General features: G+C 42.4%; 1 long non-coding RNA gene across 1 annotated transcript; it reads left to right on the top strand.

The window, feature by feature from the left end:
* Window positions 1-23,762: 23,762 nt before the first annotated feature.
* LOC132426561 (uncharacterized) lies at window positions 23,763-38,469 on the top strand. Its single transcript, XR_009519725.1, has 3 exons — window positions 23,763-23,858; window positions 37,428-37,528; window positions 38,283-38,469. It is a non-coding gene; the product is annotated as an uncharacterized lncRNA (long non-coding RNA).
* The last annotated feature ends 22,479 nt before the right edge of the window (window positions 38,470-60,948 follow it).

Here is a 60,948-nt window from a genome sequence, read left to right as displayed (position 1 = left end):
AAGAACAAGAGGATGTTGCCCCCAGATTTATTTTCTTAACTCAGGTGCCACTCCTAACTCAGGCTCAGGCACACGGTGGGGTAGGGGCAGGGACTGCATCTCTTACAATATTTGAGCAGTATTTTAGGCACGATAGCAGCTCCAGCTGGGAGCCGATTTAGAGAAGCCATTGTGCGTTCACCTCTTCTCTGTCATAACCTCCAGGATACTGAGGGATAAAAACCCTTGGCCTTAGCCTCAGTCACCATTTTTGTTTGTTTGTTTAATGTTATTCCGTTATTAATTCTTTCCCATTTGCCTGATGTTCTCGACTTCGTTGCTACCTTCTCCCCTGGCCATTCATCAACACCTGTGGTTTCAAATACCACCTAGATGCTGACGCTTCTCAAACTATTCTCCTGGTCCAGGGAAGATCCGTGTACTCTTGCCCTCGGGCATCACCTCTAAGCTTTAGACATAAATTCAACGTCTCCTGAGTGTCCCACGGTCCTGTCACATTCAGCATCTCCTCCCGGCCCCCTGACTCTTGCTTCCCTCCCAGTCTTCCTCGTCCCGGTAACAATGCCACATTCAACCACTTGACCAAACAGAACACAGGAAATCATCCTCTTTTTTTGAGGATGGCATGCGGGGTCTTAGTTCCCCGACCAGGGATTGAACCTGCGCCCCCTGCAGTGGAAGCACAGAGTCTTATCCACTGGACCGCCAGGGAAGTCCTTGGAAATCATCCTTGATGCCTCTCCTGTCCTGCCTATCCTGGTCGTCTCCTTCTTTAACCTAGATCCTATCCTTCCTTTCCTGTTTCTACCACTTTTGCCCTGGCTCCTGCCTTATCATCCCTCCCCATGACCACTTTATCAGCCCTTAACCTACCTTCCCTGCTTCCTCCCATCTGTCCAGACTGGAGTCTGGACAGTGGTTCTCATCCTTGATGCAACTGAGATCATCTGGGAAGCTTTCACCCACTGATGCCTTCGTGGCACCCCCAGGGACTCTAATGTAATTGCTCTGGGGTGTGGTCCAGTATGGAGAGGCTCAAATGTTCCTCAGCTGATTCTAATTTAAAGTCAAGGTGGAGGGCTACTGTGCTAAAATAATCTTCTGAAACTTCTTGCAGGGTAAAGTCTAAACTCTGTAACTGGCGTTACCTAACCATTCCCAAATAGGACGCAGCCTCCCTCATCTATTAACTTCGCAGATGAGTCCAATATATGGGCAAGGATGAGACCACTTCTCTTAGCTGTAGCGTGGAGGATGGGGAGAGGCAGCAAGGCTGATACAGTGGTCCAGGTGAGAGATGATGGACAAAAAGAAGGGCAGATACAATGGAAGTGGTGAGTTCCACTGACTCTATTGTACTCCCTCAAGCCCAGACGTATAATTAGTAAAGATGTTCTTGGACACAGAGTCGGATATCTCTTCTCCCATTTCCACCTCACTGTACTGTACATCCTTACAGCAAGAGTGAGTTTGATTAAGCAAGCGTAATACCTCAACTGTTCTCCTAGTGAAAGGGAGGGTAGGGAAGGACAGCCTGATACCAGAGGGGCCCCTGGAAAACTATTACACATACACACTAGGTCCCAAAGATGGTAAAAAACAGTTCTTTACTTTCCCTTCAAGTAGCCTCCTGCCCTTCTAAACCCACCTAAGCTAGACATTGAGGTTGTCTTTCTCTTTCTGCTTGCCCATCTTTCCTTTACATCAAACAGTCCTCTTGGTTTTTTATTTGTTTGTTTTAACATCTTTGCCTTCCCCCCAGGGTTCTGCTCCTTTCTCTTGGCTCTGATCTATGCTTAACCAATTGTGTACATCTGGTTTCTCCTTGACTGAGCTGATGGGAGGTGAGGTTTAGGGACTCTTGGAACACAGGTCTGTATGACTCCAGAGTCCATGTTCTTTCCATTGTACCAAGCACCCTTTACTAACTTTTGTTTTCTGGTAAATCAAGGCTTTTCCAAGAGCAATCTAACTTGAACGGTATGAGGTGAAAAGTAGATGTGACCTAAGGAGTGAACACTTCCAAAGCCTTGTGTTTTCCAGATCAACATCTTGCAGTGAGGGATCACAGTTCTCATGGGATTTCTTAGAGGAACATTCTTTAGAGTCAGCATGGGTGAGGAGGAAGTTCAGGGTTAGGAATCAGTACAACGGCAAGAGTCCTGAATAACAGGCCAGGTCAGCTTGAGAAAGTCACTTACCCTCTTTGAGCCTTGTTTTTCTTGTCAATAACTGAGGATAATATATTTGCTTTTGTTCAGTTTACTGTGAAGATCCTATGAAAGAATGCCTGGGGAGGTGCTTTTTAAACTGTGCAGAACTCTGTTGTTGTTGTTGGGTTTTTTTTGCGGTACGCGGGCCTCTCACTGTTGTGGCCTCTCCCGTTGCGGAGCAACAGGCCCCGGACGTGCAGGCTCAGCGGCCATGGCTCATGGGCCCAGCCGCTCCACGGCATGTGGGATCTTCCCGGACCGGGGCACGAACCCGTGTCCCCTGCATCGGCAGGTGGACTCTCAACCACTGCACCACCAGGGGAGCCCAACTGTGCAGAACTCTGAATGCATAAAGCATTGCTATTCTACCTGCAACTACAAACACTTGATGCCTGGAAGTGAACGATGAGATAGAGACGTTAATTTGAAATGCCAAAACTGACCAGGCATTGGATTCATCACGTAGTTTGTATGGTTTTCTAATAAGGGATCATAATTTGTCTTGGGACATCCAAGAACTCTTGTAAAACAGTGCTGTACAGGATGTAACATATTGAAGATTAAGATGTATGGGCATGATACCCAGATTTACAACATACTGGCTGTTTTGCAATTTGAAAATCTAAAACCAGATTTTGGAAAGAAATATTTCTCTTCCAGCCAAGCAGCACAGCCAAAGACAGAATCCGAGGGAGAAGGTCCAGTGGGTGCTTCTAGAGTCCAATCTGGGTTGACAAACCCAAATGTCCACAGGGTGAGGCAGTAGTGAGGGCGGACTGGGCTTCTGAAGGACCATTACAGGAGGCAACAGCTACTCAATATCCATCCATTGTGGCCACGTAGGAATTGGGCTGCATGCACCAGATTTTCTGATTTTTTCAAGAGAAGCAGGAAATATAGGTTTTTGTCTGTGCATATATATGAAATTTCCATTTTTAAATGTTGGCAGTGGAACAAATTCAAAACATGTGGGCCAAACCAAACAGATGTGCTGATTAGATTTGGCCCTCAGGCCACCCACCTGTAACTTCTGATCTGGGCCAACTGGCTACCCATTAGAACTACCTGGGGGAGGTTTTAGAAATCTCAGTACTCAGGCCTTACCCTGAACCAATTAAATCAGCATTTCTGAGGGTGAGACTCAGGCATGTGTCTAAATTAAAGCTGACCAGGTGATTCTAGTGTTTAGCCGAGTTTAAGAACCAGTGCTTCAGAGCCTTCTTAAAGTCTAGTCCTCACTGTAAAAACTATAGGGCTGACGAAAGAAACTGAAGACGACACAAATAAATGGAAAGACACCTCCTGTTCATGGACTAGGATAATTAATGTTGTTAAAATGTCCATACCACCCAAATCTATAGCTTCAACGCAATCCCTATCAAAATTCTAACGACATTTTTCACAGAAATAGAACAAACAATCCTAAAATTAGTATGGAACTAGCAAAAGCATTCTCGAGAAAGAAGAACAAAGCTGGAGGCATCATACTTCCTGATATCAAACTATACTATAAAGCTGTTGGAATCAAAATATTATGGTACTGGCTTAAAAACAGACACACAGACCAATGGAACAGAATCAAGAGCCCAGAAGTAAACCCACACATATACAGTCAACTAATGTTCAACAGGGGGACCAAGAATATTCAATAAGGAAGGGATAGTCTCTTCAATAAATAATGTTGGCAAAGCTCTATATCCACACGCAAAAGAATGAAACTAGACCCCTATCTTACATCATTTACAAAAATTAACTCAAAATGGGTTAAAGACTTAAAATACAAGACCTGAAACCATAAAACTCCCAGAAGAAAACATATGTCAAAAGTTCTTTGACATGGGTCTTGGCAGTAATTTTCTGGATACAACAACAAAAGCAGAAGCAGCAAAAGCAAAAATAAACAATGGGAACTACAGCAAACAGCAAAGCAGTCAACAAAATGAAAAGATAACCTATGGGATGGGAGAATGTATTTACAAATCACATATCTGATAAGGGGTTAACATCCAAAATTTGTAAGGAACTCGTATAATTCAATAGCAGAAAAAGCAAATAACCTAATTTAAAAATGGGCAAAGGACCCGAATAGACATTTTTTCCAAAGAAGGTATGCAAATGGCCAAATGGTACATGAAAAGCCACACAACATCACTGATCATCAGGGAAATGCAGATCAAAACCACGGTGAGATACCACCTTACACCTGTTAGAATGCCTCCGATCGAAAAGACAAGAGCTAACAAATGCTGGCGAGGATGTGGAGGATGTACACTGTTGGTAGGGAATGGACACAGCCACAATGGAAAACAGTATGGAGCCTGCGTGTCCGGAGCCTGTGCTCCGCAACGAGAGAGGCCACAACAGTGAGAGGCCCGCGTACCGCAAAAAAAAAAAAAAAAAAAAGAAGAAGGAAATCTTCCCATTTGCAACAGTGTGGACTTTGAGGGCATTATGCTAAGTGAAATAATTCAGACAGGAAAAGAAAAATATTATATGATCTCATTTATATATGCAGTCTTAAAAAAACCGAACTCGGGCTTCCCTGGTGGCGCAGTGGTTGAGAGTCCGCCTGCCGATGCAGGGGACACGGGTTCGTGCCCCGGTCTGGGAGAATCCCACATGCCGCGGAGCGACTGGGCCCGTGAGCCATGGCTGCTGAGCCTGCGCGTCCGGAGCCTGTGCTCCACAACGGGAGAGGCCACAACAGTGAGAGGCCCGCGTACCGCCAAAAAAAAAAACAACAAACAAACAAAAAAACCAAACTCATAGAGACAGGGAGTAGATTGGTGGTTTCTAGGGGCGGGGGGTGGTGGGGGAAATTGGAGAAAGTGGTCAAAATGTGCAAACTTCCAGTTATAAGAGGAATAAATTATGGGGTCTATTATATAGCACGGTGACTATAGTGAACAATACTGTATTGTACACTTGGAAGTTTCTAAGAGAGCAGACCTTAAAAGTTCTCACTCCCTCAAAAAAAAAAAAAGGTAACTATGTGGATGTGTTAACTAATCTTATTATGGTAATCATTTCACAATATATACATATATCAAATCATCACATCAAGAGGGAGAGGGCCAAGATAGCATTATGCTAAGTGAAATAGTCAGGCAGAGAAAGACACATGTGTGATTTTACTTATATGTGGAATAGATACAGAACAAATAGGTAGTCGCTAGAGGGGAGAGGGGTATAATACGTAATAATAGGTGAGGGAGATTAAGAGGTATAACTTTCTAGTCATGAAATAAATGAATCATGGGGATGAAATGTACAGCATGGGGAATATAGTCAATAATATTGTAATAACTTTGTATGGTGATAGATGATAACTAGATTTATGGTGGTGATCATTTTGTAATGTATAGAAATATCAAATCCCTACGTATACACTTGGAACTAACATGGTGCTGTAGGTCAATTATACGTCAATGAAAATTTTTAAATAAATAAAAATAGAAAATAATCACATCAGATTTCTTAAATGAACTTGACTAAACTAATTCTTGGGGTGCACGCGTGGGTGGTAACACTAAAAAAATACATCATGTCTTCTGCTGGGAGGCTGTTGACTGACTCGTGCCTGCACTGTACCTCCTGGTAACTTTCTCTGCCACCTGGAAGGCTGTTCGTTTCCACTAGCGTGTGACAAGTCTCTTTGCCACCAGTAGGTTACATAATCCTGTGGCAGCCATGTGCTCTCCAAAGATACTTGAATCTCAGCCTTGAAGGGGGGAATGGTGGGTGGGAAGAGGAGTCCTTCTGAGTTCTGATTCTTTCCTGGTCCACTCTCTCTCAACTTTAGAGGTAGTAACTGCTCTCTGCTTTTGCTACTTCAGTATTCTTTAGAGTTCCCTTTTATCCCTTTTAATAATTAACTATATTTTACTAGTTAAAAGTCCTTTATAATTATATAGATATCTCAAGTAGTCAAATCCGTAGAGACAGAATATAGCATAGTGATTACCGGGGCTGGGAGGGGAGAAGAAAGGGGAGTGATTGATTGATGGGTAGGTTTCCATTTGGGAAGATGAAAACATTCTGGAGATGGATGGTGGTGACGGTTACACAACAATGTGAATGTACTTAGTGCCACTGAACTGTACACTTAAAGATGGTTAAAATGGCAAATTTGAGGTTATATATAATTTACCACAATTTTTTTAAAGTTCTTTATATTAAATTTCGAAGTTATAGATGTGGCTTGTCTCCTGGTCGGACCTTGGCTGGTACACAAGGCCTTTTGCAGCAGCCTCCTCAATGGCCTGTCCTCCTTCTGGCCTCTCACATTAATGCATCTTTCAGCCCTGCAACAAGGTGCATGTCCCTAGGTGGAGCTCTTTTGAATTCATCTCTGTTCTAGGGCAATTGTAGCTAAACAGTTTTAGTCTTGCTTCCCTATCTAATCAATTAGAAATGCTGTGTAGCCTCAGGGGAAAAGAGTGCACGATTGATTAGTAATGTCTGTTGTGAGTGCAGGATGCGAAATGGCAGCAAGCACAAAGCAGATGTGACGTTTTTGTTCTAGGTGCTTGGCTGCACTGATTTATTATGATTTCTTTGGAATGTATGCACAATTCAAAGTAGAATTTCAGGATCAGGAAAGACAGAAAATTTTTTCCCAAAGGAAATGTAGCTTCTTTATTCTTCTATGAATCTTTTGACAAGTTCACATTCCTAATTGGTAATGGGAAAATTGCATAGGCTCAGTCCTATCCATCAGTTTTTATCTAATCCAGTTGTACCTGTACAGATTTAGTTGTACAAAGAAATACCTTAGCTATTTTAAGTAAAAAGCAATATGTGCGGAAGAAATAATTGATATTTCGATTTCAAATAATTGATAGGGTTGAAAGGCAGACTCTGGGCTGAAGTGGTTACCAGAGCACCACCACAGAACTGGGCTTCCAGGGGAGCTGCTACCTCTGTCACAACCAAGAAGGTAGATAAACGTCCATTCAACTTCAAGAACACCATCTCAAGCACCGTTCACAGTTCCAATGCTCCCTCTTTGTGTGTTCTCTCTCTTTCCTCCTCCCATCTGATTCTGTGCCCTGGAGGGCCTTCTTCCCATCCTTTGCCTAACAGTGGGGACAGTGGGGAAGCAGGAGAGTCTGCCCATATGAGTGATGACCTGTGGAAGGAAAGAAGGTATTGCTGGCTGGTCTGGCTCCCATTTTCATTGTCATCACTCTATCCTGACCCAGGTGATGATGTTGTAGGGCTCAGTCATGGCTGGGTGCCTTAGGGGTGAGGGCAGGCATGAGTCCTTAGTCTTCATCTGGTTCAATCCATGATCACAGGACTTTGCTGATGAAATGGCCTTGGCATAGGTGGTGAGTGTGGTTTTCTCAATCAGTGCTCATTATCAGAACACTCACATGTGTCAGGGCACTCCCATATAAGCAGCTGCTTTGATCCTACCCACAGTGTGCAGCCTGCCCCATTCCCAGTGTGTGTCCCATAGTCCAGCCTTACATGACTTCTGATCCTCCAGTAACCAGTGTTCCCACATGTGCAGTGGATCCTCCTTTACCTCAGTAAGAACCAAGTGGGCCTGAGAGGTGGGCATCCATCCTAAGCCCACTTCACCAGCACAGGGGCCTCACAAGTCTCCAGAGAGGCAGAGGAGCCCATGTACTTTTGCACAAGTACATCCCCAAACTTCAGGGATCCCCTGGGAGAAGGGAGACAGGAATACATAAGTACCAAAAGGCTTTAGTCACTACAGACTGCATTTCTCATATAAGACTGAGAGGAAACATAGACATCAACCACTGCCAAGGCCACATAAAGAGACAGTGGAATTGACATGCCTCCTATAACCTATGCTGCTGATAATCTTGCTGAAAGGATTAAACCCGATCCCATGTCTGGATTCGGAAATTTCCAGGAAATACAAAGGATAGAAAAACATGAAGAACTACACCAAGAGTGTGCAATCAGCAAAACTCTGGAAGCTCTATGGGTCAGAAAGCCTGGGTTCATCAAGTGAGAAGTTGTAATAAAATGAATGAGAAGGAGGAGAAACATATAGATTCAAAAACATTTAAGAGGGCTTCCCTGGTGGCGCAGTGGTTGAGAGTCCGCCTGCCAATACAGGGGACACGGGTTTGTGCCCTTGTCCGGGAAGATCCCACATGCCGCGGAGCGGCTGGGCCCATGAGCCATGGCCGCTGAGCCTGCGCGTCCGGAGCCTGTGCTCCGCAATGGGAGAGGCCGCAACAGTGAGAGGCCCGCGTACCAGAAAAACAAAAACAAAAACGAAAACAACATTTAAGAGACACATCCCTTTTTTCAAATGGTCTAGCTAAACTAAATCTTGGGAGGCACGTGTGGGTGGTAACACTGTTTTAAAAAATACCTGGGGGTGATATAAACAGTGCACAAATTTTTTTATGGGGAGAGGAAGGAGATTGCAACAAAGTTCTTCTTTCCTTGACTCTGACAGGGATCCTTTTATTATAATTAATTAGACAATAATTTGATTTGTGTGGTTCCCTGTATTTGTGTTTTATGTTACAATAAAAATATTAAAAAAAAAAGAAAAAGCCAGAAAGCAGAGAGGGTACTGGACCAGACCGGGAGTCATGGGTTGGAAAGCCATCAATCACGGTCTCCGAGAAAGCACCAGAATCTCGGCTGCAATATCCCTTCAGGTGTATTGCCAGCCTCTCTCTGTCCACTCTTGGGAGGGGACACTCATTATGCCCAAAGCACCTCCTCAAGCTCTAGACAGCTCTGCCTGTTACCGTGTTTTCTTCTGGGCCGAGTTGAAATCTGCTCCTCAGAGCCTCCTCCCAGAAGCCAGTCTGTAGCATTTTCTGAACTGCTTGAGCGCTGCCTCCCTGACTTCTGAGCCCTTTGCAGAGCTCTGCCCCCCAGCCCACTCCGTCTCCGGCTCCCTGGAGGAGAGCTGCTCTCTGCCAAGGTTACGGCACCAGGTGATCCATCCCCACTGCTCAAAATTGGGTCCAGAGAAGCCATTCCACACGGACCTACCCCCTAGGAGTCCAATGCCCACAGACAGCTGAATCTGGTCTGCAAATGTGGGTTGTTGTTCTTTTGTTTTCTTTTTGCCCTCACAGTGTTTTCTAAAAAATGGAATTAGTAGGGACGTCCCTGGAGGTCCAGTGGTTAGGACCGGCGCGTTCACTGCCGAGGGCCTGGGTTCAATCCTTGGTTGGGGAACTAAGATCCCACAAGCCGCACAGCTCGGCCAAAAAATAAAAAATAATTTTAATGGAATTAATGCCAACATTTAGAAACCTGAAGATTTCACATTTAAAAAATCCAGGTTCTTCAAACATATGGACACCAAGGGGGAAAGTGGCAGGGGGTGGGATGAACCTGGGAGATTGGGATTGACTCATATACACTAATATGTATAAAATAGATAACTAATAAGAACCTGCTGTATAAAAAAATAAAATAAAATTTATATTATTAAAAAAAATTCAGGTTCTTATGGAACATCTGGCAAAACCAAGTCTTCATTCCTGTACTCCAGGAGTTGGCTAGAGATGAGTAGAGGCCACCCCAGACACAGGGGCTTAGTGGTCTGCTGTTCACCATGTTCCCCACCTCTCCTGACTGTCTTACACTCACTGGCTCACCTCATTTATATTTAATACCTGGCCGCTATAGGCATTAGGGTCTACCACCTGTGCTCTGTTCAGCAGGCCCTCCCTTGTACATAAACAGTTCATTTGCAGCCAAGATCAAGGTAACCACACCCCAACAGGCAACTTGAAAACTGCCTAGGGAATTCCTTCATAATTTTTGGATACCACCTTTAAATAGTCATCCTAAAGAAACACTTTCACACATGTTCTAAATAGCATAATTAAATATTTCATCACAGCATTGCTTATAATAATGAATATCTAGGAATAGCTTAAATGCCTGGCTACTGAAGAGTTGCTAAGTCCACCACAGTATCTGCAGGTCATAGAGTGCTATGCAGCCATAAAATACAAAAACAGTTAATGAGAAATCAAATATGTTCAGACTTGGAAAAATCTCTAGTATATATTCACTGAAAATAGTAAGTTACAAGGTAATATAAAAATATGATGCAATTTATGTTTAAAGACAACATATTTACAAATATATATATTTATGTAGATGGATAGAAAAGCTCTAGAAGGCACACATCAAACTTATAGTAGTAGTTACTGCTGAAATGGGACTAGAATTGGGAACAATAGTCAGGAAAGACTTTGGCGTTACTAGTTTTGTTTTAATTTTGTGTGTGTGTGTGAGTTTATTTATATATTATTTGGCTTGTTGAAATGCAATTAAAAAGACAATTTGCGGAGCAGAAGCAAGAAGAACTACAATCCTGCAGCCTGTGGAACAAAAACCACATTCTCAGAAAGATAGACAAGATGAAAAGGCAGAAGGCTATGTACCAATTGAAGTAACAAGATAAAACCCCAGAAAAGCAACTAAATGAAGTGGAGAGAGGCAACATTTCAGAAAAAGAATTCAGAAAAATGATAGTGAAGATGATCCAAGACCTTGGAAAAATTATGGAGGCAAAGATTGAGAAGATGCAAGAAATGTTCAACAAAGACCTAGAAGAATTAAAGAACAAACAAACAGAGATGAACAATATAACTGATATGAAAAATACACTTGAAGGATTCAGTAGCAGAATAACTGAGGAAGAAGAAAGGATAAGTGACCTGGAAGACAGAATGGTGGAATTCAGTGCTGTGGAACAGAATAAAGAAAAAAGAATGAAAAGAAATGAAGACAGCATAAGAGACCTCTGGGACAACATTAAATGCAACAACGTTCCCATTATAGGGGTCCCAGAAGGAGAAGAGAGAGAGAAAGAACCCGAGAAAATATTTGAAGAGCATAGTCAAAAACTTCCCTAACATGGGAAAGGAAATAGCCACCCAAGTCCAGGAAATGCAGAGAGTCCCATAAAGGATAAACCTAAGGAGAAACATGCTGAGACACATAGTAATCAAACTGGAAAAAATTAAAGACAAAGAAAAATTATTGAAAGCAGCAAGGGAAAAATGAAAATAACATACAAGGGAACTCCCATAAGGTTAACAGCTGATTTCTCAGCAGAAACTATACAAGCCAGAAAGGAGTGGCATGATATACTTAAAGTGATGAAAGGGAAGAACCTACAACCAAGATTACTCTACCTGGCAAGGCTCTCATTCAGATTTGTGGAGAAATAAAAAGCTTTACAGACAAGCAAAAGCTAAGAAAATTCAGCACCGCCAAACCAGCTCTACAACAAATGCTAAAGGAACTTTTCTAAGTGGGAAACACAAGAGAAGAAAAGGACCTACAAAAACAAACCCAAAACGATTAAGATAATGATAATAGGAACATACGTATTGGTAATTACCTTACACGTGAATGGATTCAATGCTCCAACCAAAAGACACAGGCTCACTGAATGGATACAAAAACAACACTCATATATATGCTATCTACAAGAGACCCACTGCAGATCTAGGGACATATACAGACTGAAAGTGAGGGGATGGAAAAAGATATTTCATGCAAATGGAAATCAAAAGAAAGCTGGAGTAGCAATACTCATATCAGATAAAATAGACTTTTAAGAATGTTACAAGAGACAAGGAAGGACACTACATAATGATCAAGGGATCAATATAAGAAGATATAACAATTATAAATATATATGCACCCAACATAGGAGCACCTCAATACATAAGGCAACTGCTAACAGCTATAAAAGGGGAAATCGACAGTAACACAATAATAGTGGGGGACTATAACACCTCACTTACAACAATGGACAGATCATCCAAACAGAAAATTAATAAGGAAACACAAGCTTTAAATGACACAATAGACCAGATAGATTTAACTGATATTTATAGGACATTCCATCCAAAAACAGCAGATTACACTTTCTTCTCTGGTGCACATGGAACATTCTCCAGGATAGATCACATCTTGGGTCACAAATCAAGCCTCAGTAAATTTAAGAAAATTGAAGTCATATCAAGCATCTTTTCTGACCACAGCGCTATGAGATTAGAAATCAGTTACAGGGAAACAAATGTAAAAAACACAAACACATGAAGGCTAAACAATACATTACTAAATAACTAAGAGATGACTGAAGAAATCAAAGAGGAAATCAAAAAATACCTAGAGACAAATGACAATGAAAACACGATGATACAAAACCTATGGGATGCAGCAAAAGCTGTTCTAAGAGGGAAGTTTATAGCTATACAAGCCTACCTCAAGAAACAAGAAAAATCTCAAACAATCTAACCTTACACCTAAAGGAACGAGAGAAAGAAGAACAAACAAAATGCAAAGTTAGCAGAAGGAAAGAAATCATAAAGTTCAGAGCAGAAATAAATGAAATAGAAACAAAGAAAACAATAGCAAAGATCAATAAAACTAAAAGCTGGTTCTTTGAGAAGATAAACAAAATTGATAAACCATTAGCCAGACTCATCAAGAAAAAGAGGGAGAGGACTCACATCAATAAAATTAGAAATGAAAAAGGAGAAGTTACAACAGACACCGCAGAAATACAAAGCATCCTAAGAGACTACTACAAGCAACTCTATGCCAATAAAATGGACAACCTGGAAGAAATGGACAAATTCTTAGAAAGGGATAACTTTCCAAGACTGAACCAAGAAGAAGTAGAAAATATGAACAGACCAATCACAAGTAATGAAATTGAAACTGTGATTAAAAATCTTCCAACAAACAAAAGTCCAGGGCCAGAAGGCTTCACAGGTGAATTCTATCAAACATTTAGAGAAGAGCTAACACCCATGCTTCTCAAACTCTTCCAAAAAACTGCAGAGGAAGGAACACTCCCAAACTCATTGTACGAGGCCACCATCACCCTGATACCAAACCCAGACAGATACTACAAAAAAAGAAAATTACAGACCAATATCACTGATGAATATAGATGCAAAAATCCTCATCAAAATACTAGCAAACAGAATCGAACAACACATTAAAAGGATCATACACGATGTTCAGGTGGGATTTATCCCAGGGATGCAAGGATTCCTCAGTATATGCAAATCAATCAATGTGAGACACCATATTAACAATTTGAAGAATAAAAACCGTATGATCATCTCAATAGATGCAGAAAAAGCTTTTGACAAAATTCAACACCCATTTATGATAAAAACTCTCCAGAAAGTGGGCATAGAGGGAACCTACCTCAACATAATAAAGGCCATATATGACACACCCACAGCAAACATCATTCTCAATGGTGAAAAACTGAGAGCATTTCCTCTAAGATCAGGAGCAAGACAAGGATGTCCACTATCGTCACTATTATTCAAGACAGTGTTTGAAGCCCTAGCCACGACAATCAGAGAAGAGAAAGAAATAAAAGGAAAACAAATTGGAAAAGAAGAAGTAAAACTGTCCCTTTTGCAAATGACATGATACTATACATAGCTAATTCCTAAAAACTACTAGAAAACTAGTAGCCACCAGAAAACTACTAACAACCAGAAAACTGTCCCTGTTTGCAAATGACATGATACTATACATAGAGAATACTAAAGATGCCACCAGAAAACTACTACAGCTATTCAATGAATTTGGTAAAGTTCCAGGATAGAAAATTAATGCACAGAAATCTCTTGCATTCCTATACACTAATGATGAAAAATTGGAAAGAGAAATTAGGAAACACTACCATTTACCATTGCAACAAAAAGAATAAAATACCTAGGAATAAACCTACCAAGGGAGACAAAAGACCTGTATACAGAAAACTATAAGACACTGATGAAAGAACCTAAAGATGATACCAACAGATGGAGAGGTATACCATGTTCTTGGATTAGAAGAACTAATATTGTGAAAATGACTGTACTACCCAAAGCAATCTACAGATTCAATGCAGTCCCTGTCAAATTACCGAAGGCATTTTTATGGAACTAGAACAAAAAAATCTTAAAATTTGTATGGAGACACAAAAGATCCTGAATAGTCAAAGCAGTCTTCAGGGAAAAAAACGGAGCTGGAGGAATCAGACTCTGTGACTTCAGACTATACTACAAAGCTACAGTAATCAAGACAATATGGTACTGGCACAAAAACAGAAATATAGATCAATGGAACAAGATAGAAAGCCCAGAGATAAACCCACGCACCTATGGTCAACTAATCTATGACAAAGGAGGCAAAGATATACAATGGAGAAAAGACAGTCTCTTCAATAAGTGGTGCTGGGAAAACTGGACAGCTACATGTAAAAGAATGAAATTAGAACACTCCCTAACACCATACACAAAAATAAACTCAAAATGGATTAGAGACCTAAATGTAAGACTAGACACTATAAGAACTCTTAGAGGAAAAACGTGGGAAGAACACTCTTTGACATAAATCACAGCAAGATCTTTTCTGATCCACCTCCTAGAGTAATGGAAATATAAACAAATGGGACCTAATGAAACTTCAAAGCTTTTGCACAGCAAAGGAAACCATAAACAAGACAAAAAGACAACCCTCAGAATGGGAGAAAGTTTTTGCAAACGAATCAACGGACAAAGGATTAATCTCCAAAATATATAAATAGCTGATGCAGCTCAATATTAAAAAACAAACAACCCAATCCAAAAATGGGCAGAAGACCTAAATAGACATTTCTCCAAAGAAGATATACAGACTGCCAACAAACACATGAAAGAATGCTCAACATCATTTATCATTAGAGAAATGCAAATCAAAACTACAGTGAGATATCATCTCACACCAGTCAGAATGACCATCATCAAAAAATCTAGAAACAATGAATGCTGGAGAGGGTGTGGAGAAAAGGGAACACTCTTGCACTGCTGGTGGGAATGTCAGTTGGTACAGCCACTATGGAGAACAGTATGGAGGTTCCTTAAAAAACTACAAATAGAACTACCATATGACCCAGCAATCCCACCACTGGGCATATACCCTGAGAAAACCATAATTCAAAAAGAGTCATGTACCCAAAATGTTCATTGCAACTCTATTTACAATAGCCCGGAGATGGAAACAACCTAAGTGCCCATTATCGGATGAATGGATAAAGAAGATGGGGCACATATATACAATGGAATATTACTCTGCCATAAAAAGAAATGAAATTGAGCTATTTGTAATGAGGTGGATAGACCTAGAGTCTTTTATACAGAGTGAAGTAAGTAAGAAAGAGAAAGACAAATACCGTATGCTAACAAATATATATGGAATTTAAGAAAAAAATGTCATGAAGAGCCTAGGGGTAAGACAGGAATAAAGACACAGACCTACTAGAGAATGGACTTGAGGATATGGGGAGGGGGAAGGGTGAGCTGTAACAAAGCGAGAGAGAGGCACGGACATATATACACTACCAAACGTAAGGCAGATAGCTAGTGGGAAGCAGCCGCATAGCACAGGGAGATCAGCTCGGTGCTTTGTGACCGCCTGGAGGGCTGGGAAAGGGAGGACGGGAGGGAGGGAGACGCAAGAGGGAAGAGATATGGGAACATATGTGTATGTATAACTGATTCACTTTGTTATAAAGCAGAAACTAACACACCATTGTAAAGAAATTATACCACAATAAAGATGTTAAAAAAAAACACATGGGCAGAAGACCTAAATAGACATTTATCCAAAGAAGACATACAGGTGGCCAAGAAGCACATGAAAAGCTGCTCAACATCACTAATTATTAGAGAAATGACAATCAAAACTACAATGAGGTATCACCTCACACCGGTCAGAATGGCCATCATCAGAAAATCTATAAACAACAAATGCTGGAGAGGGTGTGGAGGAAAGGGAACCCTCTTGCACTGTTGGTGGGAATGTAAATTGATACAGCCACTATGGAGAACAGTATGGAGGTTCCTTAAAAAACTAAAAATAGAATTACCATATGACCCAACAATCCCACTACTGGGCATATACCCAGAGAAAACGATAATTCAAAAGACACATACACCTAATGTTCATTGCAGCACTATTTACAATATCCAGGTCATGGAAGCAACCTAAATGCCTATCGACAGACAAATAGATAAAGAAGATGTGGTACATATAAACAATGGAATATTACTGAGCCATAAAAAGGAACGAAATTGGGTCATTTGTAGAGACCTGGATAGATCTAGAGACTGTCATACAGAGTGAAGTAAGTCAGAAAGAGAAAAACAAATATCGTATATTAATGCATATATGTGGAACCTAGAAAAATGGTACAGATGAACCGATTTGCAGGGCAGAAATTGAGACACAGATGTAGAGAACAAACGTTATGGACACCAAGGGGGGAAAGCGGCGGGGGTGGTGATGGTGGTGTGATGAATTGGGAGATTGGGATTGACATGTATACACTGATGTGTGTTAAATGGATGACTAATAAGAACCTGCTGTATAAAAAAATAAATAAAATTAAATTTAAAAAAAATACAGTCTGTGCTCTGTACAGTAGCTCATTCCTATGCTCGAGTCTGCAAGTATGGAGAAATCAATCACCCTGAATCACATTCTGTTTGTGAACTTAGTGTGTCATGCATTTCTAGGGAGTCCATACCTCTGAGGAGTTTTAGTTGAGTTCCAATTTCAAATATGCTGTGTCCCAATAAATACACTCATTCCTGCCAGACTTAGGTCTGGAAAATATTGTCACTGTATAACTTATACAAATTGCTGTTTCTAAGCAACTACATATCAAGGATACATCAAATTTACCAAAAATATACTCTGGAATTCTCTGTGTCCCCAAACAGGGCTCCATAATGTGTGACTTCTGACCAATATAAATTCTTGTGGCTTCAGAGCATGAAGGAAATTTATCCAAGTTTTCCATCTCAGCTCCAAATGGCATAATGGCAGCTCAGTTGGAAACAGCACTCACAGGCCATTGCTCTGTGGAGCTGTGCTGCCTGCTGGCCCTCACGTTCCTTCAGAGGCTGAGCACTGAAACCTTGGCTGCTGCCAGCCCCCCTTCACCTGTAGACAGATGCCTGGATCCATGTGAGGCTGGCCCGAGGAAAGGCTGTTTGGGTATTTCCACATCTGGCAAGAGCCTCTGATCCAAGCCGTCCAAGACAAGATTGAGACCTGGTGTCTGAAGTTGACCTGTAGAGAAGGGAAGTGCTGCTCATAAAATCGCAGACTCTCTGGGCTAGACCTGGCCTTGGGGTTAGCCTGCTATCTAAAGGAAGGCCTGTGTCCCTAGCAGACCAAGACAAGCCCAGTGGGCAGGCTGCCCCCAGAGAAGAGGCTCTGCCAACGCAGTGGGACCATATTTTGACTGAGTCAAGAGGGGTGGCACAAATGCAAATCAAAACCACAATGTGATACTACGTCACATCCACTAGGATGGCGATTATGAAAAATAGCAACAATGAAAAGAAAAACAAACAAGCAAAACACCCAGAAAGTAACAAGTGTTGGCAAGGATGTGGAGAAATTGGAACCCTTGTGCATTTCTGGCAGGAATGTAAAATAGTGCAGCAGCTGTGGAAAACAGAATGGCAGTTCATCAAAACTTTAACATAGAATTACCATATGACCCAGCAGTTCCACTTCTGGGTATATACCTAAAAGAATTGAACAGAGACTCGAACGGATATTCATATACCAATGTTCATAGCAATAGTGAAAAGGTGAAAGCAACAAAAATGTTCATAGTCAGATGAATGGATCAACAAAATGTGGTATATCGATACAATGCAATATTATTCAACCTTAAAAAGGAATGAAATTCTGATGCATGCTACAACATGGCAGAACCTTGAAGACATTGTGCTAAATGAAATATGCAGGACATATTGTACGATTCCACTTATATGAGATAGCTCAGATAGTCAAATATTTTTTCTACTTTGCTTTATTTCTCTAGTCTTATTTGAACTGTATTTTTAAACATGAGTAAAAACATATATTGCAACTTATAAAATGTAAATTTTTGGTTCTTGTGTCCCTGGGAAAGTCTTTCATCCTGTTCCAGCATCATTTTCTTTTTTTTTTTCAATTTTATTATTATTTTTTATACAGCAGGTTCTTATTAGTTATCTATTTTATACATATTAGTGTATATATGTCAATCCCAATCTCCCAGTTCATCACACCACCACCACCCCGCTGCTTTCCCCCCTTGGTGTCCATACGTTTATTCTCTACACCTGTGTCTCTATTTCAGCCTTGCAAACCAGTTCATCTGTACCATTTTTCTAGATTCCACATATATGTGTTAATATACGATATTTGTTTCTCTTTCTGACTTACTTCACTCTGTATGACAGTCTCTAGGTCCATCCATGTCTCTACAAATGACCCAATTTCGTTCCTTTTTATGGCTGAGTAATATTCCATTGTATATATGTACCACATCTTTATCCATTTGTCTGTCCATGGGCATTTAGGTTACTTCCATGACCTGGCTATTGTAAATAGTGCTGCAATGAACATTGGGCTGCATGTGTCTTTCTGAATTATGGTTTTCGCTGGGTATATGTTCTATTTATAGTTTTTTAGGGAACCTCCATACTGTTCTCCATAGTGGCTGTATCAATTTACATTCCCACCAACAGTGCAAGAGGGTTCCCTTTTCTCCACACCCTCTCCAGCATTTGTTGTTTGTAGATTTTCTGATGATGGACAGTCTAACTGGTGTGAGGTGATACCTCATTGTAGTTTTGATTTGCATTTCTCTAATAATTAGTGATGTTGAGCAGCTTTTCATGTGCCTCTTGGCCATCTGTATGTCTTCTTTGGAGAAATGTCTATTTAGGTCTTCTGCCCATTTTTTTATTGGGTTATTTGTTTTTTAATATTGAGCTACATGAGCTGTTCATATATTTTGGAGATTAATCCTTTGTCCATTGATGCATTTGCAAATATTTTCTCCCACTCTGTGGGTTGTCTTTTTATCTTGTTTATAGTTTCCTTTGCTGTGCAAAAGCTTTTAAGTTTCATTAGGTCCCATTTGCTTATTTTTCTTTTTTTTTTTTTTTTTTTTTTTTGTGGTACGCGGGCCTCTCACTGCTGTGCCCTCTCCCATTTCAGAGCACAGGCTCCGGATGCACAGGCTCCGGACGCGCAGGCTCAGCGGCCATGGCTAACAGGCCCAGCCACTCCGTGGCATGCAGGATCCTCCCGGACCGGGGCACGAACCCGCGTCCCCTGCATCGGCAGGCGGACTCTCAACCACTGTGCCACCAGGGACGCCCCTATTTTTCTTTTCATTTCCATTACTTTAGAAGGTGGGTCAAAAAAAGATCTTGCTGTGATTTATGTCAAAGAGTGTTCTTCCTCTGTTTTCCTCTTACAGTTTTATAGTGTGCAGTCTTACATTTAGGTCTCTAATTCATTTTGAGGTTATTTTTGTGTATGGTGTTAGGGACTGTTCTAATTTCATTCTTTTACATGTTGTTGTCCAGTTTTCCCATTACCACTTATTGAAGAGACTGTCTTTTCTGCATTGTATATCCTTGCCTCCTTTGTCATAGATTAGGTGACCATAGGTGTGTGGGTTTATCTCTGGGCTTTCTATTCTGTTCCATAGATCTGTATTTCTGTTTTTGTGCCAGTACCGTATTGTCTTGATTACTGTAGCTTTGTACTATAGTCTGAAGTCAGGGAGTCTGATTCCTCCAGGTCCGTGTTTTCCCTCAAGATTGCTTTGGCTATTTGGGGTCTTTTGTGTCTCCATACAAATTTTAAGATTGTTTATGCTAGTTCCGTAAAAAATGCCATCAGTAATTTGATAGGGAATGCATTGAATCTGTAGATTGCTTTGGGTACTGTAGTCATTTTCATGATATTGATTCTTCCAATCCAAGAACGTGGTATATCTCACCATCTGTTTGTTTCATCTTTGATTACTTTCATGTTTGATTTCTTTCATGTCTTCAGTGTCTTAAGAGTTTTCTGAGGACAGGTCTTTTACCTGCTTAGGTAGGTTTATTCCTAGGTATTTTATTCTTTTGTTGCAGTGGTGAATGGGATTGTTTCTTTAATTTCTCTTTCTGATCTTTGTTGTTAGTGTATAGGAATGCAGGAGATTCTGTGCATTAATTTTGTATCCTGCGACTTTACCAAATTCATTGATTAACACTAGTAGTTTTCTGGTTGTTAGTAGTTTTCTGGTGGCTACTAGTTTTCTACTGGTTTTTAGGAATTATCTATGTATAGTATCATCTCATCTGCAAACAGGGACAATTTTACTTCTTCTTTTCCGATTTGTATTCCTTTTATTTCTTTCTCTTCTCTGATTGCCATGGCTAGGACTTCCAATACTGTCTTGAATAATAGTGGTGATAGTGGACATCCTTGTCTTGCTCCTGATCTTAGAGGAAATGCTCTCAGTTTTTCACCATTGAGAATGATGTTTGCTGTGGGTGTGTCATATATGGCCTTTATTATGTTGAGGTAGGTTGCCTCTGTGCCCACTTTCTGGAGAGTTTTTATCATAAATGGGTGTTGAATTTTGTCAAAAGCTTTTTCTGCATCTATTGAGATGATCATACGGTTTTTATTCTTCAAATTGTTAATATGGTGTCTCACATTGATTGATTTGCGTATATTGAAGAATCCTTGCATCCCTGGGATCAATCCCAATTGATTATGGTGTATGATCTTTTTAATGTGTTGTTCGATTCTGTTTGCTAGTATTTTGATGAGGATTTTTGCATCTATATTCATCAGTGATATTGGCCTGTAATTTTCTTTTTTTGTAGTATCTTTGTCTGGGTTTGGTATCAGGGTGATGGTGGCCTCGTACAATGAGCTTGGGAGTGTTCCTTCCTCTGCAATTTTTTGGAAGAGTTTGAGAAGCAGGGTGTTAGCTCTTCTCTGAATGTTTGATAGAATTCACCTGTGAAGCCATCTGGTCCTGGACTTTTGTTTGCTGGAAGATTTTTAATCACAGTTTCAATTTCATTACTTGTGATTGGCCTGTTCATATTTTCTATTTCTTCCTGGTTCAGTCTTGGAAGGCTATCCCTTTCTAAGAATTTGTCCATTTCTTCCAGGTTGTCCATTTTATTGGCATAGAGTTGCTTGTAGTAGTCTCTTAGGATGCTTTGTATTTCTGCGGTGTCTGTTGTAACTTCTCCTTTTTCATTTCTAATTTTATTGATGTGAGTCCTCTCCCTCTTTTTCTTGATGAGTCTGGCTAATGGTTTATCAATTTTGTTTATCTTCTCAAAGAACCAGCTTTTAGTTTTATTGATCTTTGCTATTGTTTTCTTTGTTTCTATTTCATTTATTTCTGCTCTGATCTTTATGATTTCTTTCCTTCTGCTAACTTTGCATTTTGTTTGTTCTTCTTTCTCTAGTTCCTTTAGGTGTAAGGTTAGATTATTTAGAGATTTTTCTTGTTTCTTAAAGTAGGCTTTTATAGCTGTAAGGTTCCCTCTTGGAACTGCTTTTGCTGCGTCCCATAGGTTTTGTATCATCGTGTTTTCATTGTCATTTGTCTCTAGGTGTTTTTTGATTTCCTCTTTGATTTCTTCAGTGATCTCTTAGTTATTTAGTAATGTATTGTTTAGCCTTCATGTGTTTGTATTTTTTACATTTGTTTCCCTGTAATTGATTTCTAATCTCATAGTGTTGTGGTTAGAAAAGATGCTTGATATGACTTCAATTTTCTTAAATTTACTGAGGGTTGATTTGTGATCCAAGATGTGATCTATCCTGCAAAATGTTCTGTGCACACTTGAGAAGAAAGTGTAATATGCTGTTTTTGGATGGAATGTCCTATAAATATCAATTAAATCTATCTGGTCTATTGTGTCGTTTAAAGCTTCTGTTTCCTTGTTTATTTTCATTTTGGATAATCTGTCCATTGGTGTGAATGAGGTGTTAAAGTCCCCAACTATTATTGTGTTACTGTCGATTTCCTCTTTTATAGCTGTTAGCAGTTGCCTTATGTATTGAGGTGCTCCTATGTTGGGTGCATGTATAGTTATAAATGTTATATCTTCTTCTTGGATTGATCTCTTGATCATTATGTAGTGTCCTTCCTTGTCTCTTGTAACATTCTTTATTTTAAAGTCTATTTTATCTGATATGAGTATTCCTACTCCAGTGTTCTTTTGATTTCCATTTGCATAGAATATCTTTTTCCATTCCCTCACTTTCAGTGTGAACGTGTCCCTAGGTCTGAAGTGGGTCTCTTGTAGACAGCATTTATATGGGTGTTGTTTTTGTATCCATTCAGTGAGCCTGTGTCTTTTGGTTGGAGCATTGAATCCATTCACGTGTAAGGTAATTATCGATATGTCTGTTCCTATGACCATGTTCTTAATTGTTTTGGGTTTGTTTTTGTAGGTCCTTTTCTTCTCTTGTGTTTCCCAATTAGAGAAGTTCCTTTAGCATTTGTTGTAGAGCTGGTTTGGTGGTGCTGAATTCTCTTATCTTTTGCTTGTCTGTAAAGCTTTTGATCTCTCCATCGAATCTGAATGAGATCCTTGCTGGGTAGAGTAATCTTGGTTGTATGTTCTTCCTTTTCATTACTTTAAGTATATCATGCCACTCCCTTCTGGCTAGTAGAGTTTCTGCTGAGAAATAAGCTGTTAACCTTATGGGAGTTCCCTTTTATGTTACTTGTTTTTTTTTTTCCTTGCTGCTTTCAATAATTTTTCTTTGTCTTTAATTTTTGCCTATTTGATTATTATGTGTCTCAGCATGTTTCTCCTTGGGTTTATCTGGTATGGAACTCTCTGCGCTTTCCGGACATGGGTGGGTATTTCCTTTCCCATGTTAGGGAAGTTTTCGACTATAATCTCTTCAAATATTTTCTTGGGTCCTTTCTTTCTCTCTTCTCCTCTAGGACACCTAAAATGCAAATGTTGTTGTGTTTAATATTGTCTCTTATGCTGTCTTCATTTCTTTTCATTCTTTTTTCTTTATTCTGTTCCACAGCTTTGAATTCCACCACTCTGTCTTCCAGGTCACTTATCCTTTCTTCTGCCTCAGTTATTCTTCTATTGATTCCTTCTAGTGTATTTTTCATATCAGTTATTGTATTGTTCATCTCTGTTTGTTTGTTCTTTAATTCTTCTAAGTTTTTGTTAAACATTTCTTGCATCTTCTCTATGTTTGCCTCCATTCTTTTTCCGAGGTCCTGGACCATGTTCACTATCATTATTCTGAATTCTTTTTCTGGAAGGTTGCCTATCTCCACTTCATTTAGTTGTTTTTCTGGGGTTTTGTCTTGTTCCTTCATCTGGTACATACCCCTCTGCCTTTTCATCTTGTCTGTCTTTCGGTGAATGTGGTTTTTGTTCCACAGGCTGCAGGATTGTAGTTCTTGCTTCTGCTGTCTGCCCTTTGGTGGATGAGGCTATCTAAGAGGTTTGTGCACGTTTCCTGATGGGAGGGGCTGGTGGTGGGTAGAGCTGACTGTTGCTCTAGTGGGAAGAGCTCAGTAAAACTTTAATCTGCTTGACTGCTTATGGGTGGGGCTGGGTTTTCTCCCTGTTGGTTGTTTGGCCTGAGGCAACTGAACACTGGAGCCTACCTGGGCTCTGTGGTGAGGCTAATGGACTCAGGGAGGGCTCATGCCAAGGAATGCTTCCCAGAACTTCTGCTGCCAGTGTCCTTGTCCCCACAGTGAGCCACAGCCACCCCCCACATCTGCAGGAGACCCTCCAACACTAGCAGGTAGGTCTGGTTCAGTCTCCCCTGGGGTCACTGCTCCTTTCCCTGTGTCCTGATGCACACACTACTTTGTGTGTGCCCTCCAGGAGTGGAGTCTCTGTTTCCCCCAGTCCTGTGGAAGTCCTGCAATCAAATCCCAGTAGCCTTCAAAGTGTGATTCTTTAGGAATTCCTTCTCCTGTTGCCCGACCCCAGGTTGGGAACCCTGACGTGGGGCTCAGAACCTTCACTCCAGTGGGTGGACTTCTGTGGTGTAAGTGTTCTCCAGTCTGTGAGTCACCTGCCCAGCAGTTATGGGATTTGATTTTACTGTGATTTCACCACTCCTACCTTCTCATTGTGGCTTCTCCTTTGTCTTTGGATGTGGGGTATCTTTTTTGGTGAATTCCAGTGTCTTCCTGTCAGTGGTTGTCCAGCAGCTAGCTGTGATTCTGGTGTTCTTGCAAGAGGGAGTGAGAGCAAATCCTTCTACTCCACCATCTTGGTTCTGGGCCTGGTTCCAGTTTCCCATAGGTTTTGGATCATCATGTTTTAATTGTCATTTGTCTCTAGGTAATTTTTGATTTTCTCTTTGATTTCTTCAGTGATCTCTTGGTTATTTAGTAATATATTGTTTAGCCTCCATGTGTTTGTGTTTTTTACGTTTTTTCCCCTATAATTTATTTCTAATCTCACAGCATTGTGGTCCGAAAAGATGCTTGATATCATTTCAGTTTTCTTAAATTTACCGAGACTTGATTTGTGACCCAAGATGTGATCTATCCTGGAGAATGTTCCTTGTGCACTTGAGAAGAAAGCGTAATTTGCTGTTTTCAGATGGAATGTCCTATAAATATCAGTTAAATCTCTCTGGTCTGTTGTGTCATTTAAAGCTTGTGTTTTCTTATTAATTTTCTGCCTGGATGATCTGTCCTTTGGTGTAAGTGAAGTGTTAAAGTCCCCCACTATTTTTGTGTTACTTTCTATTTTCTCTTTTATAGCTGTTAGCATTTGCCATATGTATTGAGGTGCTCCTATGTTGGGTGCATATATATTTATAATTGTTATATCTTCTTATATTGATCCCTTGATCATTACGTAATGTCCTTCCTTGTCTCTTGTAACATTCTTTATTTTAAAGTCTATTTATCTGATATGAGTATTGCTACTCCAGCTTTCTTTTGATTTCTATTTGCATAGAATATCTTTTTCCATCCCCTCACTTTCAGTCTGTATGTGTCCCTAGGTCTGAAGTGGGTCTCTTGTAGACAGCATATATATGGCTCTTGTTTTTGTATCCATTCAGCAAGCCTGTGTCTTTCTGTTGGAGCATTTAATCCATTCACATTTAAGGTAATTATCGATATGTATATTCCTATTATCATTTTCTTAATTGTTTGGGTTTGTTTTTGTGGTCCTTTTCTTCTCTTGTGTCTCCTACTTAGAGAAGTTCCTTTAGCATTTGTTGTAGAGCTGGTTTGGTGGTGCTGAATTCTCTCAGCTGTTGCTTGTCTGTAAAGCTTTTGATTTCCCCGTCGAATCTGAATGAGATCATTGCCAGGTAGAGTAATTTGGGTTGTAGTTTCTTCCTTTTCATCACTTTAAATGTATCATATCACTCTGTTCAGGCTTGTAGAGTTTCTGCTGAGAAATCAGCTGTTAACCTTATGGGAGTTCCCTTGTATGTTGTCATTTTTCCCTTCTTGCATTTAATAATTTTTCTTTGTCTTTAATTTTTGCCAGTTTGATTACTATGTGTCTTGGAGTGTTTCTCCTTGGGTTTATCCTGTATGGGACTCGCTGTGCTTCCTGGACTTGCGTGGCTATTTCCATTCCCATGTTAGGGAAGTTTTCGACTATCATCTCTTCAAATATTTTCTCAGGTCCTTTCTCTCTCTCTTCTCCTTCTGGAACACCTAAAATGCAAATGTTGTTGCGTTTAATGTTGTCCCAGAGGTCTCTTTGGCTGTCTTCATTTCTTTTCATTCTTTTTTCTTTACTCTGTTCCACAGCAGTGAATTCCACCATTCTCTCTTCCAGATCACTTATCCTTTCTTCTTCCTCAGTTATTCTGCTACTGATTCCTTCTAGTGTATTTTTCATTTCAGGTATTGTATTGTTCATCTCTGTTTGTTTGTTCTTTAATTCTTCTAGGTCTTTGTTAAACATTTCTTGCATCTTCTCGATCTTTGCCTCCATTCTTTTTCCAAGGTCTTGGATCATTTTCACTATCATTATTCTGAATTCTTTTTCTGGAATGTTGCCTATTTCCACTTTACTTAGTTGTTTTTGGTGGTTTTATCTTGTTCCTTCATCTGATACAAAGTCCTCTGCCTTTTCATTTTGTCTGTCTTTCTGTGAATATGGTTTTCATTCCACAGGCTGCAGGATCCTAGTTCTTCTTGCTTCTTCTCTCTGCCCTCTGGTGGATGAGGCTATCTCGATAGTCAAATTTATAGAGATAGAAAGGAGAATAGATATTGCAGGGAGGAAGTCAAGGGAGTTATTGTTTAATAAGTGCAGAGTATGGGAAGTTGAGAAGATGAAAAATTTTGATGATAGATACATGTGATGGTTGGACGACAGTGTGGAGGTACTTAATGTCACTGAACTGTATGCTTAAAAATTATTAAAATCGTAAATTTTATGTTAAATATATATTACTAAAAAAAAAACACAAAAAAACAAAAAAAGGAAGAGGGGTAATACCCAGGGCAGAGAAGGCCACTGTGGTGGCAAAGGGATGCAGCAGAGGAAGCCAGAGTCACCCCTGAAGGCCCTGGGCTTTCATCTGTTGCCATTCAGGCTTCAGCCTCCTTTTAGCGGATGGGGTCATGTGCGTGAAGTTTTACAGCAGGCATTAAAGCTGGTTCTGTGCCACTCTGGACCAAATGTCATCATAAATTCAGAGGGAGTAGAAGCATCATAAGCTTTAGTCAGGTTGAGTGCAGCTCTTTGTTCTTGCTTTGGTGGCTGTCAGAGGGTAGGAATTCACATTCAAGTTGACAAGTGTATGCTGTGCTCATTTTTCCTTAAAAGGTCATGCTTTTCTTCTTTGCTTTTTTTTTTCTCTCTCTCTCCTTAAGGGATAGTCATATGTTAAATCCATGTGCCTGTGTTAATGCAAAGGTGGAATTGCATATGGTGGCATGACCACTGCACAGGGTGGGAGGGACATAAGAGCCAAGGCCCTTAGGTGGCTTTGAGGGATGGGATGAGTTACAGAGGCCTATTGTATGGCTCTGTGAGATGGGGGGGCACGTGAGCTGAGACAGCCATGTGACTAAGAGGGATAGGGTGTGACTGCTGAAGTGGTGGGGAGGTGGTAGTACATGTTTACAAGAGCTGCAATCTAGAAATTCTCATACTGACCCTGGAAGGTGGACATGACTATAACTATCTCCATAAGTCAGATAAGAAAGTGAGGCTTAGAGAGAAAGGAACTCATCCATTTTGCTGCAGTGGAGTTGGAACCAGAACCATGTTTTCTTGGCCCAGGTCCAAGGCACTTAGTACCTGTTCTCAGGTACTATAACAATTGAGGTCCCAAACAGCTTATTGGTCTTCTCTGACGCATTACATTGTAAATTTGCAATATAGACATTCTGACCTAAACCAGAGTTATCATTGATATGAAGAGTGTAGCCATAATTCTGAGATGGCCCCTCTGGTGTTATGCCCAGTATAATCCCACCCCTTGAGTTGGGTAGGACCTGTGATCTGCTTCCAACCAATGGAATATGGTAAAGGTGATGAGAGAGCACTCCTGTGATTACATCGTGTTATATGGCAAAGGTGGTGAGCTTTTGCAGATGTAATGAAGGTCCCTAATCAGTTGACTTTGAGTGAAGCAAAAAGAAGAATGTCCTGGGTGGACCTGACCCAGACACTCCAAGCAGCAAAGCCTTTCCCAGTCACTTTCTGTCTTTCCCTCTCCCTCTCCCTCTCCCTCTCTTTCTTCATTGCTGGCTTTGAAGAAGCAGGATGCTATGAATTCTACAATCACAGGGAAGTAGATTCTGCTAACAACCTAAGGGATTTTAGAAGCAGATCATCCCTTAGTCCAGCCTTCAGATAAGAACAAAGTCAGACAACACCTTGACTCCTGACCTGGGAAAACCATGAAATAATATGGGTATTGTTTTAAGCTGATACATTGTGATAATTTGTTATGCAGCAATAGAAAAATAATTTAATAGATAAATAAATTGGATCTGTTAAAAAAATCTAGAAAGGAAAACAGTATTCTAAGGGGTAACCAGATGAACATAACATCAGGAGGTATCAGAACCCACCCACCGAGCTATTTCCTTATCCTCTTCAGCTCCGCTTAAATTTATATAAAGTTGTGGAGTCCACAAAGGGCTTTGGCACATACGATTTCTTTGAGTCTTTGTGACAACCCTGCAATGTATATATTTAAAATATACCCATTTCACAGATGAGGAAACCAAGACTCAGGTTCAGAGAGTAGTTCTTTTAAACACATTTATTAATCACTTTCTCTTTACCAGGTCTTATTCTAGGTACTGATGATACATCAATGAAAAGAACAAACAAAAGGAGCTTACATTATATGTAGTGGTGTTTAGAGCAGTAATTAAGTGATATATCTACAGATTAAAAGACCCAGTCAGCGTCTGGGTGAGCAAGGGGAAGAGTGAAAATCTGAACCTGGTCTGTCTAGCTTCAAAGTCTATGCTTTTTGCACTATAATAAAAATATTTCATTTTGATTCACTGCTCTGGTAGAAAGGAAATTTTTAATGTGTATACACATACTTTTCCCCACTCAACACTGTACTATATGGAAGGAAGTCACTATACACAGCTCACACTTAAGGAATGGGAGTTATGTTTCCCCTTCCTTTAGGGTGGAGTAACTATAAAATTTATTTGGAATTCTACTGCACAGGATATTTGTCTCTTCTCTCCTATTTATTTGTTTATTTATTCAGTCATTTACTTATATCAGTATGGACTCATAGATATTTATTTTACACTTTGGTTTATAATTCACTGCTACTTTATTTCTTGCTCAAATTGCTCCAGCTTTGGCCCCTGGGAGCTCTTTCAGTTGGCTCCTCCTGTGTCCCTTTGACATACCCCCATCACGGTTGTCACTGTTGTTTGAGCACTCCCTTACTTTCTGGCACTACAAGGTACTTCAGGCTCATTTTGTATATCTTTACCCCAGTCCGATAACCAACATTGCTCCAAGGAGCTCTGATTCCTTTTCTCGGAGAATGGCATTCAAAACCAAGATCTGGGTGCTAGGTGTGCTGATTGCTCCCAGGGCACTTCCCACCCCAGCCACGCCCACATGGCATATGGGATCCCAGTTCCCTGACCAGGGATCAAACCCGCGCCCCTGCAGTGGAAGCGTGGAGTCTTAACCACTGGACCTCCGGGGAAGTCCCCTCCCAGGGCACTTTTACTTTGTATTTTCAGGTTGAATATATTTGGTCCAGGTGCAGTAATCATGATTAAGTCTGCCATATTTTGAGTACAGGTTGATTCTAAAAGTTAAAAAATCAAACAGCAAAAGCATGAATTTGGACCCCTGCCTCACACCATATACAAAAAATTAACCCAAAGTGAACCAAAGACCTAACTATAAGAGCTAAAATTACAAAATACTTAGAAGAAAGCAATAGGCATATATCTTTGTGACCTTGGATTAAGTGATAATTTCTTAGATATGACACAAAGAGTACAAACAACCAGAGGACAAAACAGATAAGTTGGACTTCATCAAAATTTAAAACTTTTGTACTTCAAAGGGCACTATCAACAAAGTGAAAAGACAGCACATAGAATGGGACAAAATATTTGTAGATTATATATCTGATAAGAGTCTAGTATCCAGAATATATAAATAACTCTTGCAATTCAGCAATAAAAGACAACTTAATTTTCCAAACAAGATATACATTTTTAATTTTGATAAATGTTGTCAAAGGACTGTCCATGGAGGCTGGAGCAATTTACACTCCCTAGAGCAACCCATAGGAGTGCCTTGGCCCCACACCTTTTGCCAGCTGGGGGTGTTGTCAAACAATTTAGTCCTTATGAATCTCAAAGTGTCTCGCTATAGTTTTAATTCACATTTCTCTTAGGTGTAAGAGTGAGCATCGTTTCAGATATTTCTAAGCACATTTTCCTTTTCTGTGACTTGTCTGTCTGAGTTCTTTTTCCAGTTTTCTATTGGCTTTTTGGTCTACTTATTAAATTTTAGCGCTGCTTACATTATGTATATTACTAAAATTAGCCCTTTATTGATTTATGTGTTCAAATAATCTTTCCAATTGCCAGTTGTTTCCAATAAAACAATTTTCAACTGTTTTAAATTTGTTATGGCATTTTTTGCCATGCAGAGGAAAAATATTAGTTTTCATATAGTTGAATCTACCAAGCCCATATTAAAAAAATGATTTTTAGTTTTGTGAACGTGTACCTTCCCAACTCAGAGATTTACCCCAAAAAATTATATATATTTTTCTAGAACATTTTTATTTTACATTTTAAAATGTCCTCATATTTTATTCTAGAACATTTGCAAAAAATTTTTTCTGCTTAACTTTTATTTTATTTTATTTTTTTCTGCTTAGCTTTTAAATGAATAGTTTCTTACACTCTTTGCAAGAAATATAACATCACATATAATGTAACCTCTATGTAATAAAAGAGGGTGTTCCTTCAAGTGTTTCCAGAAACTCCTCTCTTGAGATTTCTTATTCTCTTGCTCCAGTCTGGTCTTGCCTCTCCAGGCCTCTTGTTACCTGGGAACTTCCTTCACTGCTTTCCTAGGTTGATGGAACTATTCATGGATCCCATGTCTTTTGTTTCTTTTCTCCCTCATTTTACTGTTGTATTTCCTTTTTGTCCCCCTACTCCCCTGGCGGAACTTGGACTCTTTGGAGCTTTGTGATTTAGGGCAAGTTATGTGACCTCCTTGGCTCTCAGCTTTCTTGCCTGTGAGGAAAACGCCTTCCCCACAGGGTGAATTGAGATGAGGGAATGAAGAGGGCTTAGGACAGAGGCTGGCATGTTGCGGCGGATCAAACATGGTGGCCAGTCCAGAGCTAACCACTGAGGTGGGTAGCATGGTGCTCGGCGCTCATCCTTCCTTTCTGCTCCTCCTGCCGCGCCCAGGACTTGACTCCTTCCATCTCTCACCCTCAAAGAAGGGTTATATAGGTATTCACACCAAAGCTGAATTCAAGGTGTCTCCAGGAATCAGAATAGTTCATGAAGTTTTTAAAAACTATTTATTATGGAAAATCTCAAACATACACAAAACTAGAAAGAACAGTATAATAAACCTCCATGGACCCAGCTATAGCATGTATCAATTCATAGGCAAATTTGTTTATTTATTTTTCAATTAATTTATTTATTTACTTTTGGCTGCATTGGGTCTTCGTTGGGTTGCACGGGCTTCTCATTGCAGTGGCTTCTTTTGTTGTGGAGCACGGGCTCTATGCTCAAGGGCTTTAGTAGTTGTGGCTCTCGGGCTCTAGAGCACAGGCTCAGTTGTAGCACACGGGCTTAGTTGCTCCCCGGCATGTGGGATCCTCCCCGACCAGGACTCGAACCCGTGTCCCCCGCATTGACAGGCAGATTTTTAACCACTGTGCCACCTGGGAAGCCCTAGGCATATTTATTTTATCTATACCTTCATGCATTCCCCATATCCCACTCTCCATACATATAGAATCATTTTGAACCAAATCTCAAATGATTTCATTCATAAATATTTCAGTGGATACCTCCAGAAGATAAGAATTAAACACACACACAAAATGCCATAATTGCACCTAAAAAATTAAGAACAATTTCTTAGTACCATCCAGTGTTTACATTGCTTGATTACATCACTGTTTTTAAAAAATAGTTGGTTTGGTCCAATCAAAATGCAAACAAAATCCACGTATAACATTTGGTTGCTGTGTCTTTTCTGGATTTTTTAGTCTAAAATTTCCTTCTCTGTCTTTTTTTCTTCCTCTTGCAATTTGCTTGTTGTTGGTTTTCTCTGGCAAGTATTGTCCTATTACCTAGAGTTGGCCGCATTCTGGAGATCACTGATTGCAACCCCAGGATATCATTAAACTTGGAGGCTGGTTCTTTGGTGCCTTTGGTCCAGTGCTCAGGCAGGAGAGGGCAGTCGGCGCAAGGAAAGTGCAGTGCTGTTGCTTTTTCTGTCCCTTGCTACATCAGTGCACTGACCAGACTTGCCACTAAAATGGTCTGGCCCTCCTCAGCATGCAGGGCTCCAGAGCGGTCACTGAGCTGGTGGAGTACGGGGAAGAAAGTTTCGGATCAGCTTGACGAAGAAGCTGCTTGTAGCTTCTGAATGGAATTTGAACCAAAGCAATAATAATGTCAGGTGTCAAAATGACCTTATAATTTACGTAAGTCATCCTATTTAACCCCATGTGGTCCTATGATCTAGGTGTTATGAGACTGTTTTACAGATGAAAAGACAAACTTAGAGAAGGAAAGCAACATGACCAAGATCACAGACTAAGTGGTGGAGACAGAAGTTTCCTGCCCTCTGAAAACGTCCAGCAAAGCCTAAACTGTCAGCTCGCAGGGGTGCCCAGGAGGAAATTCGACACCAGATGATGGATCTCCTTTCCTACACTAGAATGCTGGAACTTTCCATATATTGACCCATCCACCCATCCACCCATCCATCCATCCATCCATCCATCCATCACACTTTTCCTCATCCATCCACCAGACATTCAATGAGAGGATCCTATGACCCAGGCACTGAGCCAGGTGCTGGGGACACAGGGACGGATGGGACCCAGTTCAGGTCCTCAGGGTAGTCAGGGCCAATGTAAATACAAGTGGAGCAGCCAAAGATGCTGGTATTGGGCCTTCCTGCCGTGTTCTTCTCACGGACATAAGCAAAAGGGAGCTTGTAGTAGGGGTTCTGCCTGGGTATCAGAAAGCTCATCAGAGGATATGGCTCCTGAGATGTCTGTTGAGGGATTCATGGGAATGAGCCAGGCGAGGTGGAGAGGGTGAGGGGTGCGGACGGAAAAGAGAGGGCATTCCGAGCAGAAGAACTGCAGGTGCACAGGCCTGGAATCCAGGGAAAGTGAGCCCGTGGGAGGAACAGCAAGCATTTCAGAATGGCTACAGCAGAGGGTGTGAAGGACAGGGATGGTGTGAGGCCTTGGAGGCCCCGGGCGTGGTTATTTTCCAAGGCCCCATCCTCACACCATATCGTGCATGTTAAAATTCACCCACATTGCATATTAAATATGAGTTATATATAGCTATGAGGCCAGCTGCAAAGACAGTTGACATAAAGTTACATTTTGTAGACATTTAATTGCACATGTATTAAACTTGGTAGTCTTCTTGTTTTATCATTTTTGGTGAATGTACCTCTATATAGAAAGAGAGGCTCTGGAAATACATCTTTCTGTAGCTACATCTGCAATACCTAATTGATAAATTAGTCCTGGAGAGTGGATCGCTATGAAAGTGAGTCTGGAGCTGTGTGTGAGTTGCCATCCCAGTGGGCCTTGGGCTTCCTCGGGGGAGCTTTGCACCGGAAGCCTGGAAGGGTTTTAGGCAGGGGCAGCCTAGAAGGGCATCGGTGGGGGAGTCTGGAGGCAGGGAGCCCAGAGAGGAGGCCCAGGCAGGACCTGAGAGGCAAGATTAGAAAGAACGGTCTACATCTCCCCGAGCTGGCATGCATTTGCAGGCTCAACACTTTTCTCTTGTTCTGGAGCTGGGGCCTGGGATTCGAGGCCAAGCACTTGGCAGCAGAGGAAAGGGAGCCCTGCTTCCTCCAGAGGGCGTCACAGGACCACTTTTCGGGGCTGGGGGGCTGGGGCAGAGCGGCTGGGAGGTCCCTGAAAGGAGCTGGGCCAGCCAGAAGGGCTCCACCTTCCAGAGCAGGGCGGAGACTCAAGCTTGCCCAAAGCAAAGACCCAAGGGAATCCCGAGCCCGGCTGCTTCCAGCACCTGCATGGAAATCACAGATTAACCAGACGCCTCATCTTACCTAAGAGGAAACTGAGGCCTGGGAGTGGTGGGGCTTGCCCAGAGCCCCAGAGTATTTCAGGGGCAGGTCAGGACTGGAGGCCAGCTCTGTCCTGACACTTGCCCTCCCTTAATTAAGTGTAGGGCTCAGTACATTGCAGTGGTCAGAGACATTGCACACAATCATAATAAATATTGAGCACTTGCTACACGCCAGACACCTTGCTAAGCACTTTATATGTGTCTCCTTTCATCCTCATAACACCCCTGGAAGCTGGGTACTGTCACCCTCACAAGAAAACAGATGTCCTGAAGGTTAAGGCCATGCCTTGCCTGAAGTCACACAGCTGTGCTTAACAGAGCTGGGACCCCCAAAGGTCTCTCGGACTCAGCCCCACTACTTAGTTTTAAATTTGAGAGGGAAACAGCAATGCCTCCTTAATACTTTCTAAGAATACGTCATTGTATTTAATGAAGTAACTTCCTAGAGCTGGAAAATGGATTCATACACTATTCATATTTTCAGTAAGGATATTTTTGTTAGTTGACACTTAGCCAGGAAGTTAAATGAACCGGGACGCCTCTTGCCCCAAGCACTCTGGCTAGTTGGTTAATGGAGACTGCAGTGCCGGCAAAGTGGCTTTGGAGTGCAGGACATGGCGAACTGCCCTTCGCAGGGGCCTAAATCCAAACACCCAAATCCTCACGTTGGGGCAGGAAGGACCCTTAGAGATCAGCGCTTAGGGGGCACTGGGGCTCCAAGGTAGACCGAGACCCATCCGGGGTCACAGACTGATGAGTAGAACCAAAACTAGTACCCCGTGTACCTAAAGCCTGAACTCTTAACCTTGAAGCTCAACTGTAAACCAGCAAAGGAAAGCACTGTGACAGTAATGCAAATTCAAATTTGCTTTTCCATCTCCCAGGACAAGTAACAGAAAAGGCAAAACAAAGGAGCAATGAGAATGTCTATTTAAGACACACAGATGAGAATCTTAGCTTTGGCCATCTTGAAGGCAAACAAGGCACTTGAAGGATATCCCCCTCTCAACATTCATTCAATAAATATTTACTACGGGCACCGAGGAGACCACAGTGACAGGCTGTTCAAGGCCTCAGCTCTCAAGGAGCTTCTGTTCTAAGGATGAAGAGACACTGGGTTGTTTTCTTTTTGGGGGGGATGGGGGTTGGGGGGAACAGTAAACACAATATGAAAAGAGTGTTATGTGCTGTGAAGACAATACAACTGGATAATATGATGCGAGGAGGATAGAGGGGGACTGTTTAGCAGTCAGGTATGAGAACTTTGAATTGAGATCTGAATAAGGAGAAAGAAGGGTGTCCTGCTGGAAGAAAATCATTCTAGTCAGAGAGAAGAGCAAGTACAAAGGCCCTGAGGCAGGAAAGAAGCTTGGCATGTTGGACTATAGAAATACAACATGAGCCATGAATGTAATTTTAAATTCTCTAGTAGCCACATTTTTTTAATGAAACAAAAAGGTAAAATTAACTTTAATATATTTTATTTAGCTCAGTGTACAAACGTTTTTATTAATAAAATAATTACTTTTTCCATACTGATTCTTTGAACTCTGATGGATTGGGAGTACATTTCGGGTACTCAACAGCCACGCGCTCCTAGTGGCTAGTATTGGGCAGGCCTGTGGTCGGTGATGGGAGTCTTGGGAGGGCTTTAAACCCCAGGGATCACACTCATGGGTTATAATGATTCTGAGTATCTCACGACTAATCCTTAGAATCCCTGCGAAAGCCCCACTGGGGCTCTTTGGAGCAGCTCCTTCCTGGGGCAGGACGCTGCACACAGAGGGAAAAGCCCCCTGCTTTCCTCTCTTGGGGAGACTTCCTCCCTTCCTGGAGTCCGCTCGTTCTAGGGAAGCGAACGCCTGCCCACGTGGGAAAGCAGCATGGCTGGCCCTGAGCCGGGAGCCACCACCTGGGCCCCCTCTGCCAGGCCTTAGTTCCAGCCGCCGGTGTCCGCCCAAGTGAGGTGGGGCCTCTCCGCCAGCGGCCCGGCCACGCCCCTTGGACTCGGTTTTGATTTTCGGGTGCAGACAGGTCTACATTCCTCCGAAGAGGCCAGCCCAGGCATCATCAAAGCTGCTGAAATCAACAGTAACAGTAAGCCCGGACCTCGGTCTGCAGTTCCTGCGGGCGCCACGAGGGGCGCAAGAAGCTAAGGCCGGCGCTGGCTGCTCCCCAGCCCCTTGGCAGCCTCTCCTTCCCCACCTCCGCGTCTAACGCAGGCCGGCTAGCGCGACTCAGACCCCACTTCCCTCCAGCACAATGTTCCCTCCACCAGCCTCGCCCGGCAGGGCTACGTCCCCAGCGGTTGCTAGATGCCTTCATTTTCTAGGCCTTGGGCCTCTGCCAAAATGGCGGCAGGGGTGCCAGCTGTGAAGCAGCCAGAAACACAGGATGCAGGAGAGTAGATGTGCCTCTGGAGGCCCTTCTGCCTGCTGTGGTGATTGGTGGAGACAAACAGTGGTGAATCCAGAGTCTGCGCAGTTTGAACTGGAGCCAGGAACAAAAAAGATTCCACGGTTCGGGTGTTTTCACCCCGGAGGCTGAAATAACGGCAGAGGCCTGACTACCCACGTGGTGTCTGTGGCCAGAATAGGACCCACATAATAAAGGCTTAGATCAGGGAAGAGCCTTTCCCGTTCCGTGGGGCAATATCGTCATCAGGGCAACATCATCACTCTGCGAACTGACGTAGGTTCTTAACGGATGCCTTGCCTCTGACCTCGCCACATTTCTGTGTACTCCAAAGGCATCCCCCGCACATGGTGTGATCATACCCTGACTGCTGGCAAGTGCTAGACCCTGAAGGGACCTAGAGTTGGCCGATCCCCAGAAGACTAAGAGATTAGCCCAGCTGGCTCATCACCTCTTGGTTCACCCTCCCTCGAACATTTGTCAGCAAGAGAGGGCTGTTTTGGGTTTCTGGTAGGACAGTGAGCATGTTCATCTTTCTAAAAAAAACTTGGGTTACATGTGACCATGGTTTTGCAAGGAAGCACCCTAGCTTACCTCCAAAAGCCCTGAAAAATGGTACAGGCCAGCTGACTGGAGGGCGTACAAGTTGACATTTCCAAGCTGGAGGATGAGATCAAAAGACTGCTTTTCTGGAGAGATTCCAGTTAGGAGAATGTGAAGAAAGCAAGTCTTGGTCTGGGAGGAGCACATTCAGGAAATGGGTCATGAACAGGAAAGTCAAAGAAGACAGTTTGGAAGGAGCCGGAGGAAAATGTAGGATTTGGAAAAGGGAGGAAGAAGGAAGGGCTGCCTTTTGTTAAGTACCTTCTGCTCCTCCAGTAGTATCTGCTCCCCCTCTCAAAAGTATTGCATGTACTTCGAGTGTATTTAGTCCTTGTGGTTACACTCCGAGGCAGGTACACATCCATAATCTCCATTCCAAATTCCAGAAAGCGTAACAAATGAAAACACTTCTGTAACTTCTTTAGTGGTAGAATCTAACTTGAAATAATACGAGTCTTTATCCCACTCAGTATGAATATCTAGACTCTTGCTGCAAAAATAGTAGTGTGTTTGATTTTGTGTTGCAGACTCCAGTGGGATGTTACATAATACACAGTGTGTATGCTTGTCACCTTTCTAAAATCTGAAACGCTGAACTCTGAGACACAGCTGGCCTGGAGGGTTTTAGGTAAGAGATCGTGATGCTAGAGGATTCCCAGGGAAAGAGCTGAGGCTTAGCAAGAGAAGCCAATTGTCTTAGGCCGCAGAGGTGCCAAGTGACAGACTGAGAATTCCAGCTCTGGTCCCGTTTCAAGCAAGGGACTGTGACTCCATGAGGCTAAGCAAAGGCTGAGCCTGAATGGCAGTGAAATGGCCTGACTGGAGAGAAGATTGCATGGGTCATTCATGGTCTACAGACGCAAAGACCAACTAGCTGAGAATGAATCTGGAAGTCACGGGGAACCGCTGTACGCTTGAGAGACTTCAGTGTTTCTAGAAGGCTGGGACCTAGCCTTTGGGCACTGCCAGGTGCTTCAGCAGAGCAGCCCTGAGGTCTGGATCCAAAGATCCACAGCTCATTAGCAAAATTACTCTTTTTCTCTATGTATTAGTTTCTTCTTCTGTAGTGTGGAGACGATAATAATATTTGCCTCCTAGATTTGGTGTAACTATTAGATAAGAGATGCGTGAAAGCAATTAGCATAGTGCCTGGAACTTACTAAGCATTCAGTAAAGGTTAGCTGTGACTGTTATTCTCAAAATGGGGCGTGTACACCTCTCAGAGAGTTCCAGATCTCAGTATGGATGTGAGAATGTTCTTGGATTGCCAATTTTGCTTGTTTCCTAGTAATTTATTTTAATTTATTTTTTTAATTAATAAAGGCAGAATATGGTTTCATTTTTATTTTATTATTTTATTTTATTCTATTATTTCATTTCAGTTCATTTCATCTTATTTTTTGGCTGTGCTGCATGGCTTGTGGGATCTTAGTTCCCTGAGCAGGGATCGAACCTGGGCCCTCGGCAAGGAAAGCACGGAGTCCTAACCATTGAAATTCCCTTGGTTCCTAGTAATTTAAATCATTATTTTTTCACTATTAAAACTGTCACAGAAGTGAATATACTCAACTGAAGTGAATATACTCAACACTGAACTGCACACTTAAAAATGGTTAAGATGGTAAATTTTATGTTATGTGTATTTTACCACAATTAAAAATTAAGATTAAAAATAAAAACTAACCTGGCACAAGTATATGAGGAAATAGAATGCACAAGTACATGGATAAAATATATGAGATGGCAATGACTTTCTGGCTATTTGCGGGGCGGGGGAGGGGAGGATAGAGATTGAATGTGGGGGAGGTAGAGAGGCCAAGTTCACGAATCACAGATTGATGAGTATGAGAAACCCTCCTAGAGGCCTTGTTGTCCCATGCTGCTGAAATTGGTCCAGGGTTCTAGGGTTTGATGTTCTTTATAAATGTAGGCAAATGTAAGTTCTACAGATCTTCAGGACATGAAGGTTCATGGGCACATTCATCACATGTTTTGGGCCCTACTCTGGGCACTGGGGCAGACACAGACTTGTGTGACCAGGTCCCTGGCCTCAAGGCTCTCCTGGCTAAAGTGGGAACATAAGTGTGAAGAGAGAACAATCACAGACACTGGAGGTGGTCAGCAGCGCTAGGAGGTGTGTTCAGTGTTCAATGAACACTTTTTCTTTTTTTTTTTTTGCGGTACGCGGGCCTCTCACTGTTGCGGCCTCTCCCGTTGCGGAGCACAGGCTCCGGACGCGCAGGCTCAGCGGCCATGGCTCACGGGCCCAGCCTCTCCGCGGCATGTGGGATCCTCCCGGACCGGGGCACGAACCCGTGTCCCCTGCATCGGCAGGCGGACTCTCAACCGCTGCGCCACCAGGGAAGCCCTCAATGAACACTTTGAGGAGCTTTGAAGAAGGAAGCATTCCCTCTGCAGAGGGTGACAGGGAGTTGGGAAGGACATCCTAAAAAAGCAACACCTGATCTTAGTTGAGTCCGCTTTCACTAGTCAGCGGTTCTCAAACGTAATGGTGCATCAGAATCCCCAGGGGGACTTGTTGAAACCCACATTGCTGGTTCCCATGCTCAGTGTTTCTGATTCTGTAGGTCTGAAGTGGGGCCCAAGGATTTGCATCTCTAACAAGCTCCCAGGCGATGCGGTGGTCCCTGTGGTCCAGGGACCACACTTTGGGAACCACCAGGCTAGATCAAGAAGAGGAGGAAGGGTGGGCCAGGAGGCAGGGGAGGTTTGTGCAAAGACGTGGAGGAGTGAAAAAGCAGCAGGTAATTTAGAGAGCGGCGAGCAATTTTGGGAGGCTTGAACATGGTGGGTTGCCGGGTGCAGCTGATGGTGGACTTGTGTCCAAAGTCCGGAGTTTGGACTTGATCCTGGAAATGAAGGGCAGCCGAAGGAGGTTCTTGTGGAGGAAAGAACATGAACAGATTGGCCCTTCATCGAGATCCCTTGGGAGGGCAGGTGGAGTGGGGAGGAGAGGAGAGAATTGAGGCAGAGAGACTAGTCAGGAGGCTGGCACAACGAGCCTGTCAGATCCCACTAGTCTTGGTCTTCTTGGTCCCCAAAGTTCCCGAGTGGAAGTGATCAGAAACCTAGATAAGCAGCCGTTCATATAAAAACAGCCACGTGGGGCTTCCCTGGTGGCACAGTGGTTGAGAGTCCGCCTGCCAATGCAGGGGACAGAGGTTCGTGCCCTGGTCCGGGAAGATCCCACATCCCACGGAGCGGCTGGACCCGTGAGCCATGGCCGCTGAGCCTGCGCGTCCAGAGCCTGTGCTCCGCAACGGGAGAGGCCGCAACAGTGAGAGGGCCCGCGTACCTAAAAAAACAAAAAAACAAACAAACAAACAAAAACACAGCCACGTGGACAACCACGCATCAGCAGTAAGCACGGGACCCAGCATTTTAGGTGCATCATCTCATCAAATCCTCCTAACACCCCGTGTTCAGACGTTGAAAAGGAAGCTCAGAGAAATTCAGGAACCTGCCCAAGGTTAGGACAGAGCCAGATTCAAACCCAGGGGTGAAGCCCATTCTCTCTCCCTCTAAGCATTTCCCCACGTCTGGGCTCCTCAGGAGTTTGCCTCTTTCCTCCGGGGGCTTTGTTGCTGTGTGTTGTAAGAGCTCAGTCTCTTGTGTGGTATGTGCTGGATGCTGTGATGTGGTTGCCCCCAGCCCCTCCCCTCCCACCTGTCACAAGGTAAAGTGTCTCCTTGGATGTCTTCATGGGGATGGAGAGAGCCAGGAAGAAAGGACTTTGCTGGGCATTCAATTCCCTGCCCCCGCCCCCCGGGGCAATAAATCAGGCACTGTGGGAGAAGGATGTCACCCTGCCTGTCAGCTCTAGTGACATAACTTGGAATAATCCTCAGGCACTCCCAGGTCAGTGGGAGAGAGCATAAAGCCAGCCCTGCCCAAATCCCAGGGATAACGAGAGCAGTGAGGAGAGTTCACTTGCCAGGTAGAAAGTAATTTTTTTTTTTTCTGATGCACTCAAACAACCCGGTAAGGAAGCAGGCACAGGGAAAGATGTGGGAGAATGAAAGAAAGGATGGCAGAGAGGGAAAGACTTGTGAACTTGGAGACAGAAGAGCTGAGTTCAGGAGTCCCAGCTGGCTGTGTGACCCTGGACAAGTCCCTTCCCCTCTCTGGGCTTCCATTTCTTCAACCAGTACAATTAGGTAGACAGATTAGATTATCCCTAAGCTCCCTTCCCACTTTGACATTCTATGCTTTTTCTTTTCATAGTACCTGAGCGTGACTTTTCCAGGAAAATGTCAAACGTTTCAAAGGGCAAACTTCTAAGTTTGCCAGACATCTTTTGTCACTCTTCAGCTGGTCTTGTCTACGTTCACGTCCAGGGGATTTTCTATGATATATACATTTTCTTATTTCTCCAGCTATATTTCCTTGTTTGCATTGGTTGATTGTTGCAGAAACAGGGCACGGTTTTTCTAAGCAAATATTCAGTTCCATGCCAACAGGAATATCCTGTTTACAAGAGCCTCTTTTTACAAGGTACCAGCTGTTTGAAGACATTTGTGTATTGCCACATCAGAATAATCTGATAAGCAACTATCTTTTTTCTAGTAACATAATTTTCTTTAATGTAATCATTATAGTGGTATAGATGCTCCTTAAACAGTGAACATCCTATGTGATGATCGTGATAACCTGTTTCTTCCTCTCCTATATTAGTTTGCTAGAGCTGCTGTACAAAATACCAAAACCCAAATGGCTTAAACAACAGAAATGTATTGTCTCCTAGTACTGAAGACTACAAGTACAAGATTAAAATGTGGGCAGGGTTGGTTCCTTCTGAGGGCTCCGAGGGAGAAACTGTTCCGTGTCTCTCGCCTGGCTTCTGGCAGTTCGCTAGTGTTTGACGTCTTTTGGCTTGTAGAAGCATCACCCATCTCTAACGTCTCTTCACACGGCATTCTTCCTGTGCGCGCGTCCCGGTCCAAGTTCCTCCTTTTTATACGGACGCCAGTCATATTGGATTAGGGGCCCACCCTACTCCTGTATGACCTCATTTCACTTAGACTTCCAACTACAGAGAGAGTAATTGGCCGTCCCTGACCCAGTGCTGCTGTGAAATCCAACACTGTGTTTGTACATCTGCCACAGGTGGTTCCCAACCATTTACTGAGTGCAACAGGCATACCAAGGCAGCCCTGTTCCTGGGAGATACAGGACTCTTCTGTGAGGTGACACTGGTTCAAGGACTCCCCACAACCTTGCCGAATCTTCCTTAGATAGTATAGACGCGTGATAGTATAGATAAGTCTACCCAAGCTTCTATCCTCGTCTCCTTCACTGGGGTCAGACTTGTGTCCACCCTTGTGCCACCTCTTGAGATAGCATGTAGACACCTCTATTCCCTTCCTCACATCCCCCCACCGCTCCCAGCTTCCTCAGCCTCCCACTGCCCCCTCCTGGTTTCTCCTCACAGGTGTTTTTCCTAATAAAATCCCTCCATGTCTAATCCCACCTTAGCACCTGCTTCATGGAGGTCCTGGTCTAATACAAGAGGTAGCAAAGACTTAGTGACTTCAGAACCACAACGAGATACTACCTCACACCCATCAGGATGGCTGCCATCAAAACAAAACAAAACACCCCCCCCACCCCAGCCAAAAAAAAAAAAAAAAACAGAAAATAACAGTGTTGGTGAGAACCTAGAGAAATTAGAACCCTTGTACACTGTTAGTAGGAGTGTAAAGAGGGGCAGCCACTATGGAAGACAGTGTGGTAGCTCTTCAAAAACTTAAATATAGAGTTACCATATGATCCAGCAATTCCACTCTTGGGTATATACCCCAAAGAACTGAAGTCAAGGTCTTAAACAGATATTTGTGAACCCATGTTCATAGCAGCATTATTCATGGTAGCCAAAAGATGGAAGCAACTTAAATGTCCATTAGTGGATGAGTAGATAAACCAGATGTGGTCTATACATACAATGTAATTTTATTCAGCCTTTAAAAGCAAGGAAATTCTGACACATGCTACAACACGGATAAACTTGTGGGCATTATCCTAAGTGAAACAAACCAGTCACAAAAAGACAAATAATGTGTGATTCCACTTCCATGAGGTACCTACAGTAGTCAAATTCATAGAGATAGAAAGCAGAGTGGTGGTTATGAGGGTCTGGGAGGAAAGGGAAATGGAGACTTAGTGTTTAATGGGTGCAGAGTTTCAGTCTGAGAAGAGGAAGAAGTTCTGGAGATGGATGGTAGTGTTGCTTGCACAACAATGTGAATGTACTTAACACCACTGAAGTGTATGCTTTGAAATGGTTAAGACAGTACATTTTATGTGTATTTTATCACAATTAAAAATTACACAGGGACTTCCCTGGTGGTGCAGTGGTTAAGAATCTGCCTGCCAGGGCTTCCCTGGTGGCGCAGTGGTTGAGAGTCCGCCTGCCGATGCAGGGGACACGGGTTTGTGCCCCGGTCTGGGAGGATCCCACATGCAGCGGAGCGGCTGGGCCCGGGAGCCATGGCCGCTGGGCCTGCACGTCCGGAGCCTGTGCTCCGCAACGGGAGAGGCCACAACAGTGAGAGGCCTGCGTAACGCAAAAAAATAAATAAATAAATAAATAAAAGAATCTGCCTGCCGATGCAGGGTTTGATCCCTGGTCCAGAAGATCCCACATGCCACGGAGCAACTAAGCCCAGGCACCACAACTACTGAGCCTCTCTAGAGCCCGCGAACCACAACTACTGAGCCCGTGAGCCACAACTACTGAAGCCCACGCACCTAGAGCCCGTGCTCCGCAACAATGGAAGGCACTGCAGTGAGAAGCCCTCGCAACGCAGTGAAGAGCAGCTCCCACTCGCCACAACTAGAGAAAGCCCGCGCACAGCAACGAAGATCCAATGCAGCCAAAAATAAAAAATAAATAAATAAATTTAATTTTTTAAAAAAAGTTCAGGGGCTTCCCTGGCAGTCCAGTGGTTAAGACTTTGCCTTCCAATACAGGGGGTGCGAGTTCGATCCCCGGTTGGGGAGCTAAGATCCCAAATGCCTTGCAGCCAAAAAAAAAACCAAAACATAAAACAGAAGCAATATTGTAACGAATTCAATAAAGACTTAAAAAAAAAAAGAAGTTCATCTTTTTAAAAAAAATGGCATACAATAAAATCCTTGCCTCTTAGTGCAAAGTTGAAAGAACACCAAATCCTGTTGACGAGTGCTTGGGGTACCTGGGTGAACGGGCCAGAGAAGCACAGGGCAGGGTGTTTATTCTTCAAAAGACCTAAATGGTCTGAAGACTTCCAGTTACCACTTTACAACTTTAAAACCTAAAGTTTAAACTTGTCATTGTTGGGATGGTCCTCATTCACAGCTCATTTTCAAGGAGCTTTATGACTCACCAGACAGATGGTAGTGAATTGAAAAACATGTTTACAGTTGAGGCTGATTACTTCATAAACTTGGGAGTTCTTTAGGTGAGAGAAAGACAGAGAGAAGCAATAGCTCCTAGCAAGGAGATTCCCTCATAATGAACCATTCTGATCATTTTTAAATGCATCCTTTTGCCCCAGCTATACCGGGAAGGTACCAGATGCAAAAACGGCCAGGCTTTTCCATCTGAAACTTCCTGTCATCAGAGAGAGAAAAATAGAGATTCAGGCACAAGTCAAAGTGATTTGGCCAAATACCCAGTAGGCAGAAAAGGAGAAAATGCTTTCTGAGTTTAATGCTTTGCTTTCAGCCCCTCATCTTCAAACTGCAGTTAGGGGCTTGGGCTTGTCAGAGTTCAAATCTTAACTCGACCGTATACCTTGGGCAAACTGTATAATCTCTCTGTGCCTCAGTTTCCCTATCTGTAAATTGAGAATACGAATAGTGACTCCTTCATCAGGGCGTATTAACAATGGCTAGAAATTACTCCACATCTTCGAAGTGCCAGGCATTGTGCTAAGTCTTTTATATACATTGACTCATTTAATCCTCAAGCCCAGGATGATCTCATTCCAAAGCTTATGATCCTAACCGCAGCCTGACACCACAGTGTATTCATTGCCCAATGACTGTAAGAGATGGAAGCCTGGCCCCATTCAGGCTTAGTAGCATTTCCCTTCTGTTTTAGGGATGCAAATCTGAGCTTGGGAGAGACGAGGAAACGTTTTAAAATCCCAACACCAGGGGACAGTAGAGTGGGGCTTAGCGTTGAATATTTCCTCCCTCGGCCCAAATGAAGCATGCAGAGATGCAGGGGAGACTGGCTGTCAGGCCGCCCGAGAGGTGGAGCTTTGAGCTGGGCTTCAAAGAGAAGAGAGGAGAGGGAAGAGGAGAAGTAAAGGCATTCCAGGCATGGCCGAAGGCCTAGAGGCAGGAAGTACATGGCAAATCAGCGTTCTGGGAATGGAACACAGAGCGCTGGGCTTGGCGGGGGTCATGGGGGCAAGACTAGAGGGTATTCTGGGCCAAGTCAGAACCTCATAACCCAGCAACCCACTTCTTGGTCTATACCCTAGGTGGAGCCTGCTTGCGTACACCAGAAAATACACACAGAGTGTTCATAGCAGCCTTGGAAATAAGGGCCAACGACTGGACACAGGCATAATGTCCATCCACAGGTGAATGAACAACAATGACCATATATTCACCCAAGGGGCATGGGTGAGTCATAGCCACGCGCAATGACATGGAATTAATGAGTAAAGAAAGCACGCTGTGTAGGATTTGATGGAGTAGGACACCTTTTCATGAAGAGCAAACCAAGCAAAACAAAATAAACTAAGTAATAGATCGTTTCTTATTCACTGGGAGTGAAGTCATTAAAAAACAAAGGGAATAAGGAACAGAAAGTTCAGTAGAAATGCCATGAGAGGTCTGTGACAGTCTGCAAGAGGGTGAGTTAGGAAAGGCTCACCCAGGTGGATGCAGCAGTACTAGAAATGCTCTATCGTCAACTTGGGTGGTGGACTATAGGTATTCATTTTTAAACTGTATTTCATAATTTACATATATAGTGTATAAATGTTTTCTATGCATTTTGCCTCCTAATACTAGTAATAATTTTAATAAGAAAATGCAGGGGCTTCCCTGGTGGCGCAGTGGTTAAGAATCTGCCTGCCAATGCAGGGGACACGGGTTCAAGGCCTGGTCCGGGAAGATCCCACATGCCGCGGGGCAGCTAAGCCCACGCGCCACAACTACTGAGCCTGTGCTCTAGAGCCCGCGAGCCACAACTACTGAGCCCACATGCCACAACTACTGAAGGCCACGTGCCTAGAGCCCATGCTCTGCAACAAGAGAAGCCACCACAATGAGAAGCCCATGCACCACAATGAAGAGTAGGCCCCTCTTGCCACAACTAGAGAAAGCCCGTGTGCAGCAACAAAGACCCAATGCAGCCAAAAAATAAATAAATAAATACATTTATTAAAAAAGAAAATGCAGAGGTGCCCAGCAGAAATACTCAAATAAATTAAATGAGATCTAAATTAGAGCCACATGTAACTCCTGAGATACAGGGTGTCAGGGCATGTGGTCTTCTATGGATGTGGAATCGTCTTCTAACCTTTCATTCATTCAACAACCATTTTCTGAGTCCCTACATCGTGCCAGGGATTTGCAGATGGAGAGGAATTGGTCCTTGGTCTAGAGTTGCTCAGAGATTTGGGAGGGTGTGAACTGTAGGGACCCGCAGTCGTGGAATCAGGCACTGGCTCTTCTGGGCCTTGGTTGGTGGCCCCAAGGATGTGCTTCAGAAGAGGTCATGGTTGGTGGGAATGGAGCTCGTTTCGTCGCTGGCGTGGATGGCCTCCTCTGTGCAGTTCTCCCTTCTGGCTCTCGACCCAGGCAGAGGCAGTCCTGGCATCAGGCCTCATCACAGTCTGCCTTCCTGACTCTTCGCTGCATACACGCTCTCCTCCTCCGACCCCCAGGCCCTGCCTAGCACTCGACAGGCAGTGTTTGCTGCCTGTCAGACTGTGCTGATGTTGACTCTGAATTTCTTGGTAGCTTAGATCATTGTGCAGAACACTCTGCTCAACCCGGGGTGATGCTGGGAAGCAGGAGACGCAGCTCCAGCCCTAAGGTGGGCTCATGATTTAGCTGTGCCTTTTGCTGCCAATCCGCTGCTCTACCCAAACACTTAGGCAATTTTAAGACACCTCTGGAAAATAAAGACATTCTATATTTCTTTGTAACTCATGTATAAGATGATTAGTAAGGTAGTATTTCACTTCCTTCATCTTAAAACAACTTTCTCATCTGCCTTGTAGGGAGCTCTGGCGCCCCAGGATTTGGGGGCTACATCTGGGAATTCCTGTGGTACCCTGGGTGCCGTGAATCCTCCTGCCATCGCTGGGCATGGAATGGCTTATTCACAGCAGGTCCTCCCTGCTGAAATAGATGCTTGTTGAGGGCAGAGACATATCCTGTATCTCCCCGTTGCCAGGGCCTGGCTCACAAGAGCTGCTCAAGCAAGTGCTGTTGACTGTCGGAGGGAAGAAACTGTTTCTGGATTTTGATCGTGTGTGTCTCCTCTCAGCCTTTGCCCTTCCAAGCTGTCGAGTCCTAATCGTCCTCTCTGAGCTACTTGCGTGTGCTGGATCTCAGAGAGGCCTCAAAGCCACCTTCTGTAATCAGGGTGTGTGCGTGTGTGCACGCATGTAGGTACAGATGCAGGAACGTGCAATCCGGTTCTTCTAGTTACACAGCATCATACTGAAAACCCCAGAGCACCAGGCTGGCCTCATTTATGAGTTTAAAAATAACAACCCTTTCCATTCATTCACAAGTGTTTTATGGTTTCCAAAGTAGTTCTGCAGCTGTTCACTCAGGGCAAAACTCACAGCCACCTTGGGAGGTGGGTTTTACTCCCCTCTCCCACTTTACAGATGGGGAAACTGAAGCTCAGAGAGGAAAACTGATTTGGCCAAATGCAAACAGATCCAGGTCTCCCGGTGCCGAGTTCAGAGACTTCCTGGCACACAGCGATGGCCTGGACAGACCAGGTTGGGGTCCAACAGCACACGGTGGTTGGTGCCTGTCCAGGGTGAACGTGGAGATGAAGTCGAATTGCTCCCAAGCCCTGGCTTGTTGCTAAGGTTTTGTTTTGATCAGGAGCTCGTTTCTCAGGACAGGCTGAACCCCAGACAGCAGCCTCATGGTGAAAAGCAGTGGTTTGTGCAGGCCGTTCAATAACGACGACTCTTCAAAGCCTCTGCTCTGTCCCGCGCTGCCAGGCAGTTTTACTCCAGGGTTCACTTAGCTGCGTGTCCCGTCTCCTGGAATTCACAGAGGAAATGCTTGACCCAGCCTAGGCTCGAAGAGGGGGTGGGGGTCAGAGAAGCTTCTGCAGGAATGAAAACCTGAGCTGGGTTTTCAAGCAGGAGTAGGCATCAGCGGGGCAAGGGGTGCCAAGGCTGAGGAGACAGGGAGGCAAGCTGGGGAGACAGGAGGACCAGGCAGAGAAAAGGCATCAAGACGGAGAGTAAAGACCTATTTCAGGCCTGTGTACATCACCTTCACGATCTGTACTTCCTCTGACTACCATCTATCCAATATCTAGATAATATTTTTAATCAACTATTTCTTAAATGCACATAGTTGAAAAGGATGCACTAGGACTTCCCTGGTGGTGCAGTGGTTGAGAATCCGCCTGCCAATGCAGGGGACACAGGTTTGAGCCCTGCTACGGGAAGATCCCACATGCCACGGAGCAACTGAGCCTGTGCTCTAAAGCCCGTGAGCCACAACTACTGAGCCCACGTACCACAACTACTGAAGCCCGTGTGCCTAGAGCCCGTGCTCCGCAACAAAAGAAGCCACCGCAATGAGAAGCCCATTGCACCGCAATGAAGAGTAGCCCATTTGCCGCAACTAGAGAAAGCCCGTGCACAGCAACGAAGACCCAACGCAGCCAAAAATAAAATAAATAAATTTATGGAAAAAAAGGATGTACTACATTGACAGATGAATGAATAAAGAAGATGTGACATACATATGGGTACACACACACACACACACACACACACACACACACGAATATTAGCCATAAAAAAGAATGATTCTTGCCATTTGCGACAACATGGATGGACCTGGAGAGTATTATGCTAAATGAAGTAAGTCAGACAGAAAAAGACAAATACTGTATGTTTTCACTTATGTGTGGAGCCTAAAGAACAAAACACAAATATAACAAAACAGACTCACAGATACAGAAAACAAACTAGTGACTGCCCGAGGGGAGAGGTTGGGGATGGATGAAGTCGGTGCAGGGGATTAAGAGATGCAAACTACCAGTTATAAAATAAATAAGTCACAGGGATGTCGTGTACAGCACAAGGGAATATAGTCAATAATATTATAATAACTTTGAATGGTGCATAATCTATAAAAATATCGAATCACCTTGTTGTACACCTGAAACTAATATAATATTGTAAGTCAACTATACTTCAATTAAAAAATGTAGGGCTTCCCTGGTGGCGCAGTGGTTGAGAGTCTGCCTGCCGATGCAAGGGACACAGGTTCATGCCCCCGTCCGGGAAGATCCCACATGCCGCGGAGCGCCTAGGCCCATGAGCCATGGCTGCTGAGCCTGCGCGTCCGGAGCCTGTGCTCCACAACGGGAGAGGCCACAACAGTGAGAGGCCCACGTACCGCAAAAAAAAAAAAAAACAAACACTTCTAACAACATTACAATCATCAAAGTTGCTAAGAGACTAGATCTTAATTATTGCAACCACTAAAAGGAAATGAAAATTATGTGACATGATAGGGGAGTTAATTATTGCTACAATGGCAGCCATATTACAAGATGTGAATGTATAAAACCAATAAGACATATACCTTAAATTTATACAATGTTATATGTCAAATATATTTCAATAAAAAATTAAAAAAAAGTAAAAAGTTTTAAAAATTAAAAAAAAATAAGGGCCACACTATATTGTGGGGTTGCTTGCTAGTTTGTTTTTTCCTAATACACGTAAAAATAAATACCTAGGTATTCAAGTGAAAAACAGTCATCCTTTTATCCCCCTGCAATCATCTGGTAGAATGGGTACCACATTTGGCAAACAAATGAACAAAGGCATGGCTATGAGTAAGAATGTGGGGTGTGGAGGAAACTCTGAAAGAGTAAACGTGAGGCGGGAGGATTGTGATGTAAGATTGGAGGATTGAACGGGGCCTGAACTTGAAAGGGCTTGTGTGCCTGGCTAAGGAGCCGCACTGGATCATCTCAGAGTCAAGAATAGGCAATCACTGAAAGGCTGTGCTATGAGTAACTCACAAGAGAAGCCATCACCTCCTTCTTGTGGCTCACTTTGTCCTTTAAAGGTCTTATTGTAAAGGGTTCCCATAAACCCTAATTATCAGGAAACCTTGAGGCAGATCTCTAAACAGAATGAGCCTTAGAGTCAGAAAACCATCTCCCTGATTGGGATTGACATATATACACTAATATATATAAAATAGATAACTAATAAGAACTGCTGTATAAAACATAAATAAAATAAAATTCAAAAATTCAGAAAATAAAAAAAATTTAAAAATAAATCACAATGAGATACTTAAAAAAAAGAAAAGAAAAGAAAAGAAAGCCATCTCTTTGACAGCTCAATGACATTGGGCAAGTCCTATAACCTTTCATAGCCTCAAGCATTCCGTCTGTACATTGGGCACATGCCAGGTTGCCCGGGCAGATCCTACAGGTCGCAGGTCACAGCCTCCTTGCCCATCTCCCTCTAGATTGGGTTTCTCAACCTTGGCAGTATTGACACTTTGGGCCCAAGAATTCTTTGCTGTGAGAATCTGTGGAATGTTTAGCAGCATCCCTGGTCTCCCCACTAGCTGCCAGTAGCCTCTTCCCAGTTATGACAACAATAACAAAAATCTCCAGACATTGCCAGATGTCCCCTGGAGGAGGAGGATGTCACCCAGACTTGTCTTTAGAAAGGTGGAGGGTCGGACAGGTCCTGTGGCCTGTGGTCCTGTAGAGTGTTGGCTAAAGATGGACCTTGGAGAGCAGAAGGCTTCCTGCAGATGAGCCTGCACCCCCCAAGTTCAGAGCCTCAGATGGGGAAGGAATAGTTGATGGAGTTTTTGTCATTGACTTTATCACTGAGAGGGTCACTCATGGATTGATTCACCCTCACATGGATTACCTAGATTCTCTATGTAATGTCTCCAGGGAAGGATACCCCAAAGAGGGTCACATGCTCCCAGCACTCAAAAGTGTGACCCAGGGCTTCCCTGTGTGGGCCCGTCCTCCTGGATAAGGCAGACCACAGGAGCCTTAGCGCAAGACCACTGGGCTCAGAGCAAGGGTGAGAACAATCAGAGTGACTACCCAACGTGGCAGTGCACTCACACACTTTCCAGGTCCTAGAACCCTGCCAACCTATTCTTTATTATTACTCCTAGGAATAATTATAGTAATAGCCTCAGTTGAGCATCTCCTGTATACCATTGCCCACATTTATCTAATCCTCACAATATTTTATCCTGATTTGATACATGAGAAGATTGAAGCTCTGTGGGATTGGGGAACTTACATAACATTGGGACTATAAAGTAGAAAGCAACAAGTAAAAAGTGCAGACAGCAGGCTTTAGCCGAGGTCTGTCTCATTCCAAATCCCTTATTTCTCTGTGTCAGGCTACACGTTCTCCTTCCTGGTGATGCTGTGAGAAAAGACAACACCTGCGAAATGGTGAGGGTTTTTGAAGGATCACAGTCATTGACTCCTTGACGGTTGCTTTGGATGCCAGAGCTTAAAGCCACCTGCACGTAAACTGGAGAACGCTGCCTCTGATATTTTTAACCTTGTAACATAGAGCTCAGGCACAGCAAGCCGCACAGATGTATAGCTTAGTGAATTATTATTATAAGGCACACATCTTTTCAAACTTCACCCAAGTCAAGAAGCAGAACTTTGCCAGAACCTCAAGAAGCCCTCCACATGCCTCATTCTAATCATAGCCCCAGCCCTCCCTCCAGAGTAACCACAATTCTTGATTTTTAGAGTAGTTACTTCCTTGAATTTATCATCCAATTAGGCATATCTAAACATGATAGTAGTTTTACCTTTTTTAAAAAACTTGCTGTATCTCTAAAGTCTATTTTCATCTATGGGTTTCCCATTCATTCTTTCCTTTCCATACACTTTATATATTGAAGAGCTCTACAGGTTGACCTAGAAAGTTTCTCAGTCTGGATTTGGCTGGGTGAACGCTCGGGATGCAGCTCAGTATTTCCCTCTGTCCTCTGTATTCCCAGTGACAGCTGGACCCAAAGGCTTGATCAGACACAGGAGTGATCCCTTTGGCAGTCCTATGGGTGGCATTGCATTCTTTCATCAGAGGACACATGATGTCTTGTTTTCATTCCTTTTTTGATGCTAGCAGACATTGATGCTCAATGCCTAGATCCGTTGATTCACTGGGGGTTGCAAACTCATGATATTCTCATTCCAGCATTTTGTTCTCACATATTAGAAAATCTTAGAAGGAGACACGTTCCCTTATCTGTTAGTTGGTTGCACAGTGGTGGGTTCATCTATCACATCTGATTATGGAGGGGAAGTAGGTGCCTTTTTATATGAGACTGATTTCTCTGTCTACAGATCTTCCTCGATTCATGATGGGGTCATGCCCCGATAACCTATTGTAAGTAAGTTGAGAATGCATTTAACACACCTAGCCACTATAGCTTAGCCTTGCTTACCTGAAATGTGCTCAGAACCCTTCCATTAGCCTACAGTTGGGCAAAATCATCTAACACAAAGCCTATTTTATAATAAAGTGTTGAATATCTCACGTAACTTACTGAATACTGTACTGAAAGTGAAAAACAGAATGGTTGTGTGGTTACCGAATGGTTGTAAGTGTATCTTTTTTTCCCCTCTGTGATCACGTGGCTGACTAGGAGCTGTGGCCGCCGCTGCCCAGCATCATGAGAGAATATTGTACCGCATATCGCTAGCCCAGGAGAAGATCAAAATTCAAAATTCGAAGTACGCTTTCTACTGAACGTGTATCACTTTTGCACCATCGTAAAGTGGGAAAATTGTACGTTGAACCATCCTAAGTCGAGGACCGTCTGTGTGCGTTTTCCCATCTTTCCCCATTTGAATTTCTTCTTTTGTGTCTTCAAATTCAACCCGTCCATCATTTCCCATGCTCCATCTCTCTCATCTCAGTTCAGTACTCCTTAACATAGCCCATGCTACAGTTACTACCCTGGTTCTCCCCTGCCTTTCGGGATGTGTTTTGGGGAAGCATTTTGCGCTCACTTGCTCCATGTCCTTTTCTCCTCTCATTCCTTGTCTCCCTGGTGGCTGCTTTCCCTCCCCACCCTCCAGGATTTACTCTCTTTTCTTGTATTTTTCACTGTAGCATTGTTTTTAATAGTTGAAAAAGAGAAATTATCCACATGTTTGTGAAGAGATGAATGAATAAACTGGGGCATATTATTTTTTATTATTATTAATTAATTTTTGTTGGATTATAGTTGCTTTACAATGTTGTGTTACCTTCTCGGGATTTACTCTCTTCATAACTTGCATAAATAACATAAAGGAGTGTTAATTATATTTATCATTTTGTACATTACATCCCACGTTATTAGGTTTTTATTTTTTAATTTTTATTTGGAAATAATTTCCAGCTTACAAAAGTTCCAAAAAAAAAAAAAGTACAAGTCACCTCACATACCCTTTACCCAGATTCACCTATTGTTAAGATTTTACTGTTTGAGATGAAGTTACATGCATGATGGCCTTTTACCCCTAAGTACTTCAGTGCATATTTCCTAAGGTTGGGGACATTCAACTCCGTTCAACTTCAATGATCAGTTACACGTATTTCCGTACAGGACTTTGGCTGCTATATTGTACATATGTCAAGTTTTGTCAGTCACTTTATATTAGGTTTTGACTGTATGGAGTCTTGTCTCAAGGTGCCCGATTTGGTCCTTGGAATTCACAGCTTGCAGCCATGGTAAGGTTAATTTGGATTCTTTCCTGCTTTCAGGGCAAGGAATTGGAATAGGATAGGAGAGAAATGAAGACTTTTTTTTAATGAGGTCCTCCAAATTGTAGCAGAGAGCATGCTCAGCGCTGTTAGAGACCTAGACCGGTTCCTTTAATGAGCAGTATGGGGATGGTGGGTGGGAGACTAAGGCCAAAAGATGGGGAGGGGCTTGCCTTAGATCCCGAGGTCACCGGGCCAGTGATTAGATGAGCTAGAGCCGGAAACCGTCAAACATCGGAGGCCTGAAGATTTCACTCCAGCAATCTCTTCTCTGAGATGGCATTATCAGCATTATTTAGTAATGGAACCTCAGCTTGCATTCTTTCTCCCAACACCCAGGAAATTGGACCCAATTAATAATGGTGATAAAAATAGCCAACATTCATGGAATGCTTGCTATGAGGCAGACACTGAATTATCCCATTTCATTCTTATTAATAGTCTTACTTTTAACAAGTCCTATTGTCTTCCCCCATTTTACAGATGATGAAACTGAGGCTTAGCCAGGTTAAGTAACCTAACCAAGGTCCCATCCTTAGCAAGTAAATCTGTCAGCACTTGAGTCTAGGCTTCCAGTGTTGGATTTCTTTAACCACAGTACCATGAGGAAGAGAGTGAGAACCATGGGCCTTTGGGGGCCGGTGTTTTGGAGAAGTTTGAGAGGGTCATGTAGAGCTTCTCAAATATGCTCCAAAGTTCACATCAAAATAGCCAGGTGTGCACTGATACTTCCCATTGGCTGTCTCCTTTTGTCCCTCTAACTGCCCATCTAAAAAAGTACAGACATAAGATTCAAAGTGGTTTGGTGAATTCCACAAGGTTCCATGGCTATTCTGACTAAGTAGAGATTTGACCCAGGGCTGCCAATTTTTTCACTCTGCTACCCAAGCAGGCATGTGATACATGATCAGGCATAGAATGACGTATTTTTGATGATCAGCCTGCTTGGCATTTTGTAAAGAAAGCCCAAACAACTGTGTTGCCTGGGCAAACCTGAAAGCTGCTTGCTGGTTTCAACACTGTTTCTTAAATGGCATGACAGTACAATGGTTACTGCTCCAAGTCCTGAAGTTTTCAGATCATCTCACATTTAACAGATCACCTTTTTGTTCAATAGCTGCCACCATCGGCAACAGTCAGCAGTCGGGGGCTAATTTTAGGAAGGAACAGCCTTTTAGCTGTGCACTAGGCTGTGGTACAGTAGCAGGAGGGCTTGATCTGATCAGAGCGACAACCTGCTGAATCACCTGATTTCTCCTACATTGGTGTCCTTAGTCATTCACCCATTCTTTCCAAATTATTAAGCATCCACTACATGCCAGGCACTGTTCTAGATGCCGATACAGCAATGAATCAAGGTAAGTCAAGTCCCTCCCACGTTTGAGTTTGTGAAATGCCGAACTCACACAGTTGCAAAAGGCAAATAGAGGTAAGAATGGTAGTGTCATTATCTTCCCATCTTTTGTCTTCTCTATTCTAACGTTAATAACTGGAGGGTAGTGTCATTAATTTTCCCATCTTTTGTCTTCTCTATTCTAACATTAATAACTGGAAGGTAGTGGAGTAGAATCTGAGCCACAGTAACTGGAATGACTGGTGTAGGTTTGCCTGCAGAACAACAGGAGAGCACGTCACACCCTCAGGGAAGTTCACGCTCTGGGACACCAGGCAGCCCAGGGGTCTATATATTTGTTTAAAATTCCTGGGGTGACTATGATATAAAGCAGAGACTGGAATCTCAGGCTTGTTATGCTGCCTAAGCCTCTGCTTCCCGAGTTCTAGAATTGGGATAATACCTCCTATCCAGGGATTTGTGAGAATTAAATGATAAAAGATCTTCAATTTATATTAGTTTCTTTATTAATGTTTTCCTCTGAGAATGCCTTTTTTAAAAAAAATTTATTGAAATATAGTTGATTTACAATGTTGTGTTAATTTCTGCTGTACAGCAAAGTGACTCCATTATACATATATATACATTCTTTTTAATATTCTTTTCCATTATGGTTTATCAAAGAATACTGAGTATATTTCCCTGTGCTATACAGTAGGACCTTGTTGTTTATCCATCTTATATATAATAGTTTGCCTCTGCTAATCCCAAATCCCCAGTCCTTCCCTCCCCCACCACCCTCCCGCTTGGCAACCACAAGTCTGGTCTCTATGTCTGTGAGTCTGTTTTTGTTTCGTAAATATGTTCATTTGTGTCATATTTTAGATTCCACATATAAGTGATATCATATGATATTTGTCTTTCTCTTTCTGACTTACTTCACTTAGTACGATAATCTCTAGGTCCATCCATGTTGCTGCAAATGGCGTTATTTCATTCTTTTTTATGGCTGAGTAATATTCCATTCTTTATCCATTCATCTGCTTTATCCATTCATCTGTTGATGGACATTTAGGTTGTTTCCATGTCTTGACTGTTGTAAATAGTGCTGCTATGAACATAGGGGTGCATGTTGAGAATGCTTTTGAGCTTATGCATTTAAAGGACAGTAGGTAATAAAAGTTCTTCTCTTTATATGCTCATATATTTGTTTGTTAGGAGTGATGTCAGACATATACAGAACTTTTCACCCAAAAGCAGCAGAATACACATTCTTCTCAAGGGCACACATAACATTATCCAGAATAGATCATGTTAGGCCACAAAAGTCTTAAAAATTTGAGAAGACTGGAATCATATAAAGTATTTTTTCCAATCACCACAATAGGAAACTAGAAATCAATAATAGGAAGAAAATTGGAAAATTCAAAAATATGTGGAAATTAAACAATACACCCCTAACAACCGACAGGTCAAAGAAGAAATCAAAAGGGAAATCAAAAAATATCTTGAGGACTTCCCTGGTGATGCAGTGGTTGAGAGTCCGCCGCCGATGCAGGGGACGCGGGTTTGTGCCCCGGTCCGGGAAGATCCCACATGCCACGGAGCAGTTGGGCCCGTGAGCCATGGCCGCTGAGCCTGTGCATCCGGAGCCTGTGCTCCGCAATGGGAGAGGCCACAACAGTGAGAGGCCCACGTACCACCAAAAAAAAAAAAAAAAAAAAACACAACCTTGAGATAAATGGAAATAAAAACACAACATACCAAAACTTATAGGATGCAGCAAAACAGTACTAAGGGAAGTTTATAGCAATAGATACCTGCATTAAAAAAGAAGAAATATCTCAAATAAACAACCTAACTTTTCACCGAAAGGAACTAGAAAAAGAAGGACACATAAAGCCCAAAGTTAGCAGAGGGAAGGAAATTATAAAGATTTGAGCAGAAATAAAGGAAATAGAATATAGAAAAACAATAGAAAAGATCAACAAAACTGAGTTGTTTTTTTGAAAAGTTAAATCAACAAAATTGATAGACTTACCTTAGCTAGACTAAGGTAAAGAGAGAAGACTCAAATTTGTTAAAAAATAGAAATAAAATAGAAGATATTACAACTGATGACAGAAACACAAAGAATCATGAGCAACTACTATGAACAATTATATGCCAACAAATTGGATAACCTGGAAGAAATGGATAAATTCCTAGAAACATGAAGAAATAGAAAATGTGAACAAATCAATAATGACCAGGAAGACTGAAGCAGTAATCCGAAACCTCCCAACAAAGAAAAGCCCAGGACCAAATGGCTTCACTGGTGAATTCTACAAAACAGTGAAAGAATTAATGCCAATACTTCTCAAACACTTCCAAAAAACTGAAAAGGAGGGAACACTTCCAAACTCATTGTACAAGGCTAGGACTACTCTGATATCAAAAGCAGATAAGGACACTACAAGAAAAGAAAATTACAGGTGAATATCCCTGAACATAGATGCAAAAGCCACAACAAAATAGTAGCAAACCAGGGCTTCCCTGGTGGTGCAGTGGTTAAGAATATGCCTGCCAATGCAGGGGTTCGAGCCCTGATCCAGGAAGACCCTACATGCCATGGAGCAACTAAGCCTGTGTGCCACAACTACTGAGCCTGTGTGCCTAGAGCCTGTGCTCCACAACAAGAGAAGCCACCACAATGAGAAACCCATGTACCACAACAAAGACGGTAGCCCCTGCTCGCCACGACTAGAGAAAGCCCACGTGCAGCAACGAAGACCCAACACAGCCAAAAATAAAATAAATGAAATAAATAAATTTATTTAAAAAATAGTAGCAAACGAATTCAACAGCTTATTAAAAGGATCATACACCATGATCAAGTGGGATTTATCCCTGGGGTGCAAGAATGGTTCAATATACACAGATCAATAAATGTGATAAACCACATTAACAGAACGAGAGATTAAAATATATAATCATTTCAGTAGATGCAAAAGCATTTGAAAAAATTCAATACTTTTTCATGATAAAAATATTCAATAAACGAGGTACAGAAGGAATGTACCTCAACATAATAAAAAGCATATGTGACAAGCCTACGGCTAACATTGCACTCAACAGTGGAAAAACTGAAAGCTTTTCCTCCAAGATCAAGAATAAGACAAGGATGCCCACTCTTGTCCTTTCTATTTAGTATAGTACCGGATGTCCTAGCCAGAGCAATTAGGCAAAAACAGAAGAAAAAAAAAAAAGGAATAAAAGTCATCCAGATATAAAAGGAAGAAGTAAGATGTCTGTTTGCAGATGACATGATCTTATAAATAGAAGTCCCTGAAGACTCCACCAAAAAAACCTTTAGAACTAATAAACAAATTAAGTAAAGTTGTAGGATAGAAAATCAACATACAAAAATCAATTGTGTTCTGTACGGAAACAACAAACTATCTGAAAACAAGTTAAGAAAACAATCCCCCTCACAATAGCATCAAAAAGAAAAAAATACTAAAAATTTAAAAAATTAAAAAATAAAAACCTAAAAAAAATACTTAGGAATTAACTTACCAAGAAGATGAAAGACTTGTACACTAAAAACTACAAAACATTAATGTAAGAAATCAAAGAAGACAAAAATAAATGGAAAGATATCCCGTGTTTATGCATTGAAAGACTGTATTGATAAAATGTCCATACTACTCAGAGTGATCTGCAGATTCAATGCCGTCCCCATTAAAACCCCAATGGTGTTTTTAACAGAAATTTTTAAAAATCCTAAAATTCAGTGGAACCACCAAAGACCCAGAATAGCTGAAGTAATGTTGAGAAAAACAAAGCTGGAGACATTACACTTTCTGATTTTGAAATATAATACAAAGCTATAATAATTAAAACTGTATGGTACTGGCATTAAGGCAGACATATAGACCAATAAAATAGAATAGAGAGCCCAGAAATAAACCATGCATGTATAGTTAACTGATCTTCGACAAGGGTGCCAAGAATACACAGTGGGGAAAGGATAGTCTCTTCAACAAATCCTGTTAGGAAAACTGGATATCAACACGCATGCAAAAAAAAAAGAGAAAAAGAAACAGAACCCCAATATTACACCATACACAAAAATCAACTCAAAATGGATTAAAGACTTAAATGTAAGACCTGAAACCATAAACTCCTAGAAGAAAACATTGGGGAAAATCTTCCTGACATTGGCCTTGGCAGTGATTTCTCAGGTATGACATCAAAAGCTCAGGCAACAAAATAGACACATGGGACTACATCATGACTACATTAAAAACTTCTGCACAGTGAAGGAAACGATCAACAGAGTGAAAACGGAGAAGATATTTGTAAACCATTTATCTGGTAAGGGGTTAATATCCAAAATATACAGGGAACTCATAAAACTCAATAGCAAAAAAACCCAAATACCCCAATTTTTTAAATGGGCAGAGGACTTGAATACACGTGTTTCCAAAGGAGATATATATGGTCCTAGGTAAGGTGCTCAACATCATTAAGTCATCTGTTAAATACAAATCGGAACCACAATAAGGTATTACCTGACACCTGTTAGGATTGGCTATTATAAAAAATAATAAATGTTGGTAAGGATGGGAAGAAATTGGAACCCTTGTATACCGTTTTTTTTAATTTATTTAATTTATTTATTTTTGGCTGGGTCGGGTCTTCGTTGCTGCACGCGGGCTTTCTCTAGTTGCAGCGAGCAGGGGCTACTCTTCACTGCAGTGCATGGACTTCTCATTGCGGTGGCTTCTCTCATTGTGGAGCACAGGCTCTAGGCACGCAGGCTTCAGTAGTTGCGGCACATGGGCTCAGTAGTTGTGACTCACGGACTCTAGAGCACAGGCTCAGTAGTGTGGTGCACGGGCTTAGTTGCTCTGCGACAACTGGGATCTTCCCAGACCAGGGATCGAACCCGTGTCCCCTGCATTGACAGGCAGATTCTCAACCACTGTGCCACCAGGGAACCCCCCCCCCACTGTATACTGTTGATGAGAATGTAAAATGGTGCAGTCAATAGGAAAACAGTACAGAGAGTCCTCAAAAAATTAAAAATAGAACTACCATATGATACAGGAATCCCACTTCTTGGCATATATCTGAAAGAACTGAAATCAGGATCTCGAAGAGATATCTTCACTCCCATGCTCATTGCAGCATTATTCACAATGTTCAAGATATGGAAATAACCCAATGTCCATCAACAAGTGAATGGATAAAGAAAACGTCAGTGGAATATTATTCAGCCTTAAACACAAAAAGAAGGAAATCTTACTGTTTCTGAAAACATGGATGAACCTGGAGGACATTATGCTAAGTGAAATAAGCCAATCACAGGAGAAAAGTACTGCTTGATTCCACTTCTGTGAGGTGTCTAAAATAGTCAAGCTCATAGAAGCAGAAAATAGATTGGTGGTTGCCAAAGGCTGGGGGCGGGGAGGAGGAAATAGGGAATTATTGCTCAGTGGGTATAAAATTTCAGTTATGCAAGATGAATAAGTTCTAAAGATCTGTTATACAACATAGTGCCTATAATTAATAATACGGTGTTGTGTACTTAAACATCTGTTAAGAGGGTAGATCTCATGTACAGTGTTCTTATTACAACAACAAACACACACAAACACAAAGGGACACAAGGAAACTTTTAGAGGTGATGGATATGTTTATGACTTTCACTGTGGAGGT

Source organism: Delphinus delphis, chromosome 6, assembly GCF_949987515.2.
Source record: "Delphinus delphis chromosome 6, mDelDel1.2, whole genome shotgun sequence".
Lineage (NCBI taxonomy): Eukaryota > Metazoa > Chordata > Mammalia > Artiodactyla > Delphinidae > Delphinus > Delphinus delphis.
Note: the sequence above shows the minus strand (reverse complement) of the source record. Positions and strands in the feature narration are given on the sequence as shown.